This window comes from Sander lucioperca, chromosome 18 (assembly GCF_008315115.2).
Source record: "Sander lucioperca isolate FBNREF2018 chromosome 18, SLUC_FBN_1.2, whole genome shotgun sequence".
In the NCBI taxonomy this organism is placed as follows: domain Eukaryota; kingdom Metazoa; phylum Chordata; class Actinopteri; order Perciformes; family Percidae; genus Sander; species Sander lucioperca.
This window is the reverse complement of record NC_050190.1, coordinates 18,354,611-18,426,699: the sequence shown is the minus strand read 5'-3', so window position 1 is coordinate 18,426,699 and position 72,089 is coordinate 18,354,611.

Here is a 72,089-nt window from a genome sequence, read left to right as displayed (position 1 = left end):
AGACCTTACAGGGAATTAGTGGAAGAGAGAGTTAAATACAGTAGATGAAGAATGAGTGCGTGCTGGAATGTGGGCTGAATATTCTGTGAAAGAAGGAATAAAAAATTTGGAGGTCAACAGAGGCAGTCTCTTCCTTTCCATTCTAAAAGCTCACTATTCTGCTGTAATTTCCTCTCCTCCCTTCCCAGTCCTTCTCATCACCCATTCCCTCCATCGCAGTGCAGGCAGCATTTGCCAATTTACCCTACTCTGCACCGTGACCGTGGTCTGCAATCTTTCTCTCTGCGGATAGCTTCACTAATGGTAAGGGGAGAGATGTTTAAGTAGAGAGAGGAACCGTACAGGGAAGGTTGAATACACTGACAGATTGACAGGACAAAGGAGAGAGGGGTGAAAAAGATGCATGAATACATGTTTTTAAGTAGAGGGGTGTTGAGTAGGTAGTGGTGATTGGGAGAAGATAAAGATGAAAGGAGGAATGCATGTTTTTTAACACTTGGTGAACACTCAGCGAGAGATATGGAGAGAGGAAGAGGAGTGGAGTTAAAAGAAAAGAAAAATACTTTTTTTTTGTAAAAGCTGCAGGTAACGTTCAGAGACGTTGGGAGGTTTACAGCTTCATGTGATTTTCAGCTCTGCTAAATTAACAGTACTTGGCAAAATAGTTTATTCAATTGCCCTCTCAAGCATACCTTTATTGTTTAAGTAATCCTTTGTACCGATCCCATAATTAAAGCCTTTGTCCATTTTTCTTCAAAACTATTAATTCAAAAAGACTCAGGGACACGTGGTACTGCTAGCTTTACAAACATTATCACTCTATTCTACCAGAGTTTAATGTTAAAAAAAGCTGTGCGTGAGGCCAAGTTAGGAAAGCTGCAATATGCATGCTGTTTAACATGATTTGTCAAGTTAGGACAGAGAAGCTGTGTGTCTGAGCTGTTTTGGGGGATTTTTGAAAAAAAAAATGGTATATACAGCAGTGTGGTTTGGACCTTTCACAGGCTTTAGCTACATGGAGAATAAAAAAATACCAATATGATGCTTTAAACCAGTTTATTAATTTAATAATTGTGTGTACTCATTTGTATGTAATTGTGAATGCATGAGTGTAGTGACAGTGATGTAATTATTGTTGTTGGCAAATGAACAGAGAAAAGCAGAGCCCAGGTAGACTGAGGCACATTCAATACACACACACTAAAGAGAAGGAAGCTGAAGAAGGCAAAAGCCCGTCTTGGCCGAGAAAGCATCACTAATACTCAACAAAGACACTGTCCCAACATCTGCAAATCCACAGCTGAACCCACCCTACTTATCCTTATATGATTATATTATGGTGTATATGGGCATGTAACTTCTTGTCTATGATTAAATGGTGACTAAGCCCCTATACTTGAGTCGCTACTGGCTGCTAATTGACGTGAGTTGTTTCGACGTGCGCTCAGAAATCCCAATAGCCAGTTCTTACCAATACTTTATATCATGATGTTTTATTTTCTATTTTCTCACCAGTGTTAATATTTAACAATGTTAGTCACTTAAAAGGTTTCAGCACACCTCTAACATGTTATCAAGGAAGCAACTTGTTTCTTGCTCTTATGTTTGTAAGTATGCCAAATATTCCCAAATGTGGAGATCTCTGTCAGTAACCTTGATGCACATATGGGCACAGTATCAGCATCATTCACATATACTACAAGAGCCTAAAATAAAATAAAATGCTGTATGTATATGTGAAAAAATGGGCTTAAATGGGGGAGACCCAGATGGTTGTTGAATGCCAAGGTTAAGTCAACCTACAGCTGTACCTGAAACAAGAGCTGAGACTTTTGTCCAGCAAATAGCCTCTGTGATTTCACACTAGATCAGTTGTCCTTTGCCCTCTCTTGAGTTCATGTCACACATTGTTGACCCCTCAGTGCTCTTTATTCCTACGTATCTGCTCCGCTGTGCTCAGAGAGAGGTTTACTGAGCCGCTGTTAGTCTATGAAGGAGCAGCAATGGACGACCACAATATTCATAAACAAACAGAATTATCATTTTAGGAATATTTGAGGTTTATTAGGCAGTTTACGTGCTGAAAAGACAAAATCCATACAAAAGACATAATTTCCAATTGTTCTATTTCAAAGGGACACGTATGTATAAACGTGTATTTGTATCCATGCTTTTGGTCTTTATTTTCTGTATGTACCACTTACACAACCTCTCTGCTCTCTGAATTACAGGGATAAGAGTGTACACGCTTGCCTGCACATGTACGTGTGTGACATTTTCTTATTACCTTGCTGTTTGCCTCTATTTGTTTTGAGTGGTGTAAATAAAATGTTTGTCCTGCATATTTGTTTGTGCAGTCAGTCCTCAGTCCTACGCTCATGTTTTTCAGGCAGAATCAGAAATATGACTGAGAGAGCAGTGTTAGGGATTAAAGGATTAAAAACGAGGATTTACAGTAATGCTGATTATTATGTGGCTTATGAGAAAAAGTACCTGTATTCAATATGGAAAATAAAAATAAAAGAGTAAATAATTCACAGATGTATTTTTTGAAGGGTAACATTATTATGACATTCTTTTGTGTCTAATTAAGAACTGGTGCATAACTGAGGTGGGCAAAATGAAGGCATTTCTGAATAGCAACGTTTTACTGTAACTGTCTTATAAGCCCATTTGGGCTGGGCACCATTTGATGCAGGACACTTAAAGGAATAGTTTGAAATTTTGAGAATGCTTGAAGCTGAAATGATTAATGAATTAACTCATTAGTCAATCAATAGAAAATCAATCAGTAATCAATCAGTTCATTTATCTTTTCGTAGGTGCCGATCTACAGTTTAGCTGTAGTTTATTCCAGATGTACGGACCAGCTTCCCCCTTTTTTGTTCCGACTCTGGGGATGGCAAGCAGACCTGTTCCTGATGATCTCAAAGATCTCTGCGGCTCATAGTGTAGCAGCAGATTTGAAAGGTAAATTGGTCCTAAACCGTTTAGTGACTTATAAACTAACATGAATATTTTGAAATCTATTCTTTGGTGCATAGGGAGCCAGTGGAAGGACTTCAGAACTGGAGTGATGTGATCTATTTTCTTGGTGTTGTTAAGGACTTGTGCAGCAGTGTTCTGAATCAGCTGCAGCTGTTTAATAGACTTTTTAGGAATACCTGTAAAGACACAAGTTTTTCCAAATCCTGTTGGCACGTCCTTTTACCCTTTTACCCTTCATCAAATTAGCTTCAACATCAGCCAGAGATATAGGCCTTTCGTTAACACAGAGTTGTTCAGTCAGTCTTTGGCAGTCTTGTGTCTATTAACCCCTTACAACTGGGTGAAATGAATCATGAATCATGACTTGGACTTGAACTCCATCAAAACACACTCACTGAAATGCAGTGGTGAAGCTGGCAGTGATCCCCTTATCTAATATGGACCTCATTTTCCTCGCATGGCTTGGCCAAATCAAACAGGGGCAAACCTCACCTGACTTGACTTCTTTTTAACGCTATCAGGCAGGAATCCTCCAGGCGCACCTGCCAGCAGCTTACTGATAATTTTTATCCACAGGAAATTATATTTTTTAATTTTTTTAAGTACTTATGCTCAGCTGGAGTGGTCAGATTTCCCTAGGTGAGAGCAGCTAGGGGCACAGTGAATACACACTGTCACATGATGAAATCTAAAGTGTTGAAGCCCAGTCAAACTACCATTCAAAATGGTGTAATTACATGGATTTCAATGGAGTCGCCGTAATCTGTGGATTTGCTAGCAGAGATGAAATTAATTTGTGGAAGGTTTTCGTGTTGAGTTCCACTTCTTGTGAACTTTTGGTGCATTCACATGCTCCTCGGATGGTCCCATTTTCTGGGTTGGGAAGTCGGTCTTTTAACTTCGGTGTGTTCAGGAGCATTTTAGTCGTAATCTGGAAACAAAACGAATGCTACAAAAAAGATTTGTTGTATTTTATTGCTCAGAGCGTCCCAGACCTGTTGCTGCAGTAGTACATCCCCTAAAACCACTAAACAATTGCTTAACTTGACTTTTAATCAGGGCTAATGCTAATAAACAGCCTATAACTTACAATATGACTTTAACTCTGCAAGTCATGTACCAAATGTTTCGCATACTTTCTCAATTGTTGTTTCGACTTTAGGGGCCAATTTACCCAGTCTGCAAATCATTTTTTCTAATATTCCGACATCACATGATTGCAGCATTTGACGCGGAAATTAATGGCGTTAACCAATAGCATGCCTGGTGGACAGTGCTGTCCTTTGAGGGAAAGGAGAGCTGAATCCAAAATGGAGGAAGCTATTGCAGCTTATTAGCTGTGTTGCTCCATTCAGTTTTATGTAATCCTCCTCTGTCGGGTATAACATGTTCCATAAAAGAGGAATGGTGTGCAGATGTAATGCAGATAGAAGTCAATGGTAGAATTACATAGTTTGAATAAACTGAACGTATTGTTTCATTAGCAACTGAGCCGACAAGATGGCTAACTCACAGTTAAGACAGACAGTTCGCAAGCTGCCTTTTTTCGCTCTTCAGTAGGCTAATTCTTAATTAAATGAAATCACTTACAATCCTGACAACAAAATGCCAGGGGTAGTGAACAGCCCAGTAAAGAAATAATAGAAAGATGCTTAGAGAGCTAATGTGGCTGTCTGACTGGTGCTAACATGTTACCAGCTTGCTAGCGTGTTAATCGTTCAGCAGCTACAGTGGCTCATCATCATCAAGTTTTTAGCTGTCTTTTTTGCGGAGACATACAGATGAATTCTGTGAGCCACTTTCTTGTGTGACCAGGCCATTATGCTTATAGTAGACTAGCTTATCAAGCACAGGTGTAATACATAATAAAAGACACATTTCATGAGCAGAACTAGAAAATAGCCAGATAGTCATGGTTGTGAAGTAACATTCAGTCATGCAAGTGTGCTCAAATCTGATGCACCCTGTCTTCTACATGCAGAAAGACTTGTCCACACTTTTATTTCTGCAAGCAGATGCATTAGCGCCACCTGAAAAATTTACATAATGCAGTCTTTAGTACTTTCTCACTCTTAAAGTTGATCAGAAAGCAGTGACTGACCAAATGTTATGCTAAAAGACTCAATATTCATCACTCATCACTCTCTATTTCCTCTGTTCTGCTTATGGCCTTGACTGATGTCGACATAGCAACACTCCACTTCCTCTAAATTACGGTGTGGCAGCTGATCAAACACAAGCAGCGACCCTGGAGAGGCAGCGATAACAAATCAGCTATAGAGAGGAAGTGTGAATGGGTGTGTATGCGTCAGTGCCAGTGTTGGGTGATATGCAGCGTTGGACACTTACATTCTCAAGACTTGTTGAGCAGAGACCTTTGACTTGAGACTGTCTGATCTATTTTTTATACTGCTGACAGCCCACAGCCTCCACAATTTTCTCCTCTCCTTTCTCTTCACCTCTTCTTGTCCTTGTCCCCTTTACACCATCTGCCAACCATTTTCAGAGTATTTCTTCTGCACTGTTTAGGTTTTATGATACCTTTAACCATTAGTTCCCTGAATCTGTACAGTGAAATATACAGTCTCTTTGTTCTCAAAACTTTCTGCCATTGTTGTTGTCATCTTGCGTACACGTAGCTTTAATTTCTAAGATTGCGCACAACCAAAACTCAAGATTGTCCTTGTATTGCAATATTAGGAGTTCCTTGTCTGAATGCCAGACTACCTCTCTTTAGTTATGATGATACAAACCCCAATTCCAATGAAGTTGGGACGTTGTCTAAAACGCAAATAAAAACAGAATACAATGATTTGCAAATCCTTTTCAACCTATATTCAATTGAATACACTACAAAGACAACATAGTTAATGTTCAAACTGATAAACTTCACTGTTTTTTTGCAAAAACATTCACTCATTTTTCGACATCAGTTGCTCAACAGTCCGGGGTCTCCGTTGTCATATTTTCTCTTCATGATGCGCCATACATTTTCAATGGGAGACAGTTGGTTTTTCTGCCTTGCCGCTTACGTGCAGAGATTTCTCCAGATTCTCTGAATCTTCTGATGATATTATGGACTGTAGATGATGAAGTCCCTAAATTCCTTGCAATTGTACATTGAGAAACTTTGTTCTTAAACTATTGGACTACTTGCTCACGCAGTTGTTCACAAAGTGGTGAACCTCGCCCCATCCTTGCTTGTGAATGCTTTTGGGGATGCTTCTTTTATACCCAATCATGACACTCACCTGTTTACAATTAACCTTTTCACCTGTGGAATGTTCCAAACAGGTGTTTTGTAAGCATTCCTCAACTTTCCCAGTCATTTGTTGCCCCTGTCCCAGCATTTTCTGGAACGTGTTGCAGGCATCAAATTCAAAATGAGTGAACAGTTTGAACATTACATATCTTGTCTTGGCAGTGTATTCAATTGAATAAAGATTGAAAAGGATTTGCAAATCATTGCATTCTGTTTTTAATTACATTTTATACAACGTCCCAACTTCACTTGACTTGGGGTTTGTAATTTGGCAGCTGAAATCCCAATTTAGTTTCCTCCATGTATAAATATCTCTGAAACCTGTAACTCTTTCCCAAGTGGTCCTATTTTAGCCATGTTTGCATCTCTCTCTGTCCCATCTGCTCTACACACATAATCCCCCCGTATGGCTAACAGCAGCTAACCTGCTGGGAATTGACAGCTCTGTCTTTCGCGCTGCGCATTTAATTTTGTCTGCGTGTCAGTGGGGTGTTTGTGTGTCTTAAGGACATAAATGCACTGTGCTCGTTGCAGCTGTAAACTGAAGTGGAAATGCCAGTTTTACTAAATTTACCATCAGTCTGACTCTGAAACAAAGCAATTAAGAGTGTGCTGGATAAATATGTTGTGTTTGATGAAGATGACAGCACTGATGATATATCATTTAAATGCTCATATTATGCCTTTTGGCTTTTCCCCTTTCCTTTATTGTGTTATATATCTTTTTTGTGCATGTTATAGGTTTACAAAGTGAAAAAGCCCAAAGTCCACCCCAAAGGCACTTACCATCTCCAACAGAAAACACTCCAAACAGCTCTATTGTAGTCCAGCCTTTACTTCCGTGACGAACGTGCGTCACTTTGTAACACATGTTATAATGCTCGCCTAGCTGCTAGCATGGCACGCCCTCGCACTCTGCTTCTGACTGGGTAGTAGTCCTTACCTAGCTACTGCGCATGTGCAACTCCCAACAAAGATGGAACAGAAGTGAGATGCCTCACTCGGTAGCTAAAACAGAGAGCTCAACACACAGGGTAAAAAGAGGAGTTGTGTCAAGAAACACGTACTGCACATACAAACAAAAATATGGTGTTTTTTGAAAATTAAACCATGTAAACCTATCCTGGTACAACCTCTAAATACAATTATGAACCTGAAAATGAGCATAATATGAGCACTTTAAGTAAGCTCGAATAGATTGGCACCACAGGGGTGTACCGCAAAGCAAGTTCGACAAGGCCAGGCTTTCAGAATCAGAATCAGAATCAGAAAGGGCTTTATTGCCAAGTACGTTGCACATACGAGGAATTTGTCATGGTGTTGTTGGAGCATGTCACACATACAAATATAAGAAGGATAAAAAGATATAAACAATATAAGTATAAACATATACACACAGTATGTATTAATAATGATAAAATAAATTTAAATAAATAGTAAAATAATTTAAACAGTAGTGAAAAGGGACGCTACAGCGGAGTAGGTACAGTGGCATGAGGAGCCAGAGGTGGGGTGTGGAGAGAGTCAGGATGGATTCCGAGCCTTATTTAGAAGGCTAGTGGCGGAGGGGAAAAAACTGTTTATGTGGCGTGAGGTTTTGGTCCTAATGGACCTCATCCTCCTGCCAGAGGGGAGTGGCTCAAAGAGCTTGTGTCCGGGGTGGGAGGGGTCAGCCACAATCTTTCCAGCACGCTTCAGAGTCCTGGTGGCGTATAGGTCCTGGAGCGGCGGCAGATTGCAGCCAATCACCTTCTCAGCTGACCGAATGACACGCTGCAGCCTGCCCTTGTCCTTGGCAGTGGCAGCAGCGTACCAGATGGTGATGGAGGATGTGAGGATGGACTCAATGATGGCTGTGTAAAAGTGCACCATCATTGTCTTTGGCAGGTTGAATTTCTTCAGCTGCCGCAGGAAGTACATCCTCTGTTGTGCTTTCTTGACGAGGGAGCTGATGTTCAGCTCCCACTTGAGGTCCTGGGAGATGGTAGTTCCCAGGAAGCGGAAAGACTCCACAGTGTCAATTGTGGAGCCACAGAGGGTGATGGGGGCAGGTGAGGCTGGGTTCTTTCTGAAGTCCACAACCATCTCCACTGTCTTTAGAGCGTTGAGCTCTAGATTGTTTTGCTTGCACCAGGTCACCAGGTGGTCAGCCTCCCACCTGTAGGCGGACTCGTCTCCATCAGAGATGAGTCCGATGAGGGAGGTGTCGTCCGCAAACTTCAGAAGCTTGACGGACTGGTGACTGGAGGTGCAGCTGTTGGTGTACAGGGAGAAGAGCAGAGGAGAAAGAACGCAGCCCTGGGGGGATCCGGTGCTGATGGTCTGTGAGTCGGAGACGTGTTTCCCCAGCTTCACATGCTGCTTCCTGTCAGACAGGAAGTCAGTGATCCACCTGCAGGTGGAGTCAGGCACACCAAGCTGGGAGAGTTTCTGCTGAAGCAGAGCCGGGATGATGGTATTGAAGGCAGAGCTGAAGTCCACAAACAGGATCCTGGCGTAGGTTCCTGCGGAGTCCAGGTGCCGGAGGATGTAGTGGAGGGCCAGGTTGACTGCATCGTCTACAGACCTATTGGCTCTGTAGGCAAACTGCAGGGGGTCCAGGAGGGGGTCGGTGAGGTCTTTGAGGTGTGAAAGCACAAGGCGCTCAAAGGACTTCATAACCACAGAGGTCAGGGCGACGGGTCTCTTTGCCTTAGCTGGCTCGACAAAGCCTAAAGCCCCAATCAGAGATAACTTACCAACTTTCTTTTGATTTCAATCAAAAACTCTGAACATATCCTGCTCCAAACCAGGTTAGCCATGCAGCATGAGTTACCAAGACGTCTCTTTGCGACATGACAACTCAGACTTTAGGCTCAACTAACCCACTAATCTCGCTTTGTGGCAACCCTCTGGTTTTGCTGCCTTTTTTCTCTTTTAGATGTCTTTTATGTGGTGCTTTTCTTTCCTAAGTTCACCCTTCTCTTTCTTCTCTTATTCATCTCCATTGCTCATTTACATTTGCTCTTTTCTTCTCCCCTTCCTTACATTGTCATCAGTGTCAATTATTTTCTCAGTTCTACTGGGCGGATCAATAATAAAACAGATCTCATACGTGAACACCTTATTTTTTGACTTGTACGGGTCTAGGCAGATTTATCAAAAGTTTGCTTTTAATCTCTGGTGATTATCTGGCCTTTCTCTGTTCATTAATCATTTATTAATATCAATACACAGCAGTTCCACATTTGCACTGATGAACTTTGAATGCGGTTGAACTTATCCATCAGTTTTCTCTCCCTGATGATGTTTCGATTCATCTCTAAGACCAGAATGAGATAATGATTATCACACATTTATGCAATTGTCTCATTTTCAGTCTTCTAGCCAAGTTTGGCTCTGCAGATGGCAAAGTCAGTTGGTCGGTCAACAACCTGGAGGGAAAAATTGCGATGGAATTTGGTCCAAGCATTCATACATTTATACTAAAATACTTTGGTAGTCCCCTGACATCCCCTCTAGCGCCATGAGGTTGATATTTTTTGGATTTTAGGGAAATATCTCAACAACTGTTAAAAAGATTTCCATGAAATTTGATACATTCACGTTGCCTGGAGGATGAATCTTAATGACTTTGGTGAACCCTTTACCCCGCCACCATGAGATTTAGATTTGTGGTTTTGACTGAAATTTGTATCAACAACTATTGGATGGATTATCATAAACATTCATGTCCCCCTCAGGATGAATTGTAATAATTTTAATTTAATCTAATAGCATCAAAATTGTAATTATTCCAATACTTTGCTCTCTGACCAAATACCTGCAAAACTAATGATATTCCCACCAGCCTCAGCTGTACTTAGTTTTGTGCTATTTTAAATTAAAGCATGCTGTTACAACTCAGCCTAGAGAAACCCCTGGCGCAACATGACAAAACCAGCTCCATTTTACTTTACAGCTCCCAGGAACCACCAGCAACAAAGGATATGCAGCCCCTTTAAAGGTTTATTTGGAACATTTAGCTTCAGTGGACTAACAGTTAAACAATAAACAAAAGGAAATACATGTAACCACATAAACTTTGCTACTCAAAATAAGATAAACCAAAAGACAAATCACTAAACTGACTCCTACTCAGATAACAGAAAAAAAAAGTTAAACAGAAAAGCTACCACCCTTACCGAACCTGGGCTGTTAGACAGTCAGTCAGTTGACAGCTGTATCCCATTTTCCTAGAGACATCCCTGCTGGGTGTGGGGAGAGGAGAGCCGGGAGAAGGAACTGGGAGAATCTAAACTACAGGCTTGGAGGCTGGGACCAGTCACCTCCCTGGAGCAACCTCCCTTGGCTTAAAAAGCGTTGAAGACCCCAGGTATAGAGATTTAAAAAAAAAAATGAAAAGCTTGTAAAAGCCAAAAAACGGATGCAAAATCTAGTACCTAAATATAAATATCATTGCTTGTTGAATCACATTTTTATTCCATTCAAATTCTGTTGAGATTAATTTTAAATTTCAATCAGGAGAGACTTGCAGATATGCAAATATTTATTGTACATATGCATAATATGAAATGTACAGAGTCTTTGGAGATTAGACTCCATCGTTATAAAATAATGTTAAAGGGGTAGAGAAGCCAAGACACATCCCCCCGATGGAGCCTAGACACTGGTGATGATGGAGAAGGAACCCGAAGAACGAACGAAGGAGCGGTGTGCCGGAAGGGGACTCAGGATGCCGTGGTTGACGATGACCAGAGGTGGAAGGGGAGGAGGAGGGTTGCACGTTTGCCTGCTGACAGCAACGGAGAAAAGACATTTAAAGCAGGATGTCATGCTGTGATTGGATCATGAATTCCGTGGCCAATTCTGGTTGGGTTACTGAAAGGTGAACGCCTCTAAACAGCTGAATAGTTTTAGGAAGAGTAGCGGTGATTAAAGTTAATAGAAGTCTTCCTGAAGGAATTTCCGCTGAGCTTTATTTGTGTCCATGTAATATTCTAAGTCTCCAGAGAAAACCTCAGCTGATGCTTTAGCACTGGATTTTTTTTTTTTGTCTTTCACATACTCAGTTCAGGACTTCGTGCTGACAAAGTCTCCTGTGACCTGGGCTGATGTAGGCCAAACATACACAGGATAAACCCCTTCATCATCCTGTCATCTTGTGCTTTGAGGTACGGCATGCAACTACCCAACCTCAAATGTTTTCTCTCAGCAGACCGAAGGAAGTTTGATAAGATACTCTTGGCCATTCCACAGTAAAACCTGCCATAAAGTACTACCGGCCATAACAGGCTTTGGACTGAAAGCTGCTACTGTAACTGCATCCACTATTGTATCATTCATGCAGATTCATCAGCCCTTAAACTTATGTAAGTATCCCAGTAGTGTAATTCTTACAACCAGTGTCTGTGTCACAATCCTAGTCCTATACACTGACTTGCTTTTGAAGACACTTGTGCTGTTGTTACAACCCAAAGAAGCAAAAGAGCTGTATGCAAGGGCGGAACTTTGGGTTCAAAATTGGGGGGGGGGGTTGAGATCTCCAACTATCTAGGGAGGCCACGGGACATGTCTGCATGTATTGAAAAAAGCGACAAACACTAAAAATTGTTGGGGGAAAAAAATCAAAAAAAAGAGACAAAAACGTTGAAAGAAGCAACAAAAACCTCAGAAAGAGAAGAAGAAAACTCAAAACAAGCAGCAAAAACATCAAAAGGCGACAAATATCAGAAAAAGCGACAAAAACATAAAAAACAATAATAATAAACAAAATCAAAAAGGCAACAAAAAGCCCAGTTCTGCCCAGTTGTGATTATTGGGGGGGGGGGACAACGACAACGACTAAGTGTGTGAGATTCATTTACAGTAAGAAAACTATTATTTCAACCCGTTCTTATTCCCAACTCGTCAAATACTGACGCTTGGTCAGTGGCTCTCGGCATCAGATACCAACGCAAAAATCATCCTTTAGCGTCTGTATGGAACGCAACAGGCAGAGCAGCAGCGCAACCCTGGCACTGTAACATGATGTAGTATTAAGATCGACAACAGTAGTGGTAGTATGAAAGACCGCAATGCCGCTTAAGGAGGTTGGTTGGGGTGGTGCATGGGTCAACCAACACAGGACCTGGGTTTGTGTCCTGTTCTTGTCCTGTGTGTCACTAAAACGTACATTTTCTAACCCCATCCACGATATTTTCCTTAACCTAACTGTCCTGTCAGTTAAACGTACGTCCCGACCCAGAGCGTCAAAAAGTGAGGCCAAGAGTCACGACCAAGCGCGTCTAAAAATGACGTTAAAGGAGACTTTTAGCATCAGTAACAAATGCCAAAGGCACCTGACCAATTGTGTCTTTTTGATGCGCTGGGAGTGAGAATCTGTTTATTATTTGAATTCAAAAGTAAAATATGAAAAAGTTCAAAATCTTTTAAACCATCTTTATTATTCCTGATGTTTATCTACCAATCTAGCTTCAATCATTTACTACATATTAAGATATTTACTAATTGGCGAGCAGCAATTAGTGCCTTCAAATCAATAACGTCTACCTGCAAATTAGCTAGTAGGTTTTTATCAAATGAATAATCTCTGCCCTTTAGATTACAATATTGGGCCCTCAAAATACAATTAATTATCTTAAATTATTGAAGAAGTGGGAACTGAAGTTACAGGTTGTGGTAGCTAAAGCAGCCAGATATGGAGAACATACAACATATTCATCTATGTATTTCTTTATATGTTAGCCTATGATCCTTTTTTTACTATCAACATCAATAATTGTGTTCATTAGAAAATCATACACAACACACTAAGGGAATTCTGCTATATTTATCTATTTTTTGCGTACTTTGCACTAATGTTTAAAAAAAAAAAGTTAAATCTGCTGTTTCAGTAATGTTAAAACATTACTGAAAGCAGAAAGCACTTCCATTTTCCGAATTCATAAATAATACATACATTTGTTGTTTTTTCTTAAAAACATTCTCAAATATATCTAAACTAATGTGAGCATTTTACCATGTTTTGGCAATAGTGCATCTGATAATGGACATACACTCATACCAATAAAGCCCTTTCATTTTGACTTGAATTTAAATATACTGTAAATAGACCACTCTTTAAAACCATTTTAAAAAATCTTTTAAACTTTCTTTCTTTTCTTTAATAGGATCCCCATTAGCACTAGCATACACATTGGCTATTCTTCCTGGGGTCCACACACATACAGTCAAACACACTTATACACATTATAGCCACATTAACACAACAAACAAAACATCCCATTGAATTAACAATCAAGTACAGAAGACAAACAAAACTGGCATCCTTTCAACAAACATTAAGCCAAACACGAAATAAAAAAAGGCAAGAATTCAAAGCATTTCATAACTTTTTTTTTTTTCTTCATACAAATAAATAGTAATTCTTAAACATAAATCCTTGTTCGGATGTCCTTAAATTATATATATTTATCCGTCTTGCGCTTACCACACATCTAATTCCAAGAAAATAGCACCCGTTTTGAATGTTTTCACTCCATTGAATGGGCGTTTTCAGTTATCAGCCCTGCAAATATGGGTTAGAAGGGGCCTGCTACACTTACTAGTAAGTTCCGAAGGCCGTCTATCTATTCATCTATTGTGATAACTGATAACGCCCACTAAATTGGCTGATAACATTCAAAGCAGATGAAAAACTGTTTTGTGTGACATCTTATTCTATAAGATGACGGATTGTTTCTGTTTTCTTAATTTGTGTACAAAAATGAGTAAGTCAGGGTAATAATATCCAGGTGTCTGCATGATTAACTAATTTGTGAACACCTCTGATTTAATCTGAGGGTAAGCATTTATAAAGTTGTGACACTGAAAACGGCTGGGCTGTGTAAAATACAATGTTGGCTTTTGGAAGAATAAAATCTAAAACCTTGAAAAAAAAATCTACCACACTAAAGATGTTGAAAGTATTGTACAATAGTATCCCACTCTGCAATCTCAACAATACACTACAGAAGAAAAAAAAACAGAATATTTCACCCCATGATGATAATGTCACATAAAAAAGAGATAAAGGCAAAAATCTTCTCACTGGAAGTAATGCACAGCAATTATCTGACACAGGTGAGTTTTTAAGGTTCTACAAGGATGTTCAAAAAAGATCAAGTGGATTAATTCCCTCTCATATGGTTCTTTACAGTTCTTGTTTTTACACTTGTGTGTCGTCTAGATCGCAGGATGGATGATTGATTTATGGTGTCTGGGTTTCCTGAATATTTGCAGGAGGTGGAACAGGTTGTTGAGTAAAGCAGAAAAGTGACAAAGAGACCTGTTGGATGTTTTAAATCAAGGACAGCTAGCTAAATAACCTTTCAAATGTGTGTTCGAAACCCTTTAGTATATCCCATTCTGAAGCTGTAGAACAAGATGTAGTGAACAGATAAAAGGTAATGAAAATACAACCACAGAGAGAAAAATTCTGATTGAGTAGTATAAAACAAGTGAAGAAGAGAAATGGTGGGTTCCAGTTCAGCTCATCGTGTGCCTCACCAACAAAAGAGATGTGCAGAAAAGAGCTGAGCTGACAGAGGAGAAAGTAACACTGCACTTTAGCATGGCATGACAACAGAAGAAAAGAGGGAACAAAAAATCTAAGGGAGGAATATGCTCTCAGTATTACACAAGGTACATTATGTTCTGGGAAAGACAGGACAGAAAAGAACACATGAATTAACCACTTAGCATTCCACTCCCTTTTTTTAGAGGGGTAGGGGTGAGGGACTTGGGATGTTTAGGGTGTGATAGCAGGTCAACAGTAGATGCCACATAGGTGTGTACATCATCTGAAAGTGTTTCAAGTTTTTTTTTAGTCATAAATCAAAAATACAGTAAATATTAAATAAAATGAATTGTGAAAGTGCATAAGAGCTTAGTACATTATGATATTACATGTCATTTAGCTGACGCTTTTATCCAAAAGCGATCTACAGTTGCTATATAGTATATGTCAGAGGTCGCACGCCTCTGGAGCAACTAGGGGTTAAGTATCTTGCTTAGGGACACATTGGTTGATGTATCACAGTTGGAATCGAAACCGGGTCTCCCACACCAAAGGCATGTGTCATATCCACGGCGCCATCACCACCCTACCACTGTCTACAAACTAAAACACTGACATTTTTAAAAGTGCTATAGTACAACTAGCAGGAGACAAGTTATAACTGAGGTAAGTTTGGAGACACTACCTTATTTAATCATTAAATGAATAAATATTTTTGTATCTCTTTTCGGTGTTGTAGTTTGTAGACGGTCCATAAGCACTCATCTTGCCGTCTCAACACCAGAACTTAAGAGCTGAATTAAAACATTTATGCATTTCTTTCACATCTACTGCAGTCAGATTCACTGTGTTCACTCGGAAGGAATCACTTCACATGGGTAGGAACTTTTAATGACATTTCGAACATGTTAGGCTAAAAACACGTTTAAAACATGCCCGGTTTCAGCCAGGTGGGTGCTAACGCTAGCAGGAGGATAACACAGTGTAGGCAGCACTGATTATTTGTTTTTCTCACTACTGACAGCAGTCCAAATTTGCAAACAGAGCTACGTGTTGAAATCGACTGCAATTCTCCTTTAAATCTCGTAAGTTGTTGCAGCAGTTTGGGGGTTGATACCATTTCTTACACAGATTTGTTGCACAATTTAACCATTTTTTTACCACTTAAGAATTGATATTAAAAAAAACTGGTACGATAAATTGTTACCGTTTTCCTTCCTGAAGATGTATCTGTGTGAACCTAACTTGAACCAGGGTTCCTCTTTCCTCCTTCCTCTTTTCTTTGTGTCTTATTAAACCTTTAGAACACTGTGAACAGAGCTGTTACAATGGAGGGAATTAGAGGACCCAATAGCAGAGAGCAGGCAGGCAGGCAGGCAGGAGATAGTTTGAGTTGAGGATTTATTTGACCAAAAAAACTAAATACTCATCAACCAAGGGAGTCCTGAGAGGAGCAGGCAAAAAACTAATTCCAGAATGTAGTGGACCAGAGAACAGGGAATCCAAAAAACAAAAGTAATGAAAAAACAGGAACTTGAGAAGAAAGAAAATCCAAGGACAAAAAGACAGCACAGAACCTGACCGAAACTGACACATAAAAAAACACTACACCAACAAAACGATCTGATACAAGACAAGGGGAACACAAAGACTAAATACACCAGGTAACGAGCAAACACGGGACAGGTGACACTAGGGCTGGGGAACAGGTGGAACACATTAGACAATCACACGGGTGGGAAAACTAACAGACAGGAAGTAAAACAAGACAAGACAAGACAGAAAACCAGACTACCAAAATAAAACAGGAAACAGAAACATACACCATCATCAGAATCAATCAAAAAGAGGAAAACAGAAACATACACCATCATCATACATAATCACAACAGAAATATACAAAACAGGAAACAGAAACATACCCGACCACAACAAGAACCCTGCTTTGTGTCACTTTGTTATCCGAAATCTGGTAACTGCTTTCAGAGTCAACTCACAGAGGTCAAGCCAGTAGATGATAGGACACAAACCACAAAACAATCGTGATTGGATGTTTTATGTGTATCTTTTTTTTTTTTTTTCTTTTTTCTTTTCCTTTTAACTCCATTGTCAACTAAGGCCATGCTGAGTCAAAGTTCTAAGCCGAAATACGGACACCCAAAACGTGGTAGTGACTTGTCAATCACAAACTAGCCATGCCCTACAGCATACGCACAACCGGCGCAACGTCATAGAATGTCTCTGAACAGATTCATGCCCACTTTTAGGGGAAAACAATCCCACATTCCCCATTGACGACAATTGTGTAACGACGGAGGAAATGTAAATCGCTCCAAACTTTTACTTTAAACAAACTGTTTTGAATTAATAATATGCTGAAAGGTTGCTGAGTAGTTTGTTGCACCAACAATACATCCAAAACCCCGGTCTTCGATTTGTCCTCTTGCAATGTCTTAAAATAGATCCTGATAGATGGCCTTTGGCTCCAGGCTATAGACCAGACCAGCATCACCGAGGCTCCCTATGAGTTGAAGAATCGCGCTGTCACATCAGGAGAGAAACAGCTGTTGTGTAGTGGGTTAATGGAGACTTTCACACTGATATATGAGGCTCATAACAAACGTGAATATTGTCAGTCAGTGTGGTAAATGATGCTGGTGACAGTTACTACTGATGGATAGCTAATGTTAGCTTTAGTGGGAAGCTGCTAACAGTTTAGCAGCATCAGACTGTCGTCTCCAACTAAATCTCAGCTTATAGATTGAACAGTTGGTTATTAATAACAGGTTGATTAATTACAGACGACACTCAGCCTAACAATATAACAATAGTGATTTAATCAGATATGTATTTCTACATTTAGCAGTATGCGGCCACCGTGTTGGGTCATTGATCTACTACAGGAGAAGACAAGGGACATGATGGCAATCAACCTTAGTTTATTAAGGTATCGTGAATGCTCACGTTCAGGCAAGGTCATACAATAAACATTAGATGTGTATAAAACAAACCATCTGTTTAACAAGAAAAAAATCCACACACATTTGTCAAAATTATGATCCAAACACACGTCAAATTGCATTGACTTCTGTGGAACTGTCTGTTTTCTATTCCCCAAAAGGGGGCGCGGCCTTGAGTTTTAGCGAAGTACCCGTATGTGCCGGTTGTGCATATACCCTGCTTTATTGTCCATTTTCTTCTAAATGGGACCATAATTTACAAAATAATATCATGCTGTACTGAAGAAGACTTGGAACTAGCGACTAAGACTATAAACTCATTAGGAAAACTTTTACTGATTTAATAAATCATGTGAGAAGTATAGGGTCATTTTCTCAAAGACATCAATCAACAATCAGACTTATTTTTTAAACTTGTGGTGTCACCCCCTGCTGGCCATTAGAAGATTAGATTAAGGCACTTTCGCATTGGCTTCACTTTTCAGGCAATTTGATCCCGACTGACAAGAGTCATAATTACTACGGGAATAATGATAATGAACACTTTGCAGAAACTTTTCACATGTCATTGCTAATATGCTAATCTCATACCTCATAGAGAAAAATTAGATGCCACAATGCTTAATTAAGTCAGGTGTAAATGCATTACCTTGCACCTCAGCTGGATTCTCCTGATATCATGACAGAATCGCAGGATCACATATGACATGAAAATCCATCTTGTCAGGCTTCAAGTAATGGATTCAAGTAAAGCATCGAACTGAACCAATCAGCATCCAGTGGGGAGCTACTGACTAAGGGCGCTTTCACACCTGCCTCGTTTAGTTTGGTTGAATCGCACTAGAGTTCGTTTGTCCCGCTGGTGCGGTTTGTTTGGGCAGGTGTGAACGCGGCAATCGCACTCGGATGCATACCAAAAGCGGACCAAACAAGCGTACCGAGACCTGCTTGATGAGGTGGTCTCGGTGTGCCTTCAAACGAACTCTGGTGCGGTTCGTTTATAAGAACGTGATCCAACCTCTGTGTGCTCTGTGTACTCCGCATGTCTGGGCTAATGTCTCCTGTAGTCAGGTGTGCTTTGTATTCTGCGATGCGGCACAGTAGCAAACTGTAGCAGCTTGCAATGTTTCTCTCACAGAAATAGACAGCAGCCAAGCTCCCCATCCATCACTTGCATCTCCGCGGTCAAACCAGCCGCTACTAAAGTTGGAGACAAAGCAGAGCAAAGAGAAGTCTCTGTGACCAGAGCAGACGTAGCAACGTTGCTCGCGAAACAATGTCTGATTATTTAAATGAAATGAGCTAGTTTGACCATGGAGATGCAAGAAATATGTACTAGTCCAGAACACAGGACCGTCTTCCTGTATTTACTTTCTTGCTCCAGCCCCAGACACATCTGGCCAATAAGAGGAGTGAACGTTCTGGCGTGATTTGTAATGGCACATTTTAGTACGCTTGGATTTTTCCAGTTGTGGAACCAAACCAAGGGTAAATCGCTCCAAGTTTACAAACTCACCAACTGATTCAGATCAAAGCAAACAAACTATAGGTGTGAAAATGCTCTAATAGACAGACAATCACCTGCCAGGAATTTTTTTAAGTGTCTGCCCTTTTCCAAAGTTTTCAATGACGGGTTCTTCGATGGTTCCATGTTACCAAACCATCCAGGCACGTCAGGTTGGTAAACACAAGGGTGTGATTTGATTTGGATTCATTTATTTAGCACATGTAAAAAAACAAATATATTTACGAGACATGACGTAAAAAAGATATGCAAAGGGAACCCAGAAAACCCTTAAGGGGCTTGACATGCTAGGTTCCCTAGAATAATTCAACAGTAGGTAGCATACAGGAAAAATTAAGAAAAAAAAAAAAACATTCTATGAAAGAAACAATTAAATGAGGAGAGAAAATAAAGAGTGAAAAAAGAGAGAAAAGGAAATGTAATCATAAAAAGAAAATTGCTGGATTGCTCATTATGCAGAGAGCATATGCCATTGTAGATAAACATTGGACGTGACATTTTTATTCAACCGGGTGATATTAATAGATCTATGGATTATTCAAAAGGTGTTTGGAAAAAGAAGAGATGGGAAAGCGTAGGAGCAAATCAAACACTAAACAGTAGATGAGCTGTGAATCAAAATTCTATTGATCTACAAAAGTAAACATCACAACACACATCTATTCAGTGATGATAACCAAACAACACATTGTGTCTGTGTAGCAGATTTTCCTCACAAGTAAATTATGTTTTTCAGGAAAAGTTGATTAACAAAAGTAGGGATGCAAATGGCAGACTTTGCTCTAAGTTCTTTAATGTTAAACAATAAATAAAAAAAAAAACCTTAACTTAAGGCATATCAGTCTTTGTCAGTAAAGAAATTATGCAATAAATACAAATGGAGCCATCTATTGAAAAAAATAAGTATATAGGCTTGGCATGACAGACCTGATGAATGGTTCACACTCTATGGACAATAAACACGTCCTGTGAAATATGAGTCCATTATGAATGCGCTAAATTGATGTACTTCACCAAGGATGTTATTCTGTTGCACTAGAATAAATACCAAATACATCTGTCCAAAGATGGGATGACATTCCTGTACAACCAACATTACCTGACTGAACAGTAACATTTGACCCAGTGGTCAATTCTTAAAGGAGAATTCTGGTCGATTTCAACACGTAGCTCTGTTGTTTGTAAATTTGGAATGCTGTCAGTAGCGAGAAAAACGAAAACAATCGGTGCTGCCTACACTGTGTTATCCTCCTGCTAGCATTAGCACCGAGGAGGCTGAAACCGGGCAAATTTTAAACTTGTTTTTAGCCTCTTAACATGTTCTAAATGCCATTAAAAGTGCCTACCCATGTGAAGTGATTCCTTCCGAGTGAACACAGTGAATCTGACTGCAGTAGATGTGAAAGAAATGCATGAAAGTTATGCTAATTCATACCTCTGTTTAGTTCTGGTGTTGATACTGCAAGACAGTGCTTCGGGACCGTCTACAAACTACAACACTGAAAAGAGATACAAAAATATTTTCAAAAATAGGCATATGCTTATTTTTTAAAAGTAAGTGCTGTAGTACAATTAGCAGGAGAAAATGTATAATTGAGGTAAGTTTGGAGACACTACCTTATTTAATCATTAAATTAATAAATATTTTTGTTGTGTCTCTTTTCGGTGTTGTAGTTTGTAGACGGTCCCTAAGCACTGGTCTTACTGCCATCTTTCTCTGCCCATTTATAGACGTACCAGTGTAGTGTAAGCTTGCGTCTTACTACTTTCATCACCATGTAGCTATTTCCGGCAGGAAATATATAGTTTATGTGTAATTTATGCTTAGATACATATACGGATACGGACAGGGCATTCTGTCCATATTCTGCGCATATTTCGGCGGCCAATAATTGATGAATACAGCTTTTAAATTCACCTTAAACCAATGGAAACAGTCAAAACTCCAGAGCAGATGTATTTCAGGGGAAAATAAATGAAATTGAAATATCATAGAAGTCAAGATGGCAGAGGTACTAAGGAAAGGCTTCAAAGAGAAATTGAAAAAGTGAGAATAAGAGGAAGACGATAGAAGATAAGGGTAAGTCATATGCTTTGCCAAAGGACTGAATCGACCTCTGTCTCTTTCAGTCCCATGTGACTTTTATCTGGATTACTGCCAAAGGTGATTGACAGGACCACTAATCCAACTGAGGGGGTCTACAATCCGGGATTTAACACTCGATAATTGGCTTATCAGCCCAAAGATTGAGCTGTTCGACCTAACTTTAAGGGGGGAAAATCCACTGGTGGCATTAGGAAAATGTGTGTTGAAGGGGCATTGGTGAAGGTATATATGTTGTGTGTAGGAAACGTGTGTGTGTGTGTGTGTGTGTGTGTGTGTGTTTGTGTGTGTGTGTGGTCTTAGTGGGTAAAAAGTCCACTCGTGACATCTACAGTATCTAATGGGAGGTTTCTCTGAGGGTTGAACGTGCGCGCGCGTGTGTGTGTGTGTGTGTGTGTGTGTGTGTGTGTGTGTGTGTGATTTTACCGAGATAAATTCACTGATGATATGCAGTAAATTGATTAGGACATGTGGCACGATGCACGTATGATGTATGAATGTGTGTGTTGGGGAGAGTGGGCAGACATTAGTTTAGGAGCTGTGATGTGGTGTGTGTGTGTGTGTGTGTGCGTGCGTGCGTGCGTGTGCAAGCGTGATAATGAGGTCTAGGCAAGTAAGCCTGCGGGTGGGCATTTACTCTTTGTGTGTATACTGGTGCATGCAAGCATTTGTGCATATCTTTGTGTGAGTTTGTGTATATATGTGTGTGTGTGTGTGTGTGTGTGTGTGTGAAATTTGCAGCATGACACCTTGGCATCAATCACTGTCACATCTCAGCCCAAATGAACCATTACCAATACCATGTGGTGGTTAGTAGGGGGCTTTTAATTTGCCAGCCCCATCACGATGACATGGTGTGGACAGGTTTTTATTTTGACATCTGACAAGATGTTTTTCATTGCATTTTTATTGTCAATAAATGAAGTGTCTGACAGACTAAAATCTATAGGTGGCATTTTCTATTTGAGGCCAGAACAGCCAAAGACTGACTGAGTTTGAGTAGTGTTGTGGATTTGACTGGTGAATTGAAGAGTAGACAATATGACAATGGTGGAATTTACCCTCGCACCTTTCCAGACCTCGGTGTTACCGGCGCTGTCGGTAATTAGGATTTTCTTCATTTTCTGATAGTAATGCTGCACAACCTTGTGTATTTTTATCAATGTTATTTGGTCATTTTAACTGTAATGATGCATCCTTAAATTAGTGCTGCATCCTAAAATTAGAGTTAACAAAATAAAAATTCAGCAAATTGTTGCATCTTCGTTGCCAGTTTTGGATCAGCTTCCTGTAAATAATGGCTAATGTTTAAAATGTAACATCTGTTCCTGTTGGTGTACTGCAGCCCAAAATCCTCGTGTGCCCTGCTGGAATTCACTCTTTATCATCTGACTCAGCTGATGGCTCACTGGAAATAAACTTTTCGGCCTCTTTTTGCAGGGCTGCCAGATGATCAGTTTTAATTTGTTTTTCACAGGCAACTCCAAGCCAAGAGACTCAACATTACAGACATGTAGATATTTGATAACGTTGGGAGTGCAAATGACAGATGGTTAATTTTGTGATGGCAATTGATCAGAGAGAAAACTGTATTGAAAAATAAATTCTGAATATCCATAAGGTGTTCATTCAGTAGTTTGTGAAAATACTCAAATAAACTAATACCATAGTTAGGGGGCCAGGCACCCACCCAAGCTAAAGTGACAGGACTTTTTAACTTATATGCTCTCTAGCTTATATGTTTTTCAATGTTATGTATCTAAATGCAAGGGAGTAAGTCCTAGGGATCTAACTTTCTAACTCTTCTCTGTGACCAGCGTGGATGGGTTAAATGGGCTGTTACCCACAAACTTCGAGCCAAAGCACTTCTGAGTTTTTTCCCCTAACAGTCTAAACAGGCAGCGTGGAGGAGGCAATGAACCAGCTAGTCTGTAAAACTGTTTTTAATCCTGTGAGTTTTACAATAGTAAATGGCCACTCAAATAGTATGAATAATGAACTGAGAACCAAGAAAACTTCCAGGTCTGTCATATGAAAAATATAACAGCATGTTTTTACACAAAGGCAGGGAAGATAAGGTAACACAGTTCAATCTTACTGTGATAATTGATGGCTGGTTTAGTTGTGTATCAGATTGACCGAACGACACAGCAGTTCTGTCTTTAGATGGATAAAGCAGCATTTGGTTTTGTTCTATCATCAGAGTCACCGGTGTTTCTGCACAACGGCAGGATTGTCATTAAGCTGCAGGTATTGAGGTTTGAGGATGATGGTTTTCAGTTAAATGCATGTGCCTCGCTGCTTCACGGTATGAATAGTATGAATAGAAAATCACATGTAACAAATATTGTGATTTATGGATCATGATGGTGCAGCAACTAACAATTGATGCCTGAATTTCATCCAACAATGTCGCTGAAATAAAACAGAAATGTTTATTGGTAGAGTCCGCCATTCCCGCGCTGGAATTTAAATTTCATTTATGAGGGATTAACAGTACATGATGCAGCATGTTATCCAGCTAGTTTTTTTCTCATTGATAACAGCCTCACTATTTTAGTCAGATGTACTGGGTTACTGCAAATGGAACATATTATTGATTGACTTCTATACTGTTAGGCCATAATACACAGATAAACAGTCACTGTTGTATTTCTGAAGTAGCTGCTAAAGAGTGTTTGCTGTTTTATTAAACCACACTTGCTGTTACCACAGTAACTATGTATGTCAACCGGGACTGAAATCCTACGGATTACAATAAGAAAATAAGTTCTAAAAAGTCTCACCAAAAATAATGCCTGCACAGTTCATTTCCTCTGGCGACGGGTCTGCTGCATTTGAAGCATACTTTTTTTGTAGAAAATTCAATAATAACTTGCTATTATAAGCATCTGAGATCAGTTCATGTCTGTTGACATTTTTCAATGGATCTAAGTTAAACTTGTATATCCTGTGCATTACTGCTCCTACTGGTTTTGGGGGAGTCACTCTGCTTCAATAAATTCTTAATCAGTGACTTCCTTGACTTCATAAACAAACACTTCAGCACAGCTAGACTCATCCCTCCTATTTAATTCATATTCAATACATTATTAATATACAATGTGCCAGGCTTTATTTTTTGGCTTACTTTGCCCAATAGGGAGGAAGAGATAGAAAAACAATGGTGTTGGAAAACATGTCACAGTGGAAAGGAGAAAGTCAAGGATGGAGAGACAGATAGAGAGAGATTGACTCGGTCAGGAAGCTTATAAAGTGACAGCATTTTACTCGGTCTCCAAACAGAATTGGAATTCAACCCTGTGAAGTCTGTGCCCAGAGGAGGGAAATTAACAATCTGTCTGTTCGTTTAGTGACTCTTCGTTTCCTGCCGCCTCATCAGCGGCCTCATCAGAGCCTGCTGGGAATCTTAACAAGGAGCAGAGATGGCAGCGAGAGACAGAGAGTGACAAAGGAAAACAGAAAGAGAGATAGAGAGATATGCTGCATTCATTCCATACTGGAAAGCTGGAAGATAGGTTTCCTTGTTGAGATGCAGGTCAGCTTTCAGGTGGTGAATTGCTGGGGAACTGGGGGGTTTAGGACACACTGTCTCCTACTCCCTGAATAAAAAAAGTTCCAACAAGAAATCATTTTTTTGTTAAATGTAGGGAATGATTAATTTCATATGGAATAAATAAATGGATGCAAGAAGGATACATCACACAAAGGCCTCAGTCTCATTCATTCATTCATACTCACCAAAAGAATGTGTTTAAAAGCTATACTGCCCAGGTTTTTGCGCCAGGCTGCTCCAAAGGACAGTAGTAGTCACACCTGTCTTTCAACCACTAAGAGCCCAATTGAGGGTAAATTCTGCATGAAAACATATGTTTTTCCCTCTCTTGACAGAATGCACACTCACTTCAGTTTGTCTGAATCTACAGTCTCTTCCTCTTCTCTGGGGCATTTGACAGCAACACTTCACCCATGTTGTCTCTAGAGCCTTTGAATGAGCTCAAATGCATGAACGCTTCTGATCTGTTGCTTGTAACTATGGACCAGTCCCACAGATACTATGTGTGATGTGAATACGGCAACAGAAAGCACTGGAAGAAGTGATGGCACCATGATTGGGCTAATAATTTTTTTGAGTTTACCAGTTGCTACAGCCTATCAACTTTGAGAGTACAAAGTATGCTTTTGAACATCTCACAACACCTGCAACCTTAACCAAGCTAATCATTTGTAGCTTGATTTTGATATAAAAAATTGAAATTGCAAACATTAGAGGCAAGTATGACCAACAACTCTATGTTGTCCTTTAAAATACTCATGACCATGCTTACTCTCCACTCAGGATCCGCTTCTTCTGGAAAAAGAGAATACCACGTGAGACTGTAACTTTTGCTAAACAGCGGTCACTGTGGCTAACATTTGCAACCACAGATTAATGGTCATACCTCACCAATTAAAACATGTTTCATGCTTCTTGTGGTCGGGGCGGTGCGGACAGCGTGCATGGTCGCTGCAAGCCGTCTAGTTGGTTAACGGCTTGTGCTGCTAGTGGTTAGCCACCTGGTTCTCAATGGCAAAACACTGCTATAACACTAGGGTGACCAGACGTTCCCTGTTTCCGGGGACAGTCCCCCAGCTGGAAATGTCCCTGGTTTTCAATGTGACTGACAGACCCGAAATTAGAATGAAATAGTCGTGCACCCTACATGCACAGGCTCAAGACACCCAGAGCAAGCCTCAGAGCTCAGAGATGTTCTAGAATGCCCATTTTACGATGCTAAAATTACTGTTTATTTACATGGAGTCTGGTGGGTTTAGCGAATGCAATTTCGCGGATTTTTATGTTTTAAAAAAGGATCTTACTCTTTAACAGAAAGATCGACCTCCTTAGAAATCCTTTCCATAATGTTGTCAGACACTTAGAATATTTATCTGAGCCTGTCAGTGGCAAAACGAGCACTTTTATGAACGTAAATACAAGCTGGACAATTGACGTCCTATTAACTTACATTGTAGTTTGTTTCACCGTTTCCGACTGCAACGATCTCGTTTAATACTGGACCAATGTCAAAGGAAAATATTTCCTCAATAGTTTTAATTGTATCTGATACTCAATAAGCTGCTGCAGAAACAAGCCCAGCGTGAAACAATAAAGCAGAAGCTGTCAGATAAATGTAGTGCAGTAAACATTACAACATTTCCCTCTGAGGTGTAGTGGAGTACTTATGAAGTAGCAGCAGGGGCGATTCTCCATAGATAAGAAAGTGCACCAGATTGATGCATTTAAACGTTAAAATAGACACAATTTTCTTACAGGGGAGCATGTCCATGGATCCCCCTAGGGGGGCTTGTGTCCCAGTGCAGCTCTAGGTCTAGTGACCCCCCTGGGGCCGTGTCCCCGTTTTAAGTTTTACAAAGATAAAAACATTACCTTTTTTGGAGGTATTTACGCTTCTGAGCTGAAAATGTCCCTGGATTTTGTCTCAGAAATCTGGTCACCTTATACAACACACACACAAGTTCACCCTAATCTACAAAATAAATTGTATAGAACTACTTACATGTCCCTCGTCTGCAGGTATTCAATGCAAAGTTGGAAGTGTGCCCTCATTTAGAAGAAGTCTCCCGGCTAATCCTGCCTTGTACTGACCGAAGTTGGAGAAACAGCTAGCTAGTGGTATTAGCTAAAGTGATTAGCACACACCAAATGTTTCGGCTAATGACGTAGACGGCCCCGCCGATTTTTACCAGCTCACCCGGAGACTGAAGGCAGGATACATTCAGAAACCCGTATCTCACTCAAAACAGCATGGATGTTTTTTTTTCCAAGTTTGTATGCGTGTGGAAGCACCAGAGACACAAAATAACACCCCAAATCCCAGAAACAGTGATTTTTTCATAATATGGGCACTTTAAGTCTGGGTCTATCTGTCTATGTTCACCAGGTAGTAATTGGTGAACTCTGAGCTAAATATCTGATGTACGATACAGAGGAAACACTTCAATTGTCAGTCTGGAGGAACAAAACAAAATATAATCACATGGGGAAAAGGGATATGGGATGATGTTGTTGAGACAAAAAGAAGTAGAGAGAGAGAGAGAGAGAGAGAGAGAGAGAGAGAGAGAGAGAGAGAGAGAGAGAGAGAGAGCGAGAAGGTAATTGGGAATTTGAGAGGTTTTGGAGAAAACATTAAAAGAGCGGCCAAGAGTCTTATCACATACTCCTTACAGAAACACCTGGCCAGTAGAAGCAGTAGTACAGGATAGATATGGTGCAGCCAATACACACACACACACACACACACACACACACACATATTGACAATACAAAAAGTAAAGTCAGTTAAATATATACATTTAAAAAATAAAAAGAACTTGAAAGGGCTTACTGCGTCCCTTATAAGGTAATGCAAACTGCTCAGCTACAATCAGATTTTGAATTTCAACATATTAAGAAATATGTCTGGCCTAGGGCCTTAAATATCCAGAGATGGAACCGGTTGGCATATTTGTGTATATGTATATATTTATTTTGTATACAAACGTATCTGTACAAAGTAGCAGTATGTTCTACGGTGGAGAAAATGTAGTGCCAAAGAATAGGGCTGTCTAAGCGATAAAATATTCTCAACACAGCATTCACTTAAACTGATTTAAATTTTTTTTAGGTGGGCCTTTATTTAAGTGTGTTTTGCTCCCGTCCACAGCAGTACATTGCTTAGCTTCCGTGCTGGGACTCCCGTCTGCTTCTCCAAACTGGGAGCGTGCCGACCGCCATCTACACTTCAAAATATCCAAACTATGTGTTTTAGTCTGCTCAAATATCTGGTTAAAAGAAAACACCACATCACTGCCTAATGGTGGATTCTTCCCTGTGTTCAAACAGTGCTAAAACATTCACCCTCACTTCAGTTAATCAGCACTGGGACACTAATCAGAAACACCAGGACCATACAGTATTGATGATGCGGCAGTTATACTGGGAGGCTACAGAGACTTCCTGACTCTGCATGTGTAAATCTCTTATTCTATTGATGTCACATCGGCACTGCCAGTAGACTCCCCACAATGACATTGATTCATACTGAACCACACTAATCAACTAATCAAAGAGTCGCAGACTGGCTGACCAGTTTCATTGAGTGTGACAACACACAGCTCAGTTCAGAGGCTATGGAAATATAGGCTACCAATACACAGTGGCAGACTCAGTATATAGGGCCGCCTAAATGGCACTGCATCACGTTTTCTCCACTGGAAGGGCACTTCTCCACCGGAAGGGCACCCAGGAGGAACCTGCATCACATTTTCTCCACTGGAAGGCAGCCCAGGAGGACACTGCATCACATATTCTCCACTGGAAGGCAGCCCAGGAGGACACTGCATCACATATTCTCCACTGGAAGGCAGCCCAGGAGGGCCCTGCATCACGTTTTCTCCACTGGAAGAGCACCCAGGAGGAACCTGCATCACGTTTTCTTAACTGGAAGGGCACCCAGGAGGCCCTGCATCACGATTTCCTGCACATTGGGCTGCCATAGAGGACACCTTATCATGTTTTATCTACCATAGGGGCATCACAGGCCACTTTTGCACCATTTTTATATTTGCACCTGAGGGGGCAAGTTGTTTTTTAGAAGATTTTTTTCAATTCTGTGGAATTCACAAATTAAATTCCATTTACGACCATTGTATTGGTATGGAGGCAGGAATACCACTAGATACCATGGTAATTGAGAAAAAAAGAACGAAAATGATCTCTCTCTTTAAAATTATGTTTATATACTACTAATTTGCAGCAGCAAATGTGTTTTGGGAGAAATGTAATGGCACCTGAATCACATTTTTTTAATCAACATAATGTAAAAAGGTTTTAATGTAGTCACTTTGCAATACAATATGCCTTATTGCATCGATTGTTTTGAAACTATTTGTCATGCCCCCCTTCAGAAGCTTCGCTTTTATCAATAGTTAATAATACCGGAGAAACCAAGTCAAATTGTATTGAAATAAACAAAAGATTCATGTTAGCATCCAAGTTTCGGTCCGCACTACATTCTTCCCCCTGGTCATCCACTTTGTTGAGAACCATTACTTCCTTCACTCACTAAAATGTTGCCACTATGAGCACGGTAATTTCATGAAGATTGGGTTTTTTTGCTCAGGGCCGTAGTGGCGAATGAAGCTGCATTGTTTCTCTTCAGCTCCTTATGGGGAGTCCCTTGTTCCCTAGGCCAGATGAGAGATGTGATTTTTGAGGCTGCTGATGGGCATCCTCAGGCCAAGCACCCCTGAAACAAAAGGATATTTTCAGGATCAGCACATCGCCATCCTCCTGTGAGAAGGCATCTGTTTAAGTGCAATAATGTGCTCCTGACCTTGTCTCGAACAACTGATTTTTATCAGACATACTTGATATTTTCTAGGACAGTCTTCGTAAGCGGTCAAACAAGTCAATTTTCAGACGGAAATTGCGCCGGGTAAGGTGATATGTTCTCTGATAAAACCATGTCTAGCAAGTGCCTAGTCTTACTAGATGACTGAGCCAATTCATACGGCTTCTGTCAGCCCAAAGGAGCAGTGGCTTAACACCTAGGTCCTTCCCGATCACTAATCCTCTTATTTTATCATGTAGACCATGCGACCATGCAGCCATCCTGAGGGGAACCCTCATCTTGCCTGATTATATATGCAGTATCATTCTTTTGGTTAGTACACAACGTTTATGACTTGATTTTAAGCAAAAACTACACAACCTGCTCCTGATGTCCCACATTGTTAATCAATCGCACAATACTGTATTTTACCACCACTTGAATAAGAAACAAAGGATATCTGAACTAGCCAATTTAGGCAGCCGTTACCCCTCGGCTGGATTGAACAATTCACCAGAAGCGAACTGTGGTCACACACGTAATGCTGTTGATTCTGCATATCAAGTGCATTTCAGAAACCACAGCCAAAAGATCATCATCAACAAATAGGACAAATGCCATCTTGATGTAATCAATGTGGGCACTCTCCCGACCCGCCAGGGCAACTGCACATTCATATACTTTCCTTGAAAATCGCAATAAAAGAAAGGCAAAAAAGGTAACACCCTCGTCATAATGCATGGCCCACCTTGAATGTGCTAGACCTAATGGTGAGAATGCAAACACAGTTCTCACACCAAATGAACAGGGAATTAATAGCTGCATTAGGACTCAATGGTCTTACACCATTGCTCACAGAATACCTCAGGGAGCACTGTCAGAAGTCTTTTTCACATCTACAAAACATATGTACACCTAATTATTACATTTATGACACCTCAACTACCTGTGAGAGGGTAAAGAGCTGGTCTTGGAATAAACCCTCACTGTTTCTCCTGAATATGATGTTCAAGAATTGTCTTTTAGTGTTGTTTCTTTCATGATCTTGAGGATACTTCCCCAGGGAAGGTGATTGCATAATGTTTGCAATCAAACTTGGAAATTTGCTTAATATTTGGGAAAGAAAGGACATTAATGACGATGGCGAACCACTGATAGTGGGACATTTTCTGTGGACACTACAGCAGAGAGGCCGGTGTCTGATGGGGCAGCAGACTGCACTCCCTTACCACGATCAAAGATATTTTAGGAGAAAAGGGAGAACTAGTCCCTCTGAACATATCCTCACCTACTCTTGCAGCCACCAAGGAGAATCAGAAACAGGTACATCATCATCGGCTGAACCACTAATCGCCCACCCATAAACAATACTGAACTAAGTTATTTAACGCTGTAGTGCATAGTTTCTGTTTCCCCCATGAGGAATTCTAAGTAATGAGAACAATACTGCTGTTGCATCCACATGGCGCAAAAGCCTTCGATGATTGCGCATCACCCCACCCCTCCTACACGCAGTTGCTTGTAGCCAAGGAGGACAGGGAGGATTAAAAAAACATGATGGACTCTTCAGGAGAAGTAATTCTCTTCACTCGAGATTCTGCGCCCGAAAGTCGCCGGACGACATCATTTTATAAACATAGCCATACTGAGAAATACAGAGAGAGCTTTGTTGAGCTGATAGGCTTAGTATCAAGTCATTTGGCAATGGCTTGAATGTAACGGACATCCATTAGTATTAAATAGTTGCACACTATAGCTTTAACGCAGCAAGTTTATCAATATGTTATCTCCCCCTCATGCTTTGGTAGTTAGCGCTAGCAAGCTAATTCAAATTGCATTAGCTGGTGAAAGAAAAATTACACATTGATCTTTATTCCACCATCCATAAGGATGTTCAACTTGATAAAGAACTACTCAGGTTCAGGTCACTTTATTTGCACCTAGGTAGATTTGTTTTGCAGCAAGAATATGACATCCATTATGATACTATGAAAACATAGTTACATAGTACATTAGTCACATAGTGACAGACTCACCTGCTCACTAGCAGGACTCACTCACAGGATGCACCAGTTTTGTACTTCCAGCAGTTTTCATTTGTTTTGTATACGGTGTGCATTATAATTCAGTGTATGTTTTTTTTCATTTAAAAAAAAAAAACGTATTTCCATTTGTAAATCTTATTTAAATAATAACATAATATTTGAACTATTTTCTCTCCATCATTTTTTACTTTATCTTGCCTTTTCGGTAGATTTCCGGTCAATTTTTGTTCCTTCCCTCACCTATGGTCATGAAGGCTGGGTCATGACCGAAAGAATGAGGTACCGGTACAAGTGGCCAAAATGGGTTTCCCCATGAGAGTGACTAATGTCTCCCTTAGAGATAGGGTGAGAAGCTCAGTCATCCGTGAGGAACTTAGAGTAGAGCCGCTGCTCCTTTGCATCGAAAGGAGCCAGCTGAGGTGGTTTGGGCATCTGGTAAGGATGCCCCCTGGGCGCCTCCCTAGGGAGGTGTTCCAGGCACGTCCAGCTGGCAGGAGGCCTCAGGGAAGAGCCAGGACAAGTTGGAGAGATTATATCTCCACCCTGGCCTAGGAATGCCTCGGGATCCCCCAGTCGGAGCTGGTTAATGTGGCTCAGTAAAGGGAAGTTTGGGGTCCCCTGCTAGAGCTGCTGCCCCCGCGACCCAACCCTGGATAAGCGGATGACGATAGATGGAAGGATCTTGCCTTTCCATTTCAGTCATACACCTATGTATTTATTAAAGTTTTAATATTTATACTGTAAATGTGCCTTGAAAACTACACCATAGAGGATATTAATATTATTTTCAGTCAGACTGAGGTCCATGCTGTGAATCCATCCCAGAAAGTCTTGTCAGATCCCAGGAGTGCTACCATGACAACCATATAATCAGAGTTCTACAGCCTGATTACCATGGCAGAATTAATTAGAGCATGGAGACAGACACACACAGCAACCAGGTCTGGGAAGTGTATGTGTGACCTGTTCTGTCTTTATTAGACAGTGTCAGGCTTATTGTCATTCTGCAAAGGCAACATTGACTCTACTTTATTCTGGTATATACTCACAGTAGATATGAAAAGTCTCAGAACTATTTAAAGAGTTATATTTAGTGCCTCGAGTCCCCAAATGAAAACATTTGATTCAGGCTTTTCTCAATGTTTTGAATATTCATGGAGCCATGAGCCAATTCTAGTATGGATCGGGTTGAAGGCAGGTGGACACCCAGGAGACCCCTACCTGAAGGAAAAGGGATTTGAACCTGAATTCACCATGCATTCCACATTTCTCACTTAAATAACTGCAAAACCTGTTTCTAAGTACTAAAGGATTCTCATTGCCAGCATACGATAATAAAAATAGACAGGACGTTGGTTGAGTAAGTATGCACATCCTTCACTTCAGGCTTCGAGCATTTTCATTCATATTCATAAATTTCTTGCTTTACACACCTGAGCTTAGAACTTTTTTGTTTTAGTTTAATCCGCACTTCTGAAAGTTGAGAAAATGCCTACATTTTGAACTACCTACAGCCATGTTTTTTGCCAAAGAAGAAATTTTCCTTTCATATTACACAGTTTCAGCCCTGTTGCATAAAAATCCCAGACTTAATATGGCAAGCTTGCTTTAAGTAGAGATACTGTCAGAACATTTTTGGAAATGCATGTAATGCATGCAAGTGTTCATCTTGGCAGTGTGGAAAGATCAATGATGTGAGCTCTGAGATTTTTATTTTACAATGAGCATTTAGTATGTACATAATAAAAAAATAAAATAAAAAAAACCTTCTCTATATTTATTTAATACTTAATGTAAACTTAATTTTATGCTATGTTACTGGTGTACCTCTGTGGATGGCAATGTCGGTCCATCAGTCCATTGGTCCAGACTGAAATATTTCAACAACTTTGGGATAGATTGACTTTATGTTATACAGACATTTATGGTCTGCCTACTGTCTTTGGTAATCCTGACTTTTCCTCTAATGTCACCATGAGGTTGACATTTTAGATTTTTTGGTGAAATGTCTTAACAACTATTGGATGGATTAGCAATGAATTTGGTACGGATATCTAACATTTCATGTTGGGCTACCAGCAGGTTAAAGTTTTGACCTATCCGGGGAAAGATCTCAGAATCTACAAGATGAATTGGCACACATTTAGTGCAGGCGTTCATTGTTTTCACAGGATAAATCCTAAAACCTTTAGTAGGCCTCTTGTCATTTCATCTACTGCCACCATGAGGTTGACAAAGCAATGTCTCTGCATAACTGTTGGATGGATTGCCAAGTGATTTGGTGGATTCCCAAGTGATTTGGTGCAGACATTCATGGCTTGTGTGAACCTTGCTGATCCCTTGACTTTTCATCCAAAGTCATCATCAGGCCAAATTTAAAAATGTCCATTACTTTGGTTTATCTATCTAAAAGTTTGTTTTTCTTTACTCAAGATTCACACAAAAAATATACGAATAAAATATAATAATAATAGATAAAAAATGTGGAATCAGTCAGAAATGGTAGATTATTATCAAACAATGGCAACCCACTAAATGGGACATGCTTCTCTCTGGGTTTTTTGCAACAAGCAACTATGCACATACGTACACATACACACAACTCTACACAAACAACTGTTGCTCAGTGAGTACATGTAACACTTTTGGCAGCAGGTAAACACTGTAAATGCACTCAGACAAAAACCTACATGTACACATAAACACACACACTCACGTGTTCTTTGTTAACCAGACATTATTAAACTGTAAGAAGAGATATAAACACACACACACACACACACACACACACACACACACACACACACACACACACACACACACACACACACAGCATCCGTTCGATTCAGTGAGCTGAGAACATTTCCATGCATAATGAGTTTTGGTCGCATCTGAATAATTGATAGGAGAAAATGGATTTGGGAATCCATTGTAATTTCTCCTCTGAGCAAAATAACCACCTTCCCAAAACAAGACACTGTTAAAAAATATATACCAGAGAGAGGGCATGAGGTTTGAAGAGAGTGTGTATGTGTGTGTATGAGAGTCAACATAGTTTAGTGTTAATTAAATCAATATTCACATTTACCTGAAGCAACCTGATGTTGCCCTTCATGCTTCCTGCCCACTGTTTTTTTCCTTTGTTCCTAATCCACACCTCTTTCTCCTTATCCTCTGTCTTTTATTCATCTTCTCCCTCCTCCTTCTACTTTTACACCATCTCGGATCCTCTTTTGCTCTCTGTAGTGCAGTTCTAACGCAGTTAATGAATACTGCAGTTATAGACCCATAGAGCCTATCCAGGTTCCTACAGGGTGCAGCTAAAATTAAAGCAGGGGATTTTTAATGCTGATATGAATATTTTATACGTTAGTATTCAGTCCTAATATGACCATTCCCTTTTAAAAAATCCAAATCCAATTCATACAGATTGTATATCTACTGTACCTTACTGTAGATGCCACTGAATTCTTTAGTTTCAAATGGAGGCTGTTATTAGTATTAACCTTACAATTAGCATAGAAAAATATAACCAGCCTCCAGACATACACTCATATGGAATTTAATATGACCAGGGACCAAAATTAGCACCATCTACTAGCCAAATGCTGGTAAAATATGCAAGTGGCTGGTAGATTTGATTCACTCACCAGCCAAAAAAACTATGGTAATCTACACCATAGGCTGATACAATTTGAACATTCATAATTTGGCTAGTGGACGAAAAAGTAAATTTTGAACTTGAACCCCACATTGGGCAGTGGTGGCCTATCTCTTGTCTTGAAGTAAATAGAAGTCTCCACGATTTAAGATTAGACACAACTTCTAGGAAATACTCTCTTTGTCAGATCAGAGGGTTATTTCAGTCTTTACAATTCTCTAGCCATAATCCCATTACCTTCCCCAAGACTTCTTGGAGTTATGTGTGTATTGTAAGTAGCATATTGTGTGTGTGTGTGTGTGTGTGTGTGTGTGTGTGTGTGTGTGTGTGTGTGTGTGTGTGTGTGTGTGTGTGTGTTCACATAAATGTATTGTATTGTACTGCTTTTGGTAATACATGGGCTGCAACATACTGTTGTACAGAATAATCAATCTGTTAAGCTTTAATACTTAGCTCTGGTGAGAAATGCAGTGAAGTGACGATAACAGCAGTCAGCAACTGCAGGGCCTTTAAAAATCTATTCAGGAACCAACTGAAGTGGATATTAGAGTTAAATCATACCATGTCTGAAGAACAGCAGCCATGTTTTTCCATTCTGAAAGCATGACTAAAAATCAAGCTCAAATTAGAATGGGAGTATGGGACAAGTGTTTTTTTTCCCATCAGGATCTAAAAGAACAACAACAAAGAAGATAAGGTAATATGTCAATTGGTTAAACCCCAAATCTACCTCTTGTGTACATACAAGCTCTGTAGATTGATTTCCCTCGCAGCGGGTTACATTGTATTACAAAGGTGACCAACTTTCACTGTAGTCAAAATGTAAACCTTCTCAAAGTACTACTTATCCACTTCTTCACAATGCATCCATATGCTCGGTATGTTCTCCAAAACATTCTCACTCCCAACTCGTCACATACAGCCGCAACAAAACTACTTGATTAGGTTAAGGAAAAGTTTCTGGTTTGTGTTAAAATAAGTATGTTTGCCATGTAACTTACATATGTGACATTAGTTAAGTATGTTACATAAGTAACTTAATTCATGTAGGTTACATACGTATTATGGTTATACCTATATATTATACCAAAAATAAGGAAACCTGGAATTTTTGTTTCACACGGGAGACGAACAGCGGTCTCCTGGGTGAAAGTCCTGTGTTTATTTGACCCATCTTTACACTCCGACCTCCTCCATACATTGTGCCTTGTGCGTTGATATCAGGCCTAGCTGCCGTATTTGACAAGTGGGAAATGATAACCGGTTGGTTTCTCATATTTTCATAAGGTTTTACTAAATAATTTTCGACCCTGATGTAACAATTCAATGCAGTGATTTTTGCACATTAGAGTGTTTAACAGATTAAGTCTATATAGTGTTAAGGGAGAAAACACCGCACTGTGGGTTTTCATTGTTAGCCTGTTCATTTTAATTTCAGAATATTATCAGTGGTAACAGCATCTGCCATTACTGTTTTATTAGCAGCGGCGGCAGCATGGATAATAGTTTTAATAGTGGTGTTGGTGATCATTTGGTGTAGTATAATATTTGCATGTAAGCCAAAGAAACCTGTTTCACCATGCAGATGTTGCTCTCCATATTTGGTTGCCTGTTGTTGAGGTTGTTGACTGACAAGCTGCAGTCTTGTCTGTCAAGTGTTCACTGGCCTGAAGCCGTGAGCTCTCCGTCATGTCAGGTAGGCTGCGTTCATCTGACAGGCTGCTGGCTGCGATTAGATGTTTCGTAACACATTCATTGCGGAGTTGTACTCTCACGATTTTACAGACGTCTTCAAACAGTCACACCAGAATCCAAATGAATTCCTGTCAAATGCCAAATGTGGGTACATTTTTTCCCTTGATGAGTCAATTTCAGAGGGGGCACCTGCCATACAAGTAAGGAAAATACAAAGGGAAAACAGACTGTTGTTCATAAATTGCCTTCTGCTCCTTTTAACACCACTATTTGACAGCTGGGCTCATTTCCATAAACGTACTGACCCCTTTAACAAAATGAATATAATTACTAACCTGAAAAAGGCTGAGGAAGTAAAAAAGTCTAATAATGTGCAGCAGAATAACATAATAATTGTCAATTTGTGTGACGTGCTACAGTTTATCCCTTTGTGTATACCTTTAGACTTTGTCCTTTTTGCTGGGCACTTCTTATTCAGAAGCCGTGTTAAAGTACACCATCTCCACCTTCTGTGGCTGTAGTACCACTGATGGTAAATAAAGGTCTGACGGTGCATTCATGGCATGTCTATTTGAAGCTGTAAATCCGAATAAGCTCAATTTCACAGTAATGCTAGGACTTCTGAAGAAAATACATTTACTTCTCCAAAGAGTCAGACTGGGTACTGCTGAAAGTTTTGTCTTGTGGTGAAAACCGATTTGGCAATCCTTGCATCATAAAAAGAGCAAGGGAATGAGCATATTTCTCAAAACTATGCTTTTTAAGGATGGACACTTTAAGCACATTTCACTTAAAGCTGAGTGGCAAAAGAAAAGCGAAAATTAGCATTAGCTCAAAACTGGGGCAACCTGTATAACCTCTTAACATAAAAAAAATATACATTTGCAGATAATATGTATCTTAAAAATACAGGAATCAGAAGTAGAGAAAAAACTATGTAGACTAACAGGTCGTGGATAAGGAGAGTGGATCCATCCCTGTGTAAATATTTCATTTTCAATTTGGACATAACATCAGATTTATATTCTGCTATCATCACCAGCAACATCCCAGGTGGTATGCAGCTCTTTCCAATAACTGTTAACCTCTGACAACCATCACATAGGAAACACAGATTTCCTTTTTGTGGCTGCAGATTTGAGCAGGTGACCCTCTCAATCACACACTCAATCCTGCTCAACTAGCCAAGTGCTCTAAATTATGTAGAAGGAACTGACAAAAAGGGACGAAGTGAGGTTGAGGGAGAGTGAGTGAGCTGGACCTTAAGATGCTGTATGGCTCGATATGCTCGAGAACCATGTTTAAATAAACATCAGACAGAGAGACAAGGTGAGAGTCATGCAGAGTCATACTTGGGGGATATTCTGCTCAGCTAAGTCATGCATTATTCCTCTTGACTCCTAGTATATCAAACTGTCCTGATGCATGTCCATGTCCAAAGGTGGAAATATCCATACATACAATGTAAATCTCTTCCACACATTCTCTTGTGTGTTCTTGAATTTGACTGCATGAGGTCTGCTGGTGGACGGTAATGATAATCTTCATCTCATTTCCCCCCTTACTTCTCTGAATTTAGCTGCGTGGAGTCTGTGGCCAAAAGACAACTGTGTGAGTGTCTGTGTGTGACTGACAGAAAGAAGTAATCAGCTTCTCTTCCCCTTCTCATCGTGAATGTGACAGTAAGGGAATTGAACATGGACTATAATGATCACCTGCATGTCCTGCTCTTGTCTGACCTGTTGTCAGTGTCTTTTTTTTTTTTACTCTGTCCATCCAATTTTAATCTGAATGTGAAGGCATGGGGCCTGAGGTTGGGCGCACTTACAACCTACAACTCATACAGACCTGTGGTCTGCAGGGTTATACGTATGATTAATAACATGTTTTCATATTTTATTTTTTTAAGTAAAATCTTAAATCTGCACTTATCAATATTTTTATATTCAAAAAGCATCAACTGATAATGTGTAATGTAAGAGGGGTCTCTCCTAATTATTAGCCCACAGTGTTTACAGATTGTTCAGCAACCCCCAAAGTGGCCAAAAAACTACAAAAACACTTAATACAGATTTAAGTATGGAAGCCCCTTTCCGCCAGTAGGAGATAAAAATATGTTGTTTTTTTTTTTAAATAATGACTCAACATAATGACTTTGTATCGCAAAATAATGACATAGTATATCAAAATACTGACTTAGTGCAACTGAATTTGACGCAGTGTTATAATGTTTTTTTACATGGTTTGGTTGAATTCTAATGAAGATTTATTTATTTATTTTTTTTTTTAATTGTAAAATTAAGATTTACAAACAAACATGGCTGCATAAAACTTGTTACATCAGAGTAGGATACAAGGAAAATATAGCCAGATGGAGCAGCTCTTAATACAAACAGGAACTATACATGTGGTCTTAGTAACAAAAGTAAGGATGATTTATAAAGGAGAAGAGACAATCAAATAAAGAAATTAAATTAAAAAAAAAAAGAAAAAAAAAGAAAAGGAGAATTCAGTCATTGTTCAGCTATTAACCTCAGTTGGGATGTGTTTTCGGGTATCATATATGTTTTGTGCTTTAGGACTTTTCAGAGTTTTTAAGGATTTCATATACAGATTAAATTCATTTAAAAAAACAACAAATTTGGGAGATGATTTCACAATTCTACATTTGTGAATAAAGAATTTAGCTAGACATACAATTGTATTAGTACAGAGCTCATCACCCTTGCTTTGCAATATCAATCCAAATGTTATGTTGTCACAGGAGAAAGAGGTTGGGAATGAAGACATCTGTTGCTTAATCCATTTATGTATATCACACCAAAATGTCTGTATCACATTACATGAGAAAAACACATGGTCCGTAGTTTCAACATAATTTTCAATTCTAATGAAGAATGCGGTCTGTTATTTTCTTGATAACAGACCGTTGCCATGCATAGCAGAGCATTGCCATGGACGCAGTTCTGTTCACTCTGGAGGACAGCTATCAATCAGTCCGCTGAAAGAAGTGCGGATAATTTATCAGCTGTGGCAAAAAGTGGGGAAACGTGGAGCAACTTCTGTCCTCCAATTCAAGCAATGACAGCAGATCTGGTGAGCGTCTATCGCTACATCTTTATATACAGTCTATGATCGCTACGCAGTAACAGCCGTACACTGCAACTTGCAGCTACACACAGCTACAGCTACTACCACAGCCCGTAAGGTGGTGTTGAATAAAAGACAAATTTACATTAAACATTAAACAGCTACAGAATTTACGTTGCTTTGGACGCAGGATTCCAACCGTAGAGACGGAACGGACAATTTTCTTTAGCGGAAGCAATACAATCGTATTTAAATCAATAGACTCCTTTTTAAATCAATATTTTGTGTCAAATTATTGATTTATTTGGTAAGTAGCCATGTCATAAGCGGGATAATGTAGAGCGTCGGGGTCCTGATCACCCTGTCGGGGTTGTATTTGCTATAACAACCGCCTTGCTCTACATTATCCCTTACTTAATGATAGTTGAGAACCGAGAGAGTTTGTTGGCCACGTTGTAGTTTTCTTTTATTCTTAGTTATTTCTTGTATTCTTGTGTTTGCAGAAGACAACTTTGAGGAAAACAATAGATAAGTGACGCACCTTAGGCTCACAGAGATTCAGAGTTTTAGACAGGATGACAACTGTACCTGCCTACTTACTTTTCATGAACTCCCTCTGCCTCTCACTTCTAGGTTATCTCTCCCACGCAACAATATAAAAAAATAAAAATGTTTTTTTTTTTTTTTAAATTACTAAGTATCTCAACATAATGACTTTGTATCGCAAAATAATTACATAGTATATCAAAAGACTGACTTAGTATCTCAAAATAATGACTTAGTATCGCAACAAAATGATTTAGTATCTCAAAATAATGAGAAACCTTCTCAAAATATACATTTTTTAGATACTAAGTGATTAATATGAGAAAGCTTTTCATCATTTTGGGATACTAAGTCATTAGTTTAAGCATGTTCTCAGAATAATGACTTACATGTTATGTTTTCATCATATTGGCGGAAATGGGCTTCCATACTTAAGAGAACTACGTATGTGAAGTAGACTCTAAATTTGATGTATTTATTTGTACTTGCACACATTTATATGCCATGACGTTTGGATGCAGATTACAGTGCATGTTTGCTACAAGATGTACAAGTGTCAGGACAGTGTGCTCTCCATGGTGCTGATCCTGCAATAGCAAATTAGAAGCTATACAGAGTGCTCTCCTTCTCCTCCGCCCACAGCAGTGGGAAGGCTTCTGCTTGTTTTATATTTTGTCCAATGTTTGTCAATGTCCCATAACCAGATTTCCAAATTGGTTTTCACCGGAAATCTTTTCAAACTAAATTAAATTAGAAGTACATTGTATATGAAACTGCATTAATTGATCTGTTTTGGCCACTTGGGGGCATTGGAACAAATTTAAAACAACACAATTTATCATATTATAACTGTATATATTTATAGCAAAAAAAGGTTCAAAAGTTTCATGCCGAGGGATATTGTAAGGTTGGGTGATAATTCTCTGTAAGTTTGTTACTACAAGCAATACCTTGTACCTTTCACAGTCATTGGATCCAATGTAAATACAAAATGATAAGTGCAGCTTTAAAGCCAATAATGTAGGAGAAAGACATAACAAGGTGAAAAGTCCATGTTGAAATGTTTCACTATACATGTAGGATGAAGAAAGATGCCAATGTTTTTGAAGAGAGCTATGTGCAAGCAACGACAAAACCTGTCAGTGAACACAATAAATAGACCAAGTCTGAATAAACAGCTCCAGTGTTGTTGATATTTCTCTGTATATGTATGACCCTCTATGCAGTCCTGTCTCTAAATATTCATGACCTAAAGGTGATTGTGTGCCACGCTCGGTCAACTCAGCTGTCGGACCAAAACATGACGACCGTACATCAGGGGGAGGATCATACATTTTAAATCATTGAGTGTAGAGTTTAGATTCTCCTCTGAGCTTTTTGTTGAAAATATAAGTGGAATTTGAGGATGTCCATCTCAGGATGTGAATATTTGACCTTTGAAAAACTGTTAACGAACCTTTGTGACTGTATACAAAACACTAGTATAATGCTGATTACAAAAGAGTGATGCATTTTAGTTTATCTCAGCTCAAATCTAACTTTTCCTGAGTCATCCAACCCTTATTTATAGAATTAGAAAAACACCTGGATGTCACCGGTTGTGATGTGTTTATCACCTAATTAGTGCCAACACGTTTGAAAACTCTGTCTTTGGGGAAATTAATTACAGTGTGCTGGGAAGAATCTAGATCTTTCTGAGCCATAATTTTAGCCACCTGTCTAAATGAGAGCAGGTCCATTAGAATCACTCTGAAGACTGAAATCATTCAACTATTTAAATGAAAAATTACAAACTCGATTAATTTCAAAATAACAATTGACTTTTGGTTCCACACGGAACATAAACCCCAGTCTTCTACGTAAAGGTGCTGAGTTTTTTGACACATCCACCATCCTCCTTATGTGGCACTCTTAAAACTGTGTCCTCTTACTACCTCGTTTGCTCTCGCGATAATTACTTACAGCCACGAGAGGTTGCCCGCTAAAAAGAAACGTAATTATGGGTGATTATGAGCTGCTTGCATAATCGACCCATACAGTCATTTTTCTGGATGAGGACGGGCTGAATGGTGCCACTATTGCTGCAATTCTTTAGGAGACTTAAGCCCCATTTGAACTGTGTATATTTATATACGGGAGATGGAGTTATTTCAATATTACCTGCACTGCTCAGTCATTATAATCTCAGATCACCCAGTTATAATTACAGCTTCAACTGCCTAATGTGTTATGGCGAACTCATTGCTGCAACACCAAAAGACCCGGAAGACCACGGAAAACAACTGTGGTGGATGACCGAAGAATTCTTTCCTTGGTGAAGAAAACACCCTTCACAACAGTTGGCCAGATCAAGAACACTCTCCAGGAGGTAGGTGTATGTGTGTCAAAGTCAACAATCAAGAGAAGACTTCACCAGAGTGAATACAGAGGGTTCACCACAAGATGTAAACCATTGGTGAGCCTCAAAAACAGGAAGGCCAGATTCTAGTTTGCCAAACAACATCTAAAAAAGCCTTCACAGTTCTGGAGCAACATCCTATGGACAGATGAGACCAATATCAACTTGTACCAGAGTGATGGGAAGAGAAGAGTATGGAGACGGAAAGGAGCTGCTCATGATCCAAAGCATACCACCTCATCAGTGAAGCATGGTGGTGGTAGTGTCATGGCGTGGGCATGTATGGCTGCCAATGGAACTGGTTCTCTTGTATTTATTGATGATGTGACTGCTGACAAAAGCAGCAGGATGAATTCTGAAGTGTTTCGGGCAATATTATCTGCTCATATTCAGCCAAATGCTTCAGAACTCATTGGACGGCGCTTCACAGTGCAGATGGACAATGACCCGAAGCATACTGCGAAAGCAAGTTTTTTAAGGGAAAGAAGTGGAATGTTATGCAATGGCCAAGTCAATCACCTGACCTGAATCTGATTGAGCATGCATTTCACTTGCTGAAGACAAAACTGAAGGGAAAATGCCCCAAGAACAAACAGGAACTGAAGACAGTTGCAGTAGAGGCCTGGCAGAGCATCACCAGGGATGAAACCCAGCGTCTGGTGATGTCTATGCGTTCCAGACTTCAGGCTGTAATTGACTGCAAAGGATTTGCAACCAAGTATTAAAAAGTGAAAGTTTGATTTATGATTGTTAATTTGTCCCATTACTTTTGGTCCCTTAAAAAGTGGGAGGCACATATACAAACCGTTGTAATTCCTACACCGTTCACCTGATTTGGATGCCAATACCCTCAAATTAAAGCTGAAAGTCTGCAGTTAAAGAATAGAATTGTGTCGATGTCCCAATATTTATGGACCTGACTGTAATACAATCAAATGGAAAAGCCCTGCCATGACATCTATCTTTGCCAAGCTCATAATGTAAATTCAATTATATATTCAGTATTGAGATTATAGTTTAAGGTGGAACTGGACTTTTGTGATCGCTCACAATGACTTTTACATTCCCCTGATCCATAGGAACAGGTAGCGTGTTGTTCCATTCCAGTTATAATACACTTCCATTGAAAAACACCGCAGATACTAAAGGAGAGATGATGTGACACACAGAGATCCGACAGTATACCACCACTGGCTGTGAGCACAGATGCAGCTGCTCTGGTTATTGCTCAGACTACGGCTGCATTTGTGGTTGAATCTATGAAGCTATGCATATAACCACAGTAGGACTACATTATATTGAGAGGTGTTACAATTTTTTTGTCCTCCCTACTTACATACATTATGGGGGCAGAATTAGAAACACCTCGAAATATAATGCAGTCCAGTGCATGACTAACTATGACATAAACTGTACAACATATAATTGAATTAAAATATATATATGATAGTGTGAACAAAAAACATTATAGACATCATGAAAGTAGACTGTATGGCAACCCCCCCACCTCCCCCCCACCCCCCAATGATGCCAATGCCAATAGTACTCTAAATCAAAAATGTAATTTAATTAAGCCTGCTTAAGTGGACAATTAATGTCTGCCTCATGATTCTCAAATGAAGGCAAGCAATAATAATAAACCATCAGATTCATATTTATATTACGTTGAGATTGGTGCTACAGCGGGTTTCTCCTCTGTGGTCTCGTCTCAGTAACCTTCAGAAAGGAAGAGAGAGAAAAAGATATAGCAGGCAAAGGAAAGAGTAGCAGGAGGCAGAGATGATTAACTGCTCTGAACTTTAACTAATGACAAGCCGGTCATGTGTGCTTAGCATATGTATAACCCATCCTTCGTGCTAACAAGGTTCCTGTGCTGCTTTCTCTCCTCCGCTCTGTGTGTGTGTGTGTGTGTGTGTGTGTGTGTGTGTGTGTGTGTGTGTGTGCATTGTCTTTGTGAAACTGATTTGAATTGAGGACGAAAAATGCTGTTCAGCTAGAAAAACCTTTTGCGCTGATATGTGATAATTAATCACTAAAAGACTGAAGGCCACTTGTAGACAATGACTTAGTCTTGATTCAAGTCCTCCTGGTGCACACACACACAAATTACAGTACTTCAATCACATCTTTACGTAGCTTTTCGAACGCATGGTTCATGAGAACAGGCTGATGAGAACATATTTCATTGTTTTAAGTTTAGAGGGGAAATGTTTCATTGGTAGAACTGCTAACATCTCATAGACACCTAAAATATGAGAAGGGGCCCCAAGTAGACACTTACTTTACACCATCTTCTCTATTTCCCCTCTCTGATGCAAGTTAGTGTGTTTTTCAGTAGTACTAAGTATAACATTATTTTACTGAAAACCTCATTCTAATGGTTTCTAATGCAGTTTAAATATCTTGAAATTAGGCAGATCAGTTCACAGCTATTAATAATGTCAATACAGACAATTTTCAGAGAAAAACAAACGGCCAATTTCTTCACTTTATACAGTTTAAGACTCAGTATTAGACATTAATTTTATCCATCAAATCAGTAGTACAAATGAACAGAAAAGATGCAATATCGTAATGAGTGCAAAACAGTAATGACTGGATTACAAATGGTAAAGAAAGGTTTTTTTCAATTGGTGTCTCTCCAACATTTGTATTGCTATCTCTCCAACACAAAAAAACACATACTACTGTATGGTATATTAGTGTCAGTTTCTGCTTTGGTCTGAATTCAGTACATGGTTTTTTGCTGCCGCAGTCCTATTTGTCCCACTGAGCTAGAAAATCCATCAGTCCACCCAGTGCAACAGAAATTGATGCGGTGTTATAATGTTTTAATGATAGTTGAGAGATCCGAGAGAGTTTGTTGGTGAGGTTGTAGTTTTGTCACATTTCTTGTATTCTTGTGTTTGCAGAAAACAACTTTGAGGAAAACAATGGATAAGTGACGCACTTTAGGCTCACAGAGATTCAGAGTTTTAGACAGGATGACAACTGTACCTGCCTACTTACTTTTCATGAACTCCCTCTGCCTCTCACTTCTAGGTTATTTCTCCCACGCAAGAATATTTCAGTTGGTAATGCACGCTGTTTACATTCTGATGTTCATCAATAGCAGACGGATGGTAAACTGAGACTGCAGAAGTAACATCCATAGCAAGAGCTTCATAGTCCATTGTGCTGCCAAACTGTAATTTAGCTGAACTTTTTCATTTCCCTGCTTCACTCTTCATGCCTTTGCAGTGGGAATCCTATTTTCATACTAAAAACACATTGGATAAGTTTGCAATTGTTGTCCACTGACATCTGGACATAACTGGGTGGAATTAACTGTATATAGGCCAAAATGCAGCATAGGTTACAACAAGACTGCGAGTCTACAGACATAGCAGCTCTTTGAGGCTGTACTCAGGCACAGTGGGGTTTTAAGCTCAATGCTAACGTCAGCATACTAACATGCTCATGGTTACAATGATAACAATGCTGTTAATCTGGTATATCGTTTACCATGTTAACCATCTTCATTTAGCATGTTAGCAGGCAAACATTAGCTAATTAGCACTAAACACAAAGTGAAGCTGATATTTAACATGGTGCTTGATCATAAACCAAAGTATTGGACAAATTTAAATTTTGAACTATTGATAGCGCTAGATGAAAAGTCAGAGGAACACCAAAGTCAGTAGGATGTATACTCTGGAGAACATGAATGTCTGTACAAAGTGCTATGGGAATCCATCAAATAGAGGTCAAAATATTTCAGTCTCGAGCAAAGTGGTGGACCGACAGACCAACAGTCTCATCCCTACAGCCATAAAAAATTGTTAGATACACCTTGTGTATCTATCTTATTTACAATGCAGGACTAACACAAAATACAGCTGGGTTTCGGCTGCACACTTGATCAAACAATGTATTTAAATATCTGAAAATTATAGTGTTTGTGTCTTTTACAACTGTCAATGAGGGATGTTGTTGACTTTCCTTACTATGAACAGAGGTCTAAGAAAAAAAATGGCTAGAGCAGTGCTTTTATTATTGTAATATAGAAAGACAAATGGAGAGTTAGCTACTTGAAATGGATGAACTTGAAAATACTTGAAAATGGATGAACTTAAGGAAAAAATATCCCTTGGGTAAACTTAGAAAGCAAAAGTAAGACGTGTTCCAGTTAGAGGATATGGGAGCCCAGTTCCCCCATTCGCTACAACCTATCCACAGTAAATGACACCCTGATGTCTAGAGAGATAGGTAACAGCATGTTTTTTTGTCACTGAAGAAAAATGTGACTTCCCTGTGATCCTTGACTTTTTGGACACCTTGTTTGGTTGATGGCTACAGGCTCTTTTCTGTCTCAGAGACAAGTCAGAAGTCTGATGGTTAGCAGATATTGAATGATAGATAAATGGACGTCTGGAGCTGTCTGTCTAGCTGCCTCTCTGGTCATCCTATAGGCTTTGACTGACATGAGGCAGAGAAGCTACAGTGGATGGACTTGGATAGAAGGAGATTGAGGAAAGGCTGCAGTGACTGACGGATGGAGCCAATACGGACGGGTCTCCAGGTTGATAGCATGATTGAAAAAAACAAACAACGGGAGACAGGAAGAGATGGGGATTGATGGAGAATGGTCGATGTATTGGAGCTCTGAGCAGAGCTCTTTTAAGCTGAGAACAAATAGTCATGAAGATGTCGGCTAGCCAGAACACTTTGTCTCTGTCTCGCTCAGATCCCTCCTAAAACGAACCGTTCACTTGTCTCTATCTTTCATTCATCACTCCTGTCCGTAACAGACAGAATGAAATAATAGCTATTTTCTGAACAACAGAAAAGCTGCCACATGTAGCATAGCTAATATACAGATAATTCTCAAATTAATTTGACAGCTTAGTGTAATAGCTGTCAAAATGAGGGCATCGCAGCAAAAACTAGTTTATTCTTGTTTTCAGTTTTCTGAAACAACAGTCTCTCTGGATGCAATTTCTAGCTAAATGTTTAGTATTGACTTGACGTGCAAAGGAGGAGGATCAGCCAAAGCAGGATGAGAACCACATGCACAGACAAGCTCAGATGCTCTGCAGTCCCACTGCTCATAGCTACATGTTCAGCTGCTGCTGGAGTTGAAGTTACGACATCCCTGGAACAATCGGGATAACTACATCAGTCACCCAATGTATTGTCAAAGGGAGAAGTATCCACGCTGTTTTGTTATGCTCCGGTAGCTTAGCTGTCTCTGTGTCACACCATAGCTAATTTCACATCTGTTGCAAAAATCTGTTTTCCTGCCCAATCAGAGACAATATGAGACTGTAACAGCTCGATGAGCAAGTATTACTCACAACACATAATGAGAAGTTATTGTTGTTGGACACATGTAAATTAAACTGTGTTTGCTGACTAAGTCTGGTGATCACATGCAGATGAGGCACATTGCTTAGCAAGGCAATGCCACTGACGCTACTTGAATGCGTGATCTACTCACTGACCTGAATTTGGCTACTGATGTGTTGTCTTGTGGTGTGTGCATCACTGTCATACAATATTGCAAAAATGCTGACCACTTTAAGACTCAAGGAGTTTTAAATTCTACTGATATGAATCTTAAAACACCACACATCTCCGCCTATTGAAACATTATGGCCAGTTTACTGCCAAACCCATCTCCACAGCACTGTGGCATAAGGTCTGGCTACACCACACATACATTCTGGCAGAGGAGAAAGAAAAAGCTCTGGTTTGGTTGCTTTTCTTTTAACCAATAACAAACTTCTTGGGCGGCGCTAAGCTCCGAACGCTGTTGCGGTGACTCTGCAGAATAATCTTGGGAAGGAACTTGTTTTGGTGGAACATTTGCACTCCATAAGAGAAAACACCACACACAATATGAAATGAAGTTGTTCTTCTGTTCACACAATACAGTACCGTGAGCTATTTAACTTAGCTGGATACATGTTTAAATATAATTTACTCTTACTAGTGTACTGGTACGCTGTGTGTACTTTGTCTATAGCAATCCCACCAGTCCCAAATGTCCCAGTTAGATAGTAAACACTGTAAACATATTCTTTGTAAATCTTTACAATCATTTCCCAAAAGAACCAAGCAGCCTGCCAATTGTTGCATGAGCAAATTCTTTTCAGAACTTGCCATTTTCAGCATGTAGCTTGCTAGCTCAAAGTTTGTTGTTTTCCGAAGTGGAGTTTGAGAACGGCAACACACAGAGAGCAGGATGAGTGAAGTGTGCTTTTTCAAAATCAGGATACCGTTTTTCTTTAATCTGTCTCTTCTCTCATTCTATGGTAGTGTAATAAGTGGCATTTTTATCCGCTCCTCATTATAGACCAAAGACCACTTTAAATTTTTCTGCATGAACACTGACCGCAGACATCTGCAAACCTATCAAGAATATTCCTGCAGGAATCCAGGCTGCTGGGAGCGTGAGGGAGGGTGAGGGAGCATCACTTGACCAGCTGGCTGTGAGCTTTACAGCATATCTTAAAATCCGTACAGCAAGTCATTACATGGACTAGCACTCTAATACCCAACCAATTTACTTCAACTTTAGACATCCAGCAATGTCAGGCTCTTAACCGTCCCTGTCATTTCCAAAATGTGAGCAGGTTGTAGGTCATTTCATTTTGTGGAAACCGTCTGCCTTGCCATGTTAAGGAATTAAAAGCAGAACAGTTTCTATTTTTGAAATGAGAGGCAAAACCACACACACTGTGTCCTGACCCATGCACACTGCCACACACATCGGGCACCTGCGTTATGATAATTTATGTCTCAGTGGGTGTGAGGGTGTGCTGTCAGTCAGCCATTAACACCCACATTGTTTAGCTATGCTACCTAACTGGTCATTAAAAATCAGCGGTGTGTATATGTGCATGTTTCTAGACGTTTAGAGAGAGAAGGGAAAGAAAATGACTGGACATTAACAATGCTATCTCAATCATTAGCTATGTTTAGTCAAGATGGGTTTCTGATTGTTTGGTCTGCATCTGTATGTATTAGCCGCTGAGACAAAAAATGGCAGGATTTGAAAATAATGAGCAGATAATGGGACATGACATTAGTTACAATGTTGGGAGAGATGGAGCAGGAAAACAGATGGCCAACATTGTCCTTGTTGCTATCTGTGGATTATTTAACAATCCAATGATGCAATACATTTAAGCCAAGAGACTTTGCTTGGTGCTTTACAGGAAAAATGTGCAGTTGTATAATTATGCTGAAACCTCTGTACTGATCACCCTTGTCAGTTAATCACATTGGACTATACTGTAGTTGCCATGCAATATTATATGGATATTGTACAAATAAGTAATTAAAAAATGTTGGCATTGAACACTCATAAACATCATTGAATGTAATCTGGGATTTTGCAGAATGCAGAGCATCCAATGTCAATGTTTGTCTGGCGATAAGGATGGAGGGATCACTCATGTCCAAGTTGTTCTACGTCTGCTGGATGAATGCCATTAAAGGTCCTATGACATGCTGCTTTTTGGATGCTTTTATATAGGCCTTAGTGGTCCCCTAATACTGTATCTGAAATCTCTTTCCCGAAATTCAGCCTTGGTGCAGAATTACAGCCACTAGAGCCAGTCCCACAATGAGCTTTCCTTAGGATGTGCCATTTCTGTGTCTGTAGCTTTAAATGCTATTGAGGAGGAGAGAGGGGGGGGCAAGGTGGAGGGTGGGGGCGTGGCCTTGACCAACTGCCACTTTGCTTGTTTGCAAGCCATGATGTCTCTCTCTTTCTCATGGGCGGGCCAAATTATCTGGGCGGGCAAAGCAGAGAAAGGGGAGGTAACCTTTCCCCTTATGACCTCATAAGGAGGAGATTCCAGATCGGCCCATCTGAGCTTTCATTTTCTCAAAGGCAGAGCAGGATACCCAGGACTTGGTTTACACCTACATTTCTAGCCACTGGGGGACCATAGGCAGGCTGGGGGAACTCATATTAATGTTAAAAAACCTCATAAGGTGAAATTGTCATGCCATGGGACCTTTAAGTGTATTTCCATCCTGTTGTTTTTTACGTTTTCAATTTACGCATTGAAATACCTGAGTGGAAACAGAAAATTCAAAAAACACTTTAAATATTGTGTATTCATAAAAGCAAAACACGAAAAAGTGCAACGGAAACAGAGTTAGTGAATAAATCATGATGTATGCTACATGTGTCTTAAATGTCCACTGAATGTTCCGCTCAACTTGAGAAACATACGATCTTTGTGGAGCGATGAGAAGAATAACCTTTCTTAAATTAATGCATGAAACAAACAAATGCCACATGTACATGTTTTCTACATTGTTTTTTCACAGTTTGACGATTTGACTGGATTTTTTTAAATGTCATCTCACAGGACTCTCTTCTTCTGTAATAGTTTAATGGCACCTGCCTAGGGAATTAGCGGAACCAGCTGTTTATCTTGTTGAACCATTGAAACATTAGTGGATGCAAATACACATTAATTCACGTTCTTTTGCATATTGTCTGGAAATTGGGTTAAAATGTGCGCTACATTTGGATGGAAGCCTTTTTAGCCTGTTTGCTAACATGTACGCTATAAAAACTCAGTCAACCAAAGTTCTTTTGCTGCGAGTTTGAAAATGATAATTTGAGTTAAAGGGGTACATCAACCATTCAGTGTTACACTACTATTAGGTTGGGGGACTCACAGGAGACACATTTTAAAAGAGATTGGTCAAAGTCAAAGCAGCAGAGGCCAAGACTATCAGGATGTTTTGTCTATTATGGGTCAAGCTCCAAACACACTGGTCCCTACATTTCCAATGATGGAACTAACAGCATAATTTTGTTCGACCCTTCCTGCCTGATAAATGCCCACATCATTTAACTTCCATTCCCCTAGTTTGTAACGCAGGCTTTCTGCAAAAAAGAAAAACCCAAAACCCAAGCCCAGATAACCCCAATTACATCTGTGACATCATAGGGTTATTTTGACGTTATAGAACTTTTATCACAGGTTGTGTAGTACTCCTCATGACGAGTAAACAGGCCTTTATGTTAATTGAGCATGCTTGTTTGAACTCTCTAATGGATTGTTTTTTGGAGGATCTGATGCACCAGGATGCCAACTGTCTGAGAGAGCTCATCATTACTGGTAGGTCATTGAAGGAAGTAAATGTGCTTGATTTAAAATCAGCTTCGACTGGATAATCACTCATTATGCACATACAGACAATGCACTGTCAATCCCCTTTGCTTATCTTTTCGGCTTACACATTTCCCGACTATCTTATTGCTGTGCCATGGTTCAACTAAGGAAAACCTTATGCACTGAATAGTGTCATTGACAACTCAATATTAATGGGTTAACTATGACAGTGTTGTACTTACTGTAGTCTGAAGATCTATTGTATTATAGCACTGACCACTGCACCTCAGGGCTCTTGATTCGTTAATTGTAATAACAGAAAGATTTGCATGTCTGGAGGGTATGACCGGAAAGCCGGTAGAGCCAGCGATGCAGAAGAACTTAGGTGTTTCTGGTGGCTGGCTAGTCACTGTAGGCGAACAGTAGATCAAACGAGGCTGAGCTGGACCCTGCCAGGAGGATACTAGTGTCCTGAAGTACAGTCTCAGCAGGAGGCGAGGTCAGTGCGTGTCTGTACTCTGTGCTGGTCATGGCTGAGATTAAACAGTCTGGAAATGGTGATCAGCGGTTATGTAATGCATGTCTATACAACATACTTTGGCCATGTTTTAAACCATAAAACAAGAGAGGTAGCAAGGTAGGGTAATTAACGAAGGAAGAGCGGTTTAGAGGAGAAGATGAGCAGAGGAAATAGGTCAGAGGGTGTAATGAGAAAAAATAGGAGAATTTAAGAGGAAGAAACGAAAAACAGAGTGTACAGTCTGGCATGAGAGAAGAAAAGACAAGATAAAAGTGTATTAAAGAAAGGAGAGGAAATTCACAAAGGGAGAATGAGATAAAAGATGGAACAAAAGTAGATAAAAAACAGTAGAGAGGATAGATGAAAGAAGAGGGTGGAGAGGAAAAGAGAATAGTGGGGTGAAGGAACGCTATCCATCTCAGTTCCTGTCCAGCTGCTTAGGAGGGACTGCAGTATCTAACACAAACGAAACACGCACGCACGCACACGCACGCACGCACACGCACGCACACACACACACACACACACACACACACACACACACACACACACACACACACAGAAAAACACCAGGCAGTCTATGCCGATGGCTGACACAGATACTGCAATGCAGAGAGAGATGAAGGGAGGGAGCCAGCGAACAGGGGAGCAGAGAGAGAAAGGCAACAAGAGGCGGGGACAGGAGTGCGATGGAAGGGAGGGAGGGATGGCGGAGAAAAAGAGACAGAGAAGACAAGAAGGGGAAGAGGAGGTAAAAAGATGAAGAGTAGAGAAAACATTAGAATGAAAAGACAGAGAATAAGGGAGGGGCTGGCATATGACTTGAGAGGCGAAGAAGGTAGATTGAATGGGTTTGTGTCGTAGAGAGACAGGGGGATGCTGGCACGGTGTAAATGTGTGCTCTGTTTATCACAAGCAAAAAAAAGTAGGTTTTCCTTTGGCAAAAGTAAGCTTAGTGGCAGAGAGGATCATTTTTACAATTTAAAAAGGAACTGCATGCATCTTTTTATTTTCACATTAATCCATTGACCTAATAAGTAAACTACAAAAAAGAGAAGGGGGCAGTAAGCCTCTACTGACCTCTATCACAGCTCACATACAGCGGTTATCCTGCTGAGCTGCTTTATGGCACAAACAAGACAAAGGGGGTTGTTGTTCCAGCACAAATGGAGCTAGGGTTTCCAGAATATGTGTTAATTGCAGGTAATACATTTAAATGATAAAGCGTTTATAATAATGTGGCTCTTATTTTGATACGTTTTGAGTTTTATTGGTTATGATAACATTATACTCACAACTAGGGTTGGGTATCGTTTGGGTTTTTTCCGATACCGGTGCTAAAACGATACTTTTAAAACGGTTCCGGTGCCTAAACCAAAATATATATATAATATATTTATAATGTATATAATATAAAATCAACCCATGGGCCCACCACCTGTGGGAGGAACCGCTGGGGTCGGGTGCGCTGCCACATGGGTGGCAGTGAAGGTCAGGGGCCTCGACGGACCAGACCCGGGCAGCAGACGCTGGCTCTGGGGACGTGGAACGTCACCTCTCTGTGGGGGAAGGAACCGGAACTTGTGCGGGAGGTGGAGCGCTACCAGTTGGATCTGGTGGGGCTTACCTCTACGCACAGTCTCGGTTCTGGAACCATACTCCTGGATAGGGGTTGGACTCTTTTCTTCTCCGGAGTTGCCCAGGGTGTGAGGCGCCGGGCGGGTGTGGGGATACTCACAAGCCCCCGGCTGAGCGCCGCTACGTTGGAGTTTACCCCGGTGGACGAGAGGGTCGCCTCCCTACGCCTGCGGGTTGTGGGGGGGAAAACTCTGACTGTTGTTTGTGCGTATGCACCAAACAAGAGCTCGGAGTATTCGGCCTTCTTGGAGACCTTGAATGGAGTCCTGTATGGGGCTCCATTACGGGACTCCATAGTTCTGCTGGGGGACTTCAACGCGCACGTGGGCAATGATGGAGACACATGGAGAGGCGTGATTGGGAGGAACGGCCTCCCTGATCTAAACCAGAGTGGTTGTTTGTTGTTGGACTTCTGTGCTAGTCATGGATTGTCTATAACGAACACCATGTTCGAACATAGGGATGCTCATAAGTGTACTTGGTACCAGAGCACCCTAGGCCAAAGGTCAATGATCGATTTTATAATCGTTTCATCTGATCTGAGGTCGTATGTTTTGGACACTCGGGTGAAGAGAGGGGCAGAGCTGTCAACTGATCACCATCTGGTGGTGAGTTGGGTCAGAGGGTGGGGGAAGACTCTGGACAGACCTGGTAAACCCAAACGGGTAGTGCGGGTGAACTGGGAACGTCTGGAGGAGGCCCCTGTCCGACAGACTTTCAACTCACACCTCCGGCGGAGCTTTTCGTGCATCCCTGTGGAGGCTGGGGGCATTGAACCCGAGTGGACAATGTTCAAAGTTTCCATTGCTGAAGCTGCGGCGGGGAGCTGTGGTCTTAGGGTCTTAGGTGCCTCAAGGGGCGGCAACCCACGAACACCGTGGTGGACACCGGTGGTCAGGGAAGCCGTCCGACTGAAGAAGGAGTCTTTCTGGGATATGTTATCCCAGGGGACTCCGGAGGCAGTTGCAAGGTACCGAAGGGCCCGAAGGGCTGCAGCCTCTGCCGTGAAAGAGGCAAAGCAGCGGGTGTGGGAGAAGTTCGGAGAAGACATGGAGAAGGACTTTCGGTAGGCACCAAGGTGCTTCTGGAAAACCGTTCGCCACCTCAGGAGGGGGAAGCGGGGAACCATCCAAGCTGTGTACAGTAAGGATGGGACGCTGCTGACCTCAACTGAGGAGGTAATAGGGCGGTGGAAGGAGCACTTTGAGGAACTCCTAAATCCGACTAATACGCCCTCTATGGTAGAGGCAGAGCTGGAGGATGATGGGGGATTGTCGTCAATTTCCCTGGTGGAAGTTGCTGAGGTAGTTAAACAACTCCACAGTGGCAAAGCCCCAGGGATTGATGAGATCCGTCCAGAAATGCTTAAAGCTCTGGGTGTGGAGGGGTTGTCTTGGTTGACACGCCTCTTCAACATTGCGTGGAAGTCGGGGACGGTGCCTAAGGAGTGGCAGACCGGGGTGGTGGTTCCCCTTTTCAAAAAGGGGGACCAGAGGGTGTGTGCCAATTACAGGGGTATCACACTTCTCAGCCTCCCCGGTAAAGTCTACTCCAAGGTGCTGGAAAGGAGGGTTCGGTCGATAGTCGAACCTCAGGTTGAAGAGGAACAATGCGGATTCCGTCCTGGTCGTGGAACAACGGACCAGATCTTTACTCTCGCAAGGATCCTGGAGGGAGCCTGGGAGTATGCCCAACCGGTCTACATGTGCTTTGTGGATCTGGAGAAGGCGTATGACCGGGTCCCCCGGGAGACACTGTGGGAGGTGCTGCGGGAGTATGGGGTGAGGGGGTCCCTTCTCAGGGCCATCCAATCTCTGTACGACCAAAGCGAGAGCTGTGTCCGGGTTCTCGGCAGTAAGTCGGACTCGTTTCAGGTGAGAGTTGGCCTCCGCCAGGGCTGCGCTTTGTCACCAATCCTGTTTGTAGTATTTATGGACAGGATATCGAGGCGTAGTCGGGGTGGAGAGGGGTTGCAGTTTGGTGAGCTGGGGATCTCATCGCTGCTTTTTGCAGATGATGTGGTCCTGATGGCATCGTCGGCCTGTGACCTTCAGCACTCACTGGATCGGTTCGCAGCCGAGTGTGAAGCGGCTGGGATGAGGATCAGCACCTCTAAATCTGAGGCCATGGTTCTCAGCAGGAAACCGATGGAGTGCCTTCTCCAGGTAGGGAATGAGTCTTTACCCCAAGTGAAGGAGTTCAAGTACCTTGGAGTCTTGTTCGCGAGTGAGGGAACAATGGAGCGGGAGATTGGTCGGAGAATCGGCGGAGCGGGTGCGGTATTACACTCAATTTATCGCACCGTTGTGACGACAAGAGAGCTGAGCCAGAAGGCAAAGCTCTCAATCTACCGGTCAGTTTTCGTTCCTACCCTCACCTATGGTCATGAAGGCTGGGTCATGACCGAAAGAACGAGATCCAGGGTACAAGCGGCCGAAATGGGTTTCCTCAGGAGGGTGGCTGGCGTCTCCCTTAGAGATAGGGTGAGAAGCTCAGTCATCCGTGAGGAGCTCGGAGTAGAGCCGCTGCTCCTTCGCGTCGAAAGGAGCCAGTTGAGGTGGTTCGGGCATCTGGTAAGGATGCCCCCTGGGCGCCTCCCTAGGGAGGTTTTCCAGGCACGTCCAGCTGGGAGGAGGCCTCGGGGAAGACCCAGGACTAGGTGGAGGGATTATATCTCCAACCTGGCCTGGGAACGCCTCGGGATCCCCCAGTCGGAGCTGGTTAATGTGGCTCGGGAAAGGGAAGCTTGGGGTCCCCTGCTGGAGCTGCTACCCCCGCGACCCGTTACCGGATAAGCGGAAGAAGATGGATGGATGGATGGATAATATAAAATATAAAAAAGGAGCACAAAATGACAGTTGGGACATTAAAGAACGGCTTGTTTATTGCTAAGGCCATATGGTCAAAATTTAATTATTGATTAATAATGTAATAACAATAATTTATAACAATGACTTATTTCACCAGTAAATTGCTGGTAAACGACAAAAACAAGCACCAGATGGGAAAAGGGTATTTTACAATAACTTAAAATGCACCACAAGGCTGGCCAGTTTTCTAACAACGGCAGCTGCAGTCAGACTGTTACGTCCCGGTGTTGGAATCCTCTACAGGGAAATACAGTCACACTTTACACCGCTTAATGTAAGCTGTCAGCATTTTAACCATTGTGTTTAATCCAGCTACTAGCTAACGGTAACGTAGCGTCCCGTGCAGCGATGCTTCTGAAAAAAAAAAGAGTCAGGCGCCGAAATAAGGCACCGAAAGTTTTGTTCTTATTCGGTCTCTTTACTATCGTTTACGTCGGAACCGGTGCCCTATTGGCACCACGTTTCGGTACCCAACCCTACTCACAACGTTAACTGAATAGCTCAACTGAATTAGCTTTCTTGCCAAAACTTAGTTGAAAAGATCAGTACCACTCTCATATCTGTACGCTAATTATGAAGCTAGAGCAAGCAAGGGATTAGCTTAGTTTAGCACTTTAGAACAATTCATTAGCCAGGCACAAGGACTTCCCGGAATCTTGTCATTACCATGAGATTGCCAAGGAACCATCGGAATACTTCAGGTTGCGTTAATTGCGTTAAGTGTTAACTTGCTTTGAGGCGCCAGTATACTCTTTCAGATGTGCTTGTCGGAGGGTCAACAGCTTTAGCAAACCCTATCCAACACCTTAATGACTTCGAATTTGGAGGCTGCATCCAAAATATTTTGTGCCTTTCTGAAACTAACAATCCCCATATTCAAACAAAACATAGTCTACAGTATATCCACGACATTCCACTTCTAGGATTGCTCCGGTGCCGCCGGAAATTCCGCTGGATGTCCCTCTTGTCGGCCGGATGTCCGTCACCTTCCACTTCCTTTGTGTTGGCATTCTAAACTCCAGTGGATTTATGAGGACTATGGTTAACTGCTCCTCAGATCTCTGCAGGGTAAATCCAGACAGCTAGCTAGAATATCTGTCCAATCTGAGTTTTCTGTTGCACGACTAAAACAATTTTTGAACGTACACGTTCTACCAAAACAAGTTCCTTCCCGAGGCTATTTTACAGCAGCACCGTGGCTCTGTCCGGCGCTTAGCGCCACCCATGACGATTGTGATTGGTTTAAAGAAATGACAATAAACCAGAGCACGTTTTTCTCCCATCCTGGAATGCTGTGTGGACTAGCCAGGCGCTCCTCTGCAGCGCTGTGGAGTAAGGTCTGGCAATGTGAGGCTAAACTAAACATATTTAAAACATTTCTCATTCTCAGACTCATTTTAAGCAATGTCACCACATGGCCAAACCTGCAAAAATAAAATCCATGTTGCAATGAAGTTAGTAGTTTTCAAATTTCAAATATCCCTTCCGACATGTTGAAGCTCTACTTTTTTGCAGCTTGTCAATGAGGTTAACTGAAATACAGTGTCAAGTAGACCTAGCCATTGTATTTAATGGCTTGCTGATCCTTACTAGATACACCTAATTTAAGAAGCCAAGAACCTGAGGCCAAGAAACTGCAAGAAATCTATGTGGAGATCCATTCATGTTATCCACCCAGGTAGTCTAGTTAGTAACTGACAACAACAAGCTCAGAGGCAGACAGATCCAGGAAACGCATGGACATGGCATTCAGTATATGTCTACCTTTTATCTACAAATGCACCCTCTCCCTCTGTCTCGTCTTTTTCTCTCATCATCTTAGTCTGCCTTCTCTCTTTTGTTTCCTGATACTCTGTCACTTCCTCACATAAAACACGTTTCTTTCCAGGACATGGGATGATTCACATTCATGCTGTCCTTTCTATCTCTGTGTCAATTTCTTTCTCTCCCCCTCCGCCTCCCTCTTGTCTTCCTTTCTTCCTGTGTTCAATAGATTGAACTATCAGCCCTCTAGCTGCTATATGACAAACAATAATCTGATGATGGTCCAGAGTACACCACTTTACAATGCTGTCATCACCACTTGGACTGTGTTGTGGCATTTTTGTGTATGTAGGCGTGGTTGTCTGGATGTGTGTGTGACTCTCACAAAGCAAGGGAGAGACTGTGTGGATATGTGCGTGCGTTATTCTGTGAGTGTGTGTAGGATTGATCTCTAGCCTCATAGGGGGTGTTTTCACACTAATCCATGAGCTTGATTGATGCCTTCCTATATCCATTATTGACACTAGTGTGTGTGCTTAAATGTGTGTGTCCTCAAGGGTGCTGCCACTGCAATGCCATTGTTCGCCAATGTGTGTATATGCGGGTGTGTGTGTGACTGAACAAATGTATGTGTCTCAGAGATTTATGAAATGCAATATTCTTAGGACAGCAGAAAGAAAAGAAATCACCATAACTGCATTAGAGATGCAGTAATAACCAACTTGGAAAGCTACAATAAACATCTAGAGACTAAACAGATGGGACATTTTGTTTTCTACTATGTTCAATATATTTGTTTGTTTTTGTATGCACCAAATACCAAGGCAAATTCCACATACGTGTAACTTACTGTGGCAAAAAAAAAAAAAAAGATTTCAGATTTTTTTCTGATTACAACACAGAAGTTTGTCCTTTTGGTTTTATTGTGGAGTTCATCCTCCATGCGACTTTACAGAAAGTTTTTACATTCAGCTCAGATCTACAAGCAGAACACTTTTACTTTCTGACTGAAAGGGAATTTGGACTGTAGCAGAAGCAAAATATAGAATGGGAAAAATGAAAGGAATTCAAGAAAAAGGTTGTCTCATTTACGATTGACTTCTAGGCGTGACCATGGACGGATTAGGAGACAATGGGCCCCTGGGAAAAAGGGAAAGTGTTTTCTCTCCCTCTTTTTGTGTCTCCTTGAAGTTGTTTTGTGCCGCTTTGTAGTTGTTTTGTGGTTGTTTGGCCTCTCGTGCTCGTATTTATTCATCAACAACATCAACAAAGATGATAATCTTTGTGGCATTCCAATAAATATTTACCCTGTTTGAAAAACACCTATTCTATGTGAATTATGTGATTTTGCCTCTTCCTCTCTGTCAGGGCTACAGTCTCTGAATAGATGTCTGATCAATAACTGTTCTCACTCACTAGATATTACACATGCATTTAAATTTCCCACAATTACTTTCAGTCTCGCATTGGACGTGCAAAATGAACTGTTTGCATTCTCCCCATCCAAATATGTTGCACATTTTTTCTAGAAAAAGGCCAATTAAAACTATTAATTTAGACAAACCTGCAATACATGTATGCAAACAAAAGGGCTGTACTCGGAATACTGAAAAAAAAAACAGAAGGCTAGGATTGTTTCGCTCGATGGTGTTTTTTGCCCCCAACTGCTCTTTCCAGGCAGCGCTGCGACTGCTGCCTTCCAGGCACCTAACCCTAACCTTAACCTTAACCCTAACCCTAACCAGTGCCTAATCCTAGTGCCTTCCAGGCAGCGCTGCCTGGAAGGCGCCGTTGGGGGCAAAAAACACCGATAAACGATTGTTTTCCAATACGTGAAATATAGTTTTTTCATGTCATGCGGCACGGTCATGCGGCATGCGAGAGCGGAACGGCTATCAAAACAAAGAACAGAGAAGCTCGGATAACAAAACACACAAAGGGTATGTGACTTCATTCTATGCTCAGGATGCCATTACTTCACTATATATTACAAAGCAAATATTTGTTTGCTGTTCTGAATGTCGAGCACTGCCCCTTCAAGTAGAAATTGCTTTATCAGATATGTCTACTGTGCTCTTTTTGCAATACTCCATTGTCCTTGGCTATTATATTGCATCTAACAAAGCCATATATAATCAATAGTCTGGCAGCAGACTATCATTTACATGCCATATGTCAAAGTGTGACTTCCAGCTTCCTGGTCTAGATAGGAGAGAATTTTCTAATGGCTGTCAGATACAGTTTACAGTACATTGACTATAAAGTCGTAGAAAGCAAGCAAGAAAAAGAGGAAGCGGGGTTGTATGGACATACTGTATGCTGAAAGGTTATTTTTTGCTTTATGAAGAACCTGTCGAGTTGAAATGTGTTTTTTTCAGTATATATCAATAACATTTTGAGAGCTTTAGTCTTGTCTGCAGATACCGGCCATTTCGGCATGAATAACTGTTTACAGCCTCCAAATGAATGCATCCATGTTTTTTTTTTGCAGAACTCCACAACAAGATAAACATAACACATTTCACATATTATCAACTTAAAAAGTTATTTTAACAAACGTGCATGCAAACAGTAGCGTATTTAGGGGAGTAACGATTCACCGATACGAATCGGTATCCGGTTGTATTATCACAGATACGACTACATCCATACACGGACCCCTGGATCGGTTTATATGGACCAAGATTCGGCCGATGGCCCGGTTCTAACGTTACAAATTGGTTAGTCTCGTTTTGCCAGACCCTCCTCCAAAGCGCGCTTTTCGCATTTCACTAAACCAATCAGAATTGTCATGGGCGGCGCTAAGCTCTGCACTGAGCCACTGCAAAATAGTCGTGCGAGAGAAAACTCAGATTGGACAGATAGTCTAGCTAGCTGTCTGAATTTACCATGCAGAGATCTGAGGAGCAGTCAAAAATAGTCTCATTAATCCACAGAATTTAAAATTCCAACACAAAGAAAGCGCAAGGAAATGGAAAATACATGCATCCGGCGGAATTTCCTGCGGCACTGGAGCAATCCCGGAAGTGGAACGTCAAGGATATGGACTACGAATCGGTTGACTAAAGCTTCGCTGTCAATTCAACGAAGCAGCTGCGTTGTTTGCAATGCCGTTAAAAGAGGTGGGTGTGTGTTTGGTTTATGTATGTGCGTGAGGGTTGTGATGGGATATGATTATTATTGGAGTGCTCACAATGGCTGTCTAACGTGGACCTATGTTTGTGTTACTGTCTTAAAGATTACAGCAGCAAGGAGGCTGTTTCATTTAATATGGAGCTGATGTGTATGACATTTGGTTATACGTGACTAGGAAGTTCAACTATTACCTGGTCCTTTTTACAATATATATATATATATATATATATATTTATTTTTTATTTGAAGGTAGGCAATGCTTATTTTAAGGATTTGGCCTATGTGAATTTATAATGAGAAATTAATGTTTAAGTTAAACAAATATTAACTGTATCTGTTAGATTGAATGGTATCTCAGCTAATCACACCCAATCGTTTCAACATCGAATCGAACTGAATCGTTCTATAATAAAATGTATCGTCCCTGAACCATATTGTAGCCTGATACGTATCTAGATACGTATCAGTTCGTCTTATAAAAAAAGGTAAGAGATTAACACCCCTAGTATTTATACATTCAGCAGACATGGAGCAACTAGCTTTTATTTGCAGTGATGTTTCAGGCCTGTCACATAATTCCTGGATTAGTTATTTCCATGTCTTTCTTGTGTTTTCCCCTCCCATTTCTCCTGTCTGTTTCTCTCCCAGCTCTTGATTGCTGCCAAGCTGATTCACCTGCTCCAAGCTACACACCTGCAACCCACCACTAATCAACGCTGCAGTAACCCGGTTCTTCACTCCTCGCCAGATCGTTGTCTCACCTACAGTGGTAGTGTCACAGTTTCAATTGTGCATTCAAGTGTATTTCCTCGTGTGTTTTTCTAACCTGCTTCTCCTGTGCCCTATCATCTCTGCCTGGCTGCTCATCAACTGCTTAGCCCCGCTCACCACCAGCTATCTCCATTACCCTGCCCCCGCTTTGCCAGTCAGCTCCCACTTCCTGCGTCTCACCCAGCCGGATTGCCCTCTCCACGTCCATCTTCATTATCTGCAACTTGACAATAACACGATCCCTATTATTCCACATCAGAGTCTGTGTGCTGCGTCTGTGTTCCCTCCGTTGATCGTAACATGGTTTTGTTTTCACCAACTTCTGAGGGAAATATCTAGCTCTTTAGCTGCTGAATGCTTCACTGTGCCCACCAGGTCACTAACGAACTTGCTAATCGTCGGTCAGCCTGGGTGCTGGGCAGGTATTAATTATTAATGTCATTATTAATGTCAAAATATTGATAAGCAGCTTTAAGGTGAACATGCAGTTGTTATTAGCCTACTGAGACCACTTTTCAAGCTGAAGTGCACACCAAAAACCCCACAAACTCTAAAGTTCTGATAAACATAACAACGTATTTTATAGCTGTACACAGTTTAGGAAATTCGATATGGCCACCAGAGTGCTATATTGGCCCTATTGCTCACCAAGTCATCAGGCAGAGAAGACAGTGCGTCTATGTAATCTAAAAAAAAAGAGTCCCCAGGTCTCACCAAAAGTTTTTTAGTGAGCCTTTTAAAGAAAATATTACTTTCCCAAGTTTGATCTGCAGTCCATTTACTATGGCTAGGTGGGTAGACGTGCTTCCATTCGCGGAGAATTAGGTGTCTGGCTACAGTGTAGTGAAGGCAATAACCCTCTGCATTGCCATGGAAAAGATTCCAAATATAGCTGTGAAGGGGTTAGGTTCTATAGAAATATGTAATACATTTCAATACGTTTTGAATGTTTCTGTTAACCTGGGGTAGGCCCAAAGCATATGAATAAGATTGTCAGGCTATTGTTTGTTGTTCTTCAATTATAGCAAGCATTGCTTACTGTAGGTTGGGGAATGTTTTGCCGACCTAGCATTTGTGTAATGAGCTTTGTGAAGGATCCTGCATTGCAGAATGCTGTGCCTTGCACAAATAGAAGAATTTACCAGATTTAAATTGTACAATTTAGTAAATATTGCAATGCAGGTTTAATTAATAAGGAATTGCTTTTGTGATTTCAGGAATAAATTTCACTCACTGAACAGACCATAACAACATAAATTAAGATAATGCAGTCTAGTGAGCACATTAAATACAATGTTGCAACTTTAGTACTTAAGGATAGAAATTGTGAAAGAAATGCTAATAAATACCATTTCCTGAGAAAAGTTCACTTCTGACAATCTCATACTGCCCCCAAAAATGTAAAGCAGCAAAATAAAACATGTAATGCGATGTAAAAATCAACTTAAGACAACTCCAACGGCTGCTGCCTGCTGAGGAGCAACATCTCATTCTAGTTATTTACACACAACTGTAATGACAAGTAATTTTCTTGGAAATAGCATGGACTAAACAGTGTAGACAAAGTGAATATGATGTTGGTTTGTGACTGGTAGTGGGTGGAAATCCCCTTTTGTGATCCAAGCAGGCAGAAAAATGGAATGCCATTTTATTCAATATTAAATGAATAAATATGCCTATGAAAGACATCCTTAAAGTGACTATATGTTACTTTTAAATGTTTCTGAAACTGTGTAATTTTTCATCTGAAGATCATGAATGACCTGTAACAGCAAACGAGACTAACAGTGAAAAGAACGCTATTTTTAAAAAGTTTTTATTAATGCCTCTGCCCTGGTCTGATTTTTCCTGATCACAAATGATTTACGGCAGGTAGACGGCGCTACAGAACACACATTCTGACGGGTCACAGATTTTGGCGTAACACCGGAAAAGCCTGTGTTAGTGAGTATCCAGCCAGGTAAAAGGTAACATGAGATGTCTTTATATAGACCTTATTGTATTTTAATTGTATTTTAGATGTAATCTGCTATAGTTATGGCTGATACTGGGGCAGGGCCATCACAGAAAGAAGGAAATTAAATAAAGAACCACTAAAATCTAAAAGAGATGGTGAAAGACGACGTGCGAAACCGAGTCAATCTCTGTCGGGCTTTCAACAAATGGAGACAATTATGGGATTGTAAATGATTCAAAAATGTCGCCAAATTGGCCCCTGAGGTATGTAATATGTCTATTTCATTCATAAATTAACTTCAGATTGTGCAATGTGGTTGTACGTCAGTAGCCAACATTAAATTACGTCCTCCATCCATTTAGTGCGGACGTTTTATTTCTTTTAGTCCATGTTTGTGTTGGCTTATTTTCTTTTCCCTTGTCCCCCTGTACTTGTGTAAAGCGTCCTTGGGTTTCATGAAATCCGCTATATTAATCTAAGTTATTATTACTTTGGTTGCTACAACAAACTCTTAATGCTTTGGCTCGTGACACAGTGACAGTGATAATGTTACCCGGTTTAGCTCACGATACATCCAAAGTAGGCTAAGTTACCGTATGCAACACTTATAATGCAACACTGCATCTGTAACGTATTCTTTTGTTGTCAGTGAATGATTTTCTGTCTGAGCAAAACATTCATCGCAACAATATGACCTCCCGTTAACGCTAACTCAGTAATCTACAGTGGGCAAAAAAGCACCGTAAGTGTGATAAAAACACTACCACTTTTGTCCAAAGGGGCTGCTGAAATCAACACAAACTGAAAGTTTCATATAGCAACTTTAAATAAATAAATCAGGCAATACAAATATACTCTAAACAAATGTAAGTCACTATAGTTCAATCAATAAATACATAGGTTTTACTTGTATTTTATTATTATACTTATTTCATAAGTCCACATTTATTCATTTCCCTCTCTATTTATTCCCACTTGTTATATTCAAATGAAGGGGTGTGGCTATCTCACAGATTAAGACCAAAACAACTAGCTAGTAGGCACAGCCAGGCTCCCTCTCCCTGCCTCCCTCCGTCTCGCCCCACTGCTGAGACAATTTTGCCATGAAGAGTGTATACCAGCTCCGGAGATGGACTTTCAGTTCACAGCTGAGCAATAGCAACTCCAATTTAGCCAGTGCAAACCCCAGCGCTGGGGCCAGGTTGACAGTGGGCTGGTGGCCAGCGGAGGTGTTAGCACAGCAGCTAACTAGCTGCTACCTAAAGAAAATGGCAGCAGCTAATGTTTGCCCCGGGCCAAGGTCTGATCCCAGCAAACTTTCTGTTGCTGCTGTTAAGTTTGCTGATCCGGCAGAGAGTCGGGGTGATTTGAGTTTGGGTCATGGGGATCAGACCTCTGGTGCTATGTCTAGCTTCTGCTTTTTTCTTTAAGTAGCAGCTAGCTAACAGCTAGCCACCAGCCACCCGGGTCTCTGACTCAGAGAGCTACAGATTCTGGCTTTCAATACAAGCTTATTTGATTCTAAATACTGTAAACTAGTTTGTATATTGTGAATTGTTTTCCTTGATAGAGAAATAAAGTGTTTAAAAAAGTGAATAATGCTCAAAATCCTTAGAATAGCTTTTAATTCCATATTATCAATGCATTGGGAACACTGCACATTCAATTCCAAATCAAAACATGACCAAAATTGATCAAGTTTGTGTTATACCTTTACAGAAAGTGAAGAAAAAGGAATATTAGGCTGTTCAAAAAAAATAGCAGTATTTGCATTTTTCTTTACAAACTCAAACATTTATTGTACAAACTGAAAAAATGTCTTAAGGGTTTGCTTTACTTTGAATCACTGCACTAATATTTAGTTGCGTAACCATTATTTCTGAGAACTGCTTCACATCTGTGTTGCATGGAGTCGACCAACTTCTGGCACCTGTGAACAGGTAGTCCAGCCCGGGATGATTGCACTACATTCCACAATTCCTCTGCATTACTGGGTTTTGCCTTAGAAACAGCATTTTTACTGTCACCCCACAAGTTTTCTATGGGATTGAGGTCTGGGGATTGGGCTGGCCACTCCATAACATCAATCTTTGCTCGCTTACTGATGTGTTTTGGGTCATTGTCTTGTTGAAAGACCCATTTCAAAGGCATTTCCTCTTCAGCATAAGGCAACATGACCTCTTCAAGTATTTTGATGTATTGAAACTGATCCATGATCCCTGGTATGCGATAAATAGGCCCAACACCACAGTATGAGAAACATCCCCATAACATGATTTTTGCACCACCATGCTTTACTGTCTTCACAGTGTACTGCGGCTTGAATTCAGTGCATGAGGGTCGTCGGACAAACTGTCTGCAGCCCCTAGACCCAAAAAGAACAATTTTGCTCTCATCAGTCCCCAGAATGTTGCCCCATTTCTCCTTTGGCCAGTCAATGTGTCCTTTGGCAAATTTCAACCTGTTCAGTACATGTCTTTTTTTCAGCAATGGGACTTTGCAGGGGCTTCTAGCTGATAGCTTTGCTTCACATAGCCTTCTTCTGATCGTAACAGTACTCACAGGTAACTTTAAGTCTTCTTTGATTTTCCTGGAGCTGATCATTGGTTGAGCCTTTGTCATTTTGGCTGTTCTTCGATTCCACTCGAATGGTAGTTGACCGTTTTTTCCCACGTCGTTCAGGCTTTGGATGTCATTTCAAGGCATTTGAAATCATTTTGGCTGAGCAGCCTATAATTTTCTGCACTTCTTTATATGTTTACCCCTCTCCAATCAACTTTTTAATCAAAGTCCGCTGTTCCTCAGAGCAATGTCTGGAACGACCCATTTTGCTGAGTATTTCAGTGTGAAATGCACTATAACCAGCATGCACAACATTTGCTTCCTTCCTTCCTTAAATATGGGCCATAATTGACACCTGTTTCTTCACAGAATCAATCACCTCACTAATTGAACACAACACTGCTATTATTTTGAACACGCCCCTTTCAATTACAGATTCAATTACACAGAATGAGCAGCATGCATGTTGTGACTGTTGGGTCTGTTGGTTTTCTATAACTCTACAACACTTACTAGTAAATTATTTGCCATGTAGAAATATCACTTCTACCAAAAAATTTGATTTATGAGGTTAGTGATGTTGGACTGCTATTATTTTGAACACAACTGTGTATATATATATATATATATATATATATATATATATATATATAGTCGTCATGATTCGGTGTATCAACTGCCAGTGTCATTCATATACTGATCAGCATTCATGAGGTGCTTTGCATTGACTATTTATGGTTAAAAATAGGCGTGTACAGGGCGGGATAAGAGGCTGATTCACGTACGCACACTTGTAGGTAATCTCTGATTTATAAAGGGAACATTGCTTACAGGTATGCATACACATGGTTTTATAAATCAGACCTTTTTTTGGCGTACGTACACTTATAGTAAGGATCCTACACACAGTTTTATGAATTTTATTTGATTAGGACAATGCACATTAATCAACATTTCTGTAAATGGGCCAGTGTTAGCCAGTCGGCTAATTTTCAACTGTAGTCCTAATTACCTAGCATGCATGTCTTTATGGTGGGAAGAAACCGGAGCACGCGGAGGTAACCCACGCAAACACGGGGAGAACATGCAAACTCCACACAGAAAGGTGACCTGGATTCGAACCCAGAACCTTCTTGCTGTGAGACAGAAGTGCTAACCACTGAGCCACCGTGCTGCCCCCTTCATCCTCAAAAAAGGTTGTTGATAGTTGAACAAATATTACCTTTAATTCAATAATTTATTAAGCCTTTTTCCAAACTCTGACTGGAGCAGATGCGCACAAAAACACAAACACAGCCCCTTAAAACCTAAAAAAAAGAGGCAGCAATTAGTGATTTCACAGAACATCACCTAAATTAGAATGGAGAATAGGGACACAAACAAGTGAACACACACAGCGATGCCCTCACACAGAAACACAAATGCATAAAAACACACCAGTCACTCACACATCTAAACAGAGATGATGAATAGATGTTAGGAAACACACTGGAGGGAAGAAAGAGTCAAAGACACTGGAAAAGGAGAGAGAGAGAGAGAGAGAGAGAGAGAGAGAGAGAGAGAGAGAGAGAGAGAGAGAGAGAGAAAGAGCAGAACAAATCAGGGGAGATGGAGCGCAAGAGAGGGAGGTGAGAGCTATGAAGTTGAGTTGCCCACACCAGACACAGGAAGTCACAAAGCTAACCCACACGCTAATGAGGGTCCATGTTAATTGAGGGTAGTAATTAATCAGCCCGCTGCTATATAATCCAATTTGAGCCTCTGTGTCATTCTGTCATAATATTAGCTCTACAGACACACACCCACACACTTCACACACACACACACACACACACACACACACACACACACACACACACACACACACACACACTGTAGAGAAATGCACAAGCACATACATTGAACTGCAGCAACAAACTAATGCATAATTAATTCAAGAAGCAGCTATTAGTCACCAACACACAAATAAGTGGACACATACTGTACTTGGTCAATAACAAATGAAGGTGTTTACAAAGTGTACTACCTCTTGGACTTGTGTTTATTAATTTATTCATTCATTCATAATACTCACTCTTTTTAATAATACTGAGAATAGCAACAGACAACACTAAACCAGAATCGTTCTCTCACTTCCTCTACATTCAAGTAACAAACAGTATCTATCCATCCAGATAGTTTTGGTTTTGGTGAATGGAATTTCATTTGTGGTGCCCAGAGCGTTGCTGTGAAACATCTCTGAAACATTGTCAGGATTACATTCTGCCAAAGAAATAGTCCCTATCAAAAACAATTGACAATGACGTGTTCAAACATCGGCTATCCCAGAATCATGGTAAAATGACAATGTGCAGGAAGTGCCATTATGTAATGAGCAAAGATGGTTAATAGTAAAAGGAGAGGTCCACACACTGAATATTGCAAGCTCCCAAAAATGTGAAAAATTGAACTCCATAAGAAAAGACTGCTGCCTTTGCAGGACATATGTAATACATATTTTTGTATTGGCCATTGTCATTAACACTTGTGTATTGCAACTTTTTTCCCCCACATAGTGTTTGTTGAGATTGGTTTGTGTCAACCTATGTAAATACTGCTGTGGAGTTCTTTTTTAAATCATCAAATAAATAAAAATTAACTATTCCAGTATTTGTGTTTGCAAACACGCTTGCCTGAAATTTCCCCTTGAGTGACAAAGTATTTAAATTTAAAAGAGTGCAATTGAAATGAGATGCATTTATTGCTGATATTGCTGCTATATGCTCACTAATGTAAGCTTGTAATATTCAGAGTGCAGACTACCTTTTCTATGCTAGGAGGGGTCCTAGCTGAGAAGACTGGCAGCCTATGACAGCAGTAATACTACTGCAAGGGTTCTCAAAATAAAGATTTCCTGTAAATACTTGTACTTGCTGTTACATGTGGCTTTTTTCCTCCCTCTCTCTTTACATAGGATAATGTTTTTAAAGTTATTCCTCCAATTGCCTTTCATTAGCATTTGCCACTGCTACTGGAAACTGTAACCGAGCATGTTTCCAGCAGATCCAGCACCAGTGAAAGTAAAATGCAGTGTAGAGACAGCAGGAAAATAACATTGTTCTGAGAAAGTAAAACTGTAATTATACCAATGTCTCACCATTAATGAGATAGTCATTTATTGATTGTTTAAGGTGCAGAATTAAGTTGTAGGTTGAAACCCATATGAGGCATTCCAACATATGTAAGGAACATTAATGTATAGCCTATGTATGTAAATGCATATGTATAAAACATTGTTGTGTTCTTATTCTGAAAACAAAGTCAGTTTGTTAAATCTTTGAAAAGCAAAACACTGATTGGTGCTTCAGCTTCATCCTTATTTCCAATTACTTTGGATGTGAAATTAAACAACGTTGCAGTATACTGTACTTTTTGTCACCTTTTGCCTCCTTGTAAGGTCACTGTATTCTTTCATTCTTTAAATTGCTAAAACTGAGTTTGAGTATGAAGGAGCCTCCAACAATAGCAGAATAACACAACAGCAACATCCATAAAACATTTTGGAAAAATGTTTTCATGGTGAAAAAAATGTTTTTGTACATTACCCCTTTTTGGATGACAAACTATTATTAGAAATAGAGTAGAACGTTTGATTCATTTGATATCCATACTTTTAAGTATGAGAAACCTTCACAAAGAGAGCTGCGAAACAAATGTGGAACTTGTTGAAAGTCTGTGAGAGCTTCACTGTGCTGCACTGTGTTCTGTAACATGTTGATTCAACGGAAGGTGCCAGCACAGTGGGGAACATCTACAGAAGGCACATATCAGACTTTTGCAAAACAGGTGTCAATGCTGGTTCATTTAATGCACCAAATCAGTAAAATGTACAACTGTCAAAACATCCATGTCTTTAATGTTTAGTGGGAATTCAGTACAGTGACACATTGCGTTTCAGAGCTGGTTATATTGTGCTGTTGTTTGAGACAGGTTGGGATGTTCTGCAGTAAAATGCTAAACACCTACAGTAGAATTTAATTGGCCACCAATGTGACAAAAATAACTTGCATGCAACTGTCTCAGACAGTACAGAAAGCTTCCAGAGAAAATCCTGTGAGAGTCGCTAATGATTCCGTTTGCACTTTTTCAAAGTTTGCGATAACTGTCCTATGACAATGTAATAACTTCATGTCACAATTTATTTAAAGCCAGAGGATTCACACAGTGAGAAGGGCTGGTACCAAAGGCACTTGTGTAGAGAAATGACATGATGTTTTTCCTTGAGCCTAAAAGGTACAGTAAGTGATGTTAATCCAATACACTTTTTGTCAAATTCAGCGAATATCTCCTCACGGTCACCTAGCTTTCTATTTTCTATTTTTAAATCAGGTGTTAATACACAGCCCTGGCTCTGTAAATGGAAAAGAAACAAAAAGGTGTGCATAAGCCACAAAACGCTATTCCAGCCAATCGGCAACAGGCGGCGACAGTTGGTGGTAGGGAGGGAGGAGGGAGGCAGCATGTGAATGTGCTGGCCAGCCAGTAGTTATCTGTCCGGGAATCTGGGGGGCGGAGCTTCTGAA